The sequence below is a fragment of the Dermacentor andersoni genome, chromosome 11, assembly GCF_023375885.2.
Source record: "Dermacentor andersoni chromosome 11, qqDerAnde1_hic_scaffold, whole genome shotgun sequence".
NCBI classification, from domain to species: Eukaryota; Metazoa; Arthropoda; class Arachnida; order Ixodida; family Ixodidae; genus Dermacentor; species Dermacentor andersoni.
The window spans coordinates 18,759,345-18,831,433 of record NC_092824.1 but is presented as its reverse complement, the minus strand read 5'-3'; the positions used below and the strand labels follow the sequence as shown (position 1 = coordinate 18,831,433).

Below are 72,089 nucleotides of genomic sequence, written 5' to 3'. Positions count from 1 at the left end.
TAATTTACCGCTTAATCGCATAAAAAGGCTAAAAAATAATGCGAAGTGACACGGTAAAAAAATGTAAACAAGGAACTGATCTTAACCATACTGTTTGGGGAAAAGAAATAAAAAATTAGACAGCCGCAACACACGCCACTAAAGCCACTAAAGCCACCACCGCCGGCATAACGTCGGAACCAACAGTTGGCAACGTTGGTTCACCGCTTCTTCGTCTCCGCAACGAGAGCCGCCATCTTCTCGCGCCTAACGCTTTGTATGGTTCTGTTCTCTGCAAGTCCGCGCACGCCGCTCATCGGTGGATGCATGACTGCACGGCGTCGCAATGCTGCCTGCGTCATTTTCTCGTGTTCGCATAATCGGTGTGAGACATGTCGCATGTGAAGTGTTTGATAGAAATGCCTCCCGTCCAAGTGAAGCGGCCGTACGGGCTTCGGAAGCGTCGACGGGTTTCCGGCATGCGGATTTCAGGTACGTGCAAATGCGTTTCGCCCTCCTATTGAGCTCCGGAGCAAAGCGTGCAATATTTGATGTGAAAGATGCAGTTCCCGTCATCATGGTGTCAATTTCGAGCGGCAAACGAGAACTGCGGCACTTAGCGCACACCGCGTCTGCTAAGTCAGCGTGGAAATTGTTTTTCGTTACCGTAATATGTTGCTGTCAGTCTAACCTGCGGCTTGTCGACAGCTAGCCCACTGAATTTTGCTTGTGGCTGCGATAGGTATGTAAATGGAAGCGGTAATAATTTTCGAGAGCAGACAGTTGTTTCGCTCAATGTTTGGTCGTGTTCATGGCGTTATGAAGGCTAGAAAACTGGCTTGATCGTGCTTAGTTCTAACTCCAAGAGGCGTAACGTTGGCGCTGTATGTGTTTGTTTTCCGTGCTGCGAGTACCACTTTCATGCTTTTGTTGCATGAGAGTGGTAGCTGCTACATGCCGCCTGGGCAGAATACAATAAAAGCAATTTTCTCACTTTCATACGTATGCGATGTGACGTAACAAAATTTCCAGCGTTTTATTCGGAGCGTAAATATCCAGTATAGTTAAGTAGTAAACTCAAATTCTATCTTAGCTTAGTAGGTGTGAAACAAGTAAAACTCGGATTCCTTTTTGAATTGTTCGCCCCAACCGCAGCGCCCGCGGATGCGTCATCGGGTATTTGACAGTAGCTGCGCTACTTGAGTCGTTTTATGCGCAAATATTGCCCGGTTAAGTACCCTGTTAATTAATGCCGACACTCGTTCATCGTAATTTTAAGCGATTACTATCCGCGAGTACCGGACGATGCCAAACTTGTGAGGTGTAGCAAACGCGGGAAATTCAAAGTGGCGTCGCCGCAAGTTCCTGTTTTTACGTTTCTTGCATTCAAAGCCAACAGACACAGTATCACTGATTTATTTCCATTTCTGCTGTACTCGATCAATATAATGTGACAACTGTATTTGCTCTTTAATGTTCTTCATTTATTGTGTATTCAGCTTGGCTGCCCGAAAATGCTTGAATTTTTTTTCAGTATCCAAGTGACGGAATATTTTACTGACGGCCGTGTGTGAAACACACAAGATGACAAAACTGATAGCAAAATGATGAGATGTTTCTTTCATAGAGTTCGGACTCGACTTTTGGTGAGGATGTCGATCGACATTGGGCCTGGTGACAGCACACCGGACATGGCCAAAGTGCAGCCTGTCAGTTAGTGCCCCCGAATGGACCATCAACATCGAAAAATGAAGCAGAGCCAGGTAGGGGCAATTTTCACTTTGAAACAGAATACTCACAGCTGCTTTTTTAAGAACTAAATAACATATTTACAAAACAATCCTTTCTCTTTGCGCAGCCTACATAGAATTGTTTTTTGCTTGTTATACAGATCTTGAGAAAGCAGTTCTTCTGAACCCTTTTTGCATGCACAAATAAAGAGTGCACTTGCTGAAGAAATTGATGCACTGAAATGTGCATTCGGAACACACAAAGGTGCAAAATAACCAACAACTTTAAAGCGGTAAAAAAAAAACAGGTTTGAAAGTTCTAACATCCTAACCCGCCTTGGCATATGGAACTAAACATAACAGCAATAGAGGTGCATGCAGATAAGTGTTTGTAAATGTTTGCAAGAGGTGGAGAGTGTCTAAGAAATTGTTTTTATTTACTCAGAGCTTCTTGGTGCCATGGCAGTGCAGTAAAAGCTGAAGATGATGTCTTGCTCCTAATAAACATCTTTAGATTTTAAAATCAAGGGCTTTTACATTCCAAAGTCACAACCTGAAGTTTTGGGAACCTGGGCTTCTTTAATGCACACCTGAATCTAAGTGCATGAGCGTTATTGCATTTTACCTCCATTGGAGGGCAGCAGCCATGGCCTACATTGAAGCTGTGACCAGCATGACTGAGCAGCATCGCATCGTAGTAACTGGGCTATAACACCAGGTCAGAATGAGGAATACTGCTTAGAACTACCAACTTCTTGGCTCACAAGCACTTTGCACTAAGTTAAAGGAGTATGGAGTACTGACAGTGACCGTTTATGTAGCAATTTCTTTTTAGGCTGTAGACTCCATTATTAGGATGCGAAGCTTCAATTAGTCAAAACCAGCCTAAATTACAGAACCAGCTCAAAACACGCACAATGTATAGCTGGATTTGGACATGAAAAGGGAGTCAATTCATGTTGCCGAAAATAGAGGTGGCAGTCACACTATTTCATGTGTTTTGCCTAAAACATAGTCAATAATAATTAATCAATTTCTAAAATATTCTCAAAAAGTGTTTTTTTCTAGCATGAAAGAAGGAGCCAAATGGTGTTCAGGTGCACGAGTGGTTAGTTGCACAGCACTTCTTGCATGTATTCACAGGCTTCTTTCAAGCTTGAAAAAAAAAAAAAGTTTGTATTGCACCTATTGAGCAGTAGAAAGCTGGATTGGGAATTTTTCAGGATGCTGTGCAATTTTCGCACTGACACTTTTACTTTGAATATAATATTTGAGCAGGTAAATAATTGTTAACTAATTACCTAATTAGGAAAAATTCAAAAATTGGTTTCACTGGCTCAAAACGATTGCAAACGACATTACCTTGGTTCTGTCCAGCTACGTGGCACTTGTACATATTTAAAGCTTGCACAAGTCACACAGACCACCTGGTACTTACAAGGCATATATAGAAGTGGCTAAGTTGTTTGAGCCAGCCATCTGTAGCGAATCATGAGAAAGCCATGATTCTTTGACTTAAGGGCATGAGATTTACATGCTCGACACCTTGTATCAGTATGTTCTAGGCCTGTTCGTAGTTTAGCTGCTACATAAACAATATTTCTCGACATGTAAGCTCATATGCTTCTTTCAAGTATATTGCCTCATGTTTGCAAAATAAACCATCCTCGCACTTCCTTCATGATGTCTTTATCTGTTGCTGTGCTAAATTTTTAACATGCAACTGCACAAATTTTCATCTAGTTTTCATATTTCCTCGTTGTTTCGTGGCTTTATTTCTGAACAAGTTGTTTTCCTTAAACCCTGTTGCACACAGCAGTACACAGCATTGCTGTCTAGAATGGGAATTTTTTTTTTCAGATTTACATTAATACACCTTGCCTGGGCAATGTAAGCCTTTCTACGTAACACGGCCCTGCAATAATGTTTTATATTGCATTCCAGCATCATGCAAAAGCTGTTTACTTACCAGATGAGAATGTGTATAAGTGTTGGAAGTAACAGAACTGGAAGAAGCCAGCAGATAATGAGGCCAAGGAAAGCATACAGGAACATGTTTTTAGCTTTTTATATGAAGTATAGAAATTATCAATTCAAGGGAAATGAAAGTGGATGAAAAGACATCCACCTGTGGGTGGGGAACGGACCCATAACGTTCACATTACGCATGTGATATACTAACCACTGTGGTACTCCTCCCGCGTTCCAGAGTCGACAATCTGAGGGGCCATCGTGGACGGTTGAATGCTGCCTTGGTAGCACAGTGGTTAGTGCATCGCATGCCTAATGCAAAGGTTGTAGGTTCTTTCTCCACCCATGGCTGGTTGTTTTTTTTACCATTTTCATTTGCCTTTATATCATTTCTACATTTAAATAGAAAATTACAAATAAGTTTCCACGTGCCTTCCCTGGCATCTTCCAGCTGTGATTAAGAAAAATTTTGACCATCAGTTCTCTTCTCATTTGGAAGAACAGGAGCTTCATTTTAAAAATAATAAATTCACCTTGTACAGCATCTCAATGTGGTCTCAAAGAAATCTTATCACAGCAAGTGTATTACTAAGTGAAGTTTTTGTCAAGATGATGATATTGCATGGGACCTAATTAGTAGCCTCTGTGTACAGAGATATGACTAGTCTAATAAATAGGAGGATTTTAAGTAGCGCTTCTAACATGGTCTGATCATGTGTTTAAAAAAACTAATCTAACAGGATTTCAGACATAACAGTTGCCCCTGAAAAATATTTGGATCCGCATTGGCATTGTTTTTAGAGAGCACCAATACTGCGTTGATTGAAGTAGCCTCGTGGAGCATGAAGCATCGCCTCTTGCTGAGTCAAGGAAATACTGCATATCTAAGGTGCATGTGTCATGCTCAAATGCTGTTTAAAAGCTGCTAATAAGAAAATTACTTCGCTAGTCTTCCAAAGATTGCTGAGATTGCTTCAGTAGTCTATGCTACTCGATCATAACCAATTTACCAGAGTGAACTTTCATCAGTTGGCTTTGCAATGTTTATGCAAAATACCACAATTGCCTACTAGACATGTGACTGCACTGAAACTTGGAATTAATAACCAGTAAGATTTATGGGACAGCAAAAGTTAGTTTATTACTCCAGAACAATATGCCAGACACTTCCGTTATTTCTGCCATAGAGTTTCTTACAGTAATTACTAGAGGGAACTGGCACTGCAGTCGTTGTACCACCATGGGAATGACGGGAACCACATGGATTTGTCTGATCTTCGTGCTTGTGAATTCAGACGTTCTTGTGTCTTTTTATATTATACGCTATATAAATCTTAATGTTGTAAATTTCAGCGCAGTCTATACTCTTCGAAGTGCAGAAGACGCCGCCAACATGCATAATTGTTATTAATTGCAACGATTGAGCTTGTTCAGGTGACCAAATTGAAACGCGCCGAGAGTCTCAAGGCACTGGTATGCCCGCGATAAATTGATGAGGGCGTTGCACTCGCTTGTCGTTACATGCCTTCGTGGCTTAATAGTTTCAATATCACACTGCTGTTCTAGAGTTCCTGTGTTCGAATCCTGTCGTCAGATGGTTTGAATGATGTTTATTTATTTATTACACAGTATATTGTTGAAAATGGCTAGTTTACAAAGTGACAAAGCCGTTCTAAGCCAAACAGACGAAGTTTAGGCAGAGGGATGTACTTCCCATAATTCCCATGCTGGTACAACCGTTCTTGTTTCAGCTCTTGTAGACACTAGCGCCAGAGTTCCCTCTTGTAATTATTGTATGAAACTGATTTCTGCACCTCGCTCGTTCAGAAGCGGCACCACACCTGCTGCCTAAACATGCACTACATTTCGGCCAAGTGCAGGAAATGTGAACTCGCCCTCTACAAAGCCTGCACTAAGTAAAACGAATCACAACGTGCAGTTGCTGCCATGTTGAACTGGTGGAACGAGTAGTGAAATGCAGCACCTCCTGAACTAGTTCAGATAGTGCAGGTTAATCAGTGGAGATTATTTAGTAACAGAAGTTGAGTGATTCTGCATTACATTCACGAAATAAACTTCATGATACCTTTCCATTTATTTGTTTAGTTATTAAGAATACCTTTTGCATTGTTCGACAAAACTACAGAATGCCAACATATTTTCTAGCATTCACTGGTAGCAAACATGTCAAAACGTCTTCTACTTTCTGGATTGCCGCTTTACCCGTGAACCCCCAAGTTAATTCCGGTAAAGTGCACCAAATTTTCCAAATTGTTTATGTACTCATTTTTTTCGGTGTCATTCTCATTCTAAAAATATATTACTTCATTGGTCTGTGGTTAGAAATAACACAAAAATAAAAGCTGCTCTTGAAGGCAGCTTTCCCTCAATGCCGACTGTAATTCATCTTTGACAATAAGAGCAGCTTAACATCGGGCAGAAAGAATGCGACTCGTCATTGGCGATATTGGTGCTACCTCCAGTCACTAGTACAGCTCGGGATCAAGGGGTAAAGGTTGCGACTTCATTGCTGCCCAATTTTAATTCTGCAGCTGTTAAACTTGGGTGTAGCGTGTGTATGTACGTGTGCATGCATTAAAATGACTTCATGCTAGAGCAAAGCAACTGTAGTGCAGAGAGGCATCATTCAACCTTATATATTTGCTTTGTAAAGATGCGCTAAGTTTATCTTTTGCAGTATAGACTTGGCGCTCTTTGGCCAAAGATGCCCTTGTGCTATTAAAACCTATCAATTAATTAGCTTTTTGCAGTAGCAGATGCTTATTCTTTTTCAGGATCGGTGCACCAGTTTTAATTTGTTTTTCTTGAACTGTGCAATTCCCACTCACAGGAATGCATGTCATCTGAGGCGTTCCTTTTTCAATCAAGAATGTTGAGGTTGTCTGTGAAACTCGATTTCTTGCCCCAAACGAGCTTGTACAAACTGACCAAGCTGGTAATTCTACCTGCTTATACATGAAATATGTTGCGGTTATGAACCCTTATAATTAATAACATATAGTACAAAAATTTTATGTATTAAAAGAATTTCATGGAATTTTTCGTGTTTCTTGTGTTTGTGTTGTCCACTTCTCTACTCTTGTGTCCTGTCTGCACACCTTGCATATTAAATATCATCTAAATTTAACCATGCTTTCTTTACCACTACGCAGGGAGAAAAAGTTCCGGTAACACCATGCATTCAGTATGGTGGCCCAGACGTGTATGCAAGCAACCTCCTTCATGTGGACAAAGAACTACTCTTCAGTGTCTCGCAGACTTCCATGCGAAGCCCTGAACATTCTCGTCTCAGTGGAATGGCTGCTCATCAGCGTGTCCATCACCAAGACTGCCAGTTGTAAAGCTTCTGAACCCCTTTAAGAAAGCTTAATGATGTTTTTATTTAATTTCACGGTTGGCTGTAGAATCTGAACATTTTTGATGTTTTTAACATTTTTACCTCGCACAAAGCGGTGCAATAGCAATAACTTTAAACCAGTGTAATGTATTTTAGTGATGGTCACTTTAATGCCTATCTTGTTTTGTTAGTGTTTAAGAAATTTGAATGTGTGATAAGGTAACAGCATTTGGATTTGTCATCGTGGCTCGTTTCAATGATCTGCTAGGAAATAAGACTCAAAACTTACAACACGCCAGTTGTACATTTTTGTTTTCATGACTACAGTATGCACGTTTCAAAAGATGAAAAGTGGTGAAAAAAGCCTCGAGAACATAATCATCCTAGGATTGTCATGTCCTTACAGCTCTGCAATGACTAATGCCTCATACATTTTGGGAGCACATTGGTCGCAATGCCTGCAGGTATATTTGATAAGAGAATAGCTTGCACCCAGATTTGCCACACAGTTGATGGCTGATGGATTTTTTTGTCGCCGTCATGTTATTACTATGTATTCAATATTCATTTATATGCAAAGGACACTACAGGCACTGAAGTACCAAATGGCACGTGCATTTCAGGGGACAAAGTGTCCAGCATGCCTTTCACAAAATGTGTTCTAGGGGTTACCTTGCCTCTATAGGTAAATGGACACCAGATGCTCTGTGTGCAATGTAATCGGTGTACTTGTCTGGAGTGCTTGAAAGATATGCTATGGGCTGTACTGGCACTGTCTGAAGATAATGCATGGTTCTAGAAAGCCTGCAGCTGAGCATCTGCCACTGTGCTGAAGGAAGTGTCCTAATTTATTTTGTTGATGTGGTTGAAATTTAGGAGCTGCAATGAATAGTTGTGACTGTGGCAATGCTGCCGAACTAAAGCACAAATCACACACCTCGACTCACACAATGTACTCTGAAAGTTTTTCTACGTGGTATCTGTTTGCTGCCTGACCTTATGACACCTTTGCGAGCAGTCGCAGGTGATTGCAGCTGCTGAGGCTTTATCAACTGGCAAGGTGAAAAAAGAATGCTGTGCTACCAGTCTGGCTGCAGACTCCAAGATGCAAGCTATCTTAAACCAGGTGTTCGGTAGACGGTACCTGTGCAGCCAAAACATATTTTGAGCCCTATAGGCAACTGCATTCACAACTGCACACAAGTGTGCTGTCACAGCAGAAAGTTGAGAACAAGCAGCATTTTTACCGGTGTTTCTTCAAAACATTAGTGCCAGTCATTCTTTCACCAAGGCTGCTAATCATGCATAGGTAATGAGAACGGCATTTGTGACACAAGGGGTCATGTGTCTAAAGTTTATTTTGATCAGTAATCTATGAGATGGAATTATAAAAAAGTATACCTTTTCTTCCTCAGTGGTCTCTTGGAGAGACGTGACCATTTCTGGCAGTTTAGTTGACTTTTTATGTCTAGATTTGGTGTGCATATTGCAACTATAACTAACAGTCAGTGCTCTGTCTTGCCCAGTTATTATGCTGTCTTTGTGATATTTGCAATAATTTGCAGTTCAGCTGAGTGAAGTATATGTCTACTATTACTAGTTTTCATGTTCAACTTTTGTGCAGTGCTCACTGGTTATTACTAGGCATGTTTTGTTCACATATGTTCTTGGATTGTAGTGCGAAGTGACACAGACTAGAAGCAGACAGGACACTCGCTAACTCTCAGCTAAATTTTTATTGTAATGAAGAACATATATATATATATACAATCTATATATATAGGTGATTGCAAAATACCGCAGCATAAGTACATGACAAGGTATGAAGACATCGGTTAAACATATCAGGAAGTAGGGAAGTGAAGAAAGGAAACAACTAAAGGACACTACTTCAGATTAACACACGTGTTGGGAAGATACTGAAATTCGCATTCTAACAGAGACAAATGCATGGCTAACGTGAGTCTCTCCTAACCTTTTAATGTGGAATGCCTCGATTATTTCCCGTGTGGTTTGGCATTTGTGTCTTGAAAGAATTTTAGTGTCTTCAAACAAAGGTTTACAGCCGCAGTTGAAACAATGTGGCGCTAGATGTGAAGCATTAGGGTTGTTAGTGGATGTTTGTGTTCTTTTAGTCTAATATTGATGCACCTGCCGCTCTGTCCAATGTAAGTCTTCCCGCACTTGAGAGGAATCTGATAAATTATGCTAGTGTTACAAGGCACAAAAGGGGACACAGGTCTAATGCCGCAATCATCTTTTCTTTTTTGCCACCCTGTTCAAGTTTCCTATTTATCATAGGGCACATGATAGACAACTTGCGGGGGGGCCAAGAAAACTGTATCGACGTCATATCTATTGGCCAACTTCCGTAAACCATGTAATAATCTATGTACATAGGGCACCACAGCAAACCTTTTTTTTCTGTTTTTCTTGTTTCTTTACCCTTGTTCTTTACCCATTACATGACAGTAATGGCAGACATAGCTGAGTAAGCTAGTCATGTCCACACAATATGAAACAGTTTTTCACAACAAATAGATAGGCTCAAGAAAGCTAGTTATTCTGTGCATTTATTATCACTAACCTGCGAAAAACTTAAAATGGGTAAAAAGCCCCGCTAAGAAACAAGAAAAACAAAAAAGAAAAAACGTTAGCTGTGGTGACCTGTGTACATAGATTATCCCATGGTTTACGGAACGTAGCCAATAGAAAGTACGTCCATACAGTTCTCTCGGCCCCCCGCAAGTTGTCTATCATGTGCCCTATGATAAATAGGAAACCTGAACAGGGTGGAAGAAAAGGCGATTGCGGCGTTAGACATGTGTCCCCTTTAGTGCCTTGTAACACTGGTATAATTTATCGGATTCCTCTCAAGTGCGGGAAGACTTACATTCAACAGGGTGGCAGGCGTATAAATATAAGACTAAAAGAACACAAACATTCACTTAACAACCCTAATGCTTCACATCTAGCATCACTTTGTTTCAATTGCGGCTGTAAACCTTCGTTTAAAGACACTAAAATTCTTTCAAGACACAAATGCCAAACCACACGGGAAATAATCGAGGCATTCCACATTAAAGATGAGGAGAGACTTGCATTAGCCATGCATCTTTGCCTCTGCTAAAATGTGAATTTCAGTATCTTCACAGCATGTGTGTTAATCTGAAGTTGTCTTTTCTCGTTGTTTCCTTTTTTGACTTCCCTACTTCCTGATATGTTTAACTGATGTCTTCATACCTTGTCATGTTCTTATGCTGCGGTTTTTTGCAATCACCGATACATACATGTTCTTCGTTTCAATAAAAATTTCGTTGAGAGTTAGCGCTCGTCCTGTCTGCTTCTAGTCTGTTTCCGTGGCACTTTGCGCTACAATCCAAGACCGTGTTACCGTACCAACTCGCCCAACTTTCTATCCTTTTGTTCACATAGACACACTCAGACTTGTTCTTTCTTATGTGGCCCGTTATTTTCGTACTTTATGATAACATGCAGTGCTTTTCAAATGAAAACATGTGATAGTTCGTAGTGAGGTTATTTAAGAATACTTTTCTGCTTAAAATTTATTTGAACAAGCCTGTGCCATTATTCAGTGCTTATGTCTTTGTATTAGTATGGTTTTAATCCTTATCTTCCTTTTTGCTTTTTAAATGTGCAAACATTATTATGTAACCATTTCTCTTTAATGAAATAATAAATACTTCTGACATTTCTTCACAAATTTCACGATGATTTTGTTCAATTAGGTAACCTCAGACTAGCTGATTGTTATTCTGGTAGCTTAACTTACAATGCCTGTGGGATATTCAGTGCAAGCACATGGTGAAAAATAAACTATATTATTGGGTATATGCAGGTCACTGGCAGTAAATGAAGTATACATAAATTTCAGGAAATAGTGCATCCTTATAAAACAGCATGCACAGCTACACATGCAGTTTTGTTTGTAAATGCTGAAACATTATTCTAAGTGGAAGCGCTTTGTTGCACTTTGTTGTTTGGCTTTCAGTGCTACCTTTAGGTCATTATATATGTGAAGGTACTAGTAGTAGCATACCGTGGAGATAAATGACAACTTTGCTGAATAGAGGTATCAAATATGTGCTTAAAACGGAAAAACTGCTTAATAGGCAAACGCATGCTTCTGTAGTACACTGGTTACTGTCACCAATCCATGCATTGCTTGCGCTCTATTGCATTCAGTATGAGCTACAACGAGCTGTGGTGGCTTTCCCTCCTGGTCAAGCTGGTGTTGCTGCAAAAATTTTTGACCAAGAAAAGTGGAGGTTTTTAATGATTTCAGAAATGCATGTAACATCATGCTTTTGGCTGTGTGCTGTTTCCACGGAGTGATAAGTACTGGTGCACCAAGTTGCGGGAGATCCTGTGTCCTTAGTGCAGCGCATTGTTATTGCGCTCTGCATCCTGCCAGCAGTGTACTATCACTGCAGAGGAAGATTACGAAAAGCATAGGGTGTGTGCATTGCTGCGATCATGAAACCAAAATTTTTTGCCTGAGAGGGTTGCACGTTATATATGCTACCACATGACGGACCAGAAGCGCAATATGACGACGCCTCACAGATTCTGGCTCATACTGAACAAGGTAGTACCATAGCTAAGGTTAGGCAGCATTCACAACAGCTATTCTGTCCATTAACTACATGGCTCTAGTGAACGCTAAAATACTTGCAGGGATAACACCCTTTTGGAAGGGTGTTGTCCATGCTACACCCATATTGAAAGGGTGGTGTCTGTGTTACACCCATAGGCAAGGTGACGTCATATTAACACCCTTTCCTTTGTGGGGTGTTAATTTGCACCCTTTGAATGGGGTGTAGCAATACACCCAAAAAGGGTGTCACCCATGGGACAAGTCATTTACACCCTTAAGGGTGTTAAAATTTTTGGAGTGTAGGGTGGATTATAGAAAAATAAATTTAACAAGAGGGGACACTCGGCGAAAACTGCCAACAGGAAGCACATCAGGCGTTAATCCCATCCGTTAGCTGACGCGAGCATCGGAAAAAAATAATGTGAAATGAACTTACAGACTTTTATTTATTTATATTCTTTCCTGCTAAGACTAAAATGTTTTGTGTATAAATGAACTTGTACTTCGCGACCTATTTTTCTTGCGTTACCTAGCAACAAGCTAGCAGTACGCCTAACGCGCTATGTGATGCGTCATGCACCAGACGTGCCACTGAAGTGAGCGAGGCCGGCTGTGCATGTTTGTTGGGCTAAGTTTGTTGGGCTCCTGGCGTTTTCTTGCGTTCCTTCTGCATTTAGACACGGCACCACTACACTATTGGACTACGGCAAGGTGAGAAATCTTGTTTGACAGTCTGCGACGCATTTCAAGTAACTTTAGGCTCACTGTATAAAAGCTAGACTAGTTCCGCAGTTAGCGAAAAACAGCTCGGTCTTTCTGGCGCAGGTAATTTGAGTTAGTGACTCGTACTGGAAAAGCCCTAACAATACTGTAACTTATTTCGGTAGTTTTTTGGCACGCTTGCCGCACCCGGCTATGTGACGCAGTCAGCGAAATGCAGCTCGACCATGTTGACAGTTTCGCGTGTATTGAATCTTACTGGGACAAGTTCGTGACGCTTTCCCTGACCCCCAACATTCTTGTATTTCGCTACTTTTTGGGATACTTGTCAGGTACGCTTGTCGTGCCCGGCGTTGTTTAGCGAAAAGCAGCTCGGCTGTGTGCCGCAGTTTCGCATGGGCTGAATCTTACTGGGACAAGTTCATGAGGCATTCTTTTATCCTTAAAGTTATTCTATTTAATTTCGTAAGCTTGTGGAATACTTTTGAGGCACGTTTGCCGCACCTGGGGTGGTGAAGTAGTTAGCAAAAGAGCAAGCCACGTGTTGTGGCAGTTAGTTTGGCGTGTTCTGAATTTTATTCGACCAATTTGTGACGCTTTTTATGGCCCTGCAACATCATATGTATACCTTCTTGCGATACTCACGCTTGTGGAAAACGCGACTAGCGATTGCCAACAGTGATAACACGGGATTGTGTTGCTTGCGCCGGCAGGACGCGTAGAAGATAACGCCGAAGAGCTCAAAAACAAAGAACTTGACAATCTGTCTTCTGAGTGACTGAAAAGAGGCTTCGCACTCAGGAAATTCTCTTGAGTGCGACTAGAAGGCATTCTGCGTGCGTGTAACATGGTCTGGCTGAGAACCAGTGTTGTGGCAACCCATGTGTATTTGGCGTACAGTCGCGTCAACTGAGGCCAAGTTGTTTTGGAAAAGTGCAGTCACCCGTATATATGTGCTCTTAAAGTGTAGGAAATAATGCCCGGGAAGGGAGGGATGTTCGAAAATCAGATGTTTTCTTCATATTTTATGGCATTGTTTGGGAGGAGTCTATTTGCTACGAAATGTATGTAAAAGTTAATTTATCTGTAATGCCGCCCCTTCACCACTTACGAACGTTTCGCCTCTATACGCAATATTCCTTTTAGGTCAATATAACAAAATGGTAGATGCTTGTAATTTACTTTTTTTTTTCAGCTGATGCCATCCAGTGGAGCTTCGTACGACACCTGCTGCTTACCTGGTGCCACAACTTTGGTTGAATGCACAAAAAGCCCGGAACGAGCATTTATATAGAGCAAAATAAAAATTTCATCATTTCGGAAGGTGTCTTGCGTTTAATTTATGAAATTGCACGTGGCAAATATTCGGTGGAGGCTTGTAAAGATCGTTCGCAATCATTTTCACTAAATAATAAAACTATACCGCGCCAAGGCCGCGCGTGGTTCAGCAGTAGAAGCGAAAAAAAAAAAAAAAAAGCCGCGCCCATCACCGGAGCCGGCGGGGCGTCTACCAGCTGACGTTCAAAACGTGCGCGCCCCAAACCGAGACCGGAAGGTGTTGATACCATCCGCTTGGCCGCTCGGCCATCCGCTCGGCCGCTGGGCTCTATGGGAGTGTCGGCTCTTGTTGAATCTCTTTCGCTATGGGAGGATGATGAAGTGAGCTGTAAAAGAATATATGGAATAAGTACGTACTAGCGATACGACGCCTACAAGCAAGGCTTGTTAGGCCGCATTCTGATTTTAAAGATGATGCACTGGGATTATATGTATAGCATGAATGAATGAATCTTGTGGCACGATTTTGTACTGATTCTAGACAGCTTGTTAGTTATTTTTGGTTAGGGCTCCAAATGGAAGAGGCATATTCCAGCTTACAGGGTACGAGTGCCTTGTACGCAAGCAATTTTAGGTTTGGTGGCGCTTGACGTAGATGACGATTATGGATACCAAAGTTTCTGTTAGCAGATAGTATAACTTTATTGACATGCGCGTTCCAGGTTAGATTGTTGGACAGTGTTACGCCTAGGTATTTATAGGACTGTGTTAATGTTATCGTGACGTGCCAGACTGCATAAGGGAACAGGAGAGGAATAGTTTTCGGTGAAATGACATGAGTTAGCACTTATCGGGTTTAGTTCCATTAACCATAAGTTACACTAGTCCTGGACGCAATTTAAGTCATTTTGGAGAGTTACTTGATAAGCGGCGTTTATGACTGTGCGATAGATAACACAGTCATCGGCAAAGTTATGGACGTTACTGGAGATATGTGTTGGTAGGCCGTTAATATATATAAAACATTAGAAAGGAACCGAGGACTTACCCTTGCGGGTCTCCTGGTGTTACTGAAAGAGACCTAGAGGTTTGATTCTTAACATGAACAAATCGGGTACGGTTTGCCAGAAATTCTTTTATCCACTGCCAATATCTTATGATGTAAGTTTAACCAAGAAAGTTTTAATTACAAGCGCTTGTGAGGAACCTTGTCGAAGGCTTCCGCGAAATCTAGGAAGATTGCATCAGTTTGAATGTTAGAATGAAGGTGCACGTGCAAGTCATGGACAAAAATAGCTAATTGTGTTTCACAAGATAGGTTCTTACAGAATCCGTGTTGAGAAGGATGAAATAAATTAATAGAGACAGTAGAGAGTCCCCAGGGTCTCGAAGGTGTTCTCCCAGGTGATTTTCCTGGCGCTCGTACCCAGCGTTACGTCCGGTGTGGTGTCCCTATGGGGGCCCGCACCGACTTTGGGGTGCGAGGCCGACTTGTTGAGAATGGTTAGGCCGGCGTTTTCTGTGAGGTCGGCGAGGTCTTTTCCCTTCTTTGACAAGTGCCCATATCCCCATCGCGTGTGTGGAGCGTTGAAGTCACTCCGATGACGAGCCGGCTGTCGCCCGCGATGGTCATCGTTTCGTTAAATGTGAACATTTGTAAGGGCATTCACCCGTACTACTTTCTAAGGAGGCTGCAAGGTAACTGCAGGGAAAGCGTACAGCTAAAGCGAAGCCCTGCTGTCGCGTGCATGCAAACGCAGCCAATGATTGCGGCATCCTATCATTTTTGCCTCAATCCACCAATCATGAATCATGTAACAGAATCGCAAGCAGACGATGAGCAGACGACGCTGCGCGAATGAGCACATATATAATAGGGGCACTCGGTCTTCAATTGGCTATGAATTCGTGTAGCTTCCACAGTGCTGCAACCAGCTTTTAAGATGGAGTATATTAATGCTTGTATGAAACTCTATGCTTGCACAACTCTTTGTGATACTCTCATGGTTCCTGCAGCGCGTGCTGGCTTCAGCTTTCTCGATCACCTAGTTTGCTTTAGTACTCATCATAAGCCCTTTTCATGACCACTGCAGGACGAAAGTTTCTCCCAGGGCGATCTCCAATTACCTCTGTGTTGCGTCACCTGGATCCATATTATGCGGCGAATTTACTAGTTTCTTCAGACCATCTGACCCTTCGCCGTTTCCGACTGCGCATCTTTTCTCTTGGCACCGAATCTGTAACTCTAACAGAACACAGGTTGCCTGCCCTACGCATAGCATAGTCTGCTCACTTCATAGATTTCGTCTTAATATCTTAATGTTTCAGAAATCTATGCGTCCTAACTATTTTTTTATCAGCAAGACCTCTTTGAAATAAGGCGTCACCGTGTCTGAGCGCTGTATCTGTATCCACACAGATATACAAAGAGGATGAAATACCTACCTCTGATTGATTGAAAACAGGAAGGAAGACATGAGACAGCAGAGCGACAACTTCATGTGAGAAGTGTATGAAAGCTTGAAAACTAGAGGCGCCTCAGCAAGGAATCGGGCACTGCGCGCCTTATCTTGAAAACCATGGAGCGATTCCACAATCTTTTCCTCGTTATCGCCATACGCTACACTACGTTGATTTCGGAGAGTTGTTTCATCTTGGTGACAGCATTCATAACAGCACAATGAATAACGATAGAAAGAAACGCATACCAAGCGCCCGTTCTTTCCTATGTGTCTTTCCATCCTGAACGAGGAGAAGGGAAACAGAGGGGTTGTAGTTTTGTTAATCACGACCACATAAAGTAGGCAATGAAGCCAAGAAACGCACATGGGTCATTAGTTGTGGTTGACATTGAAATGTGGAAAATAATTAAAAAGAAGGGGGAAATGAAAGTGGACGAAACGACAACTCGTCGCCGGAGAGGGCGAGAGGGAGTGTAGTGAACCCACAACCTTGGCATTACGCGTCCTTTTCGTCTTTGCGCATCCGGGCGCGCTAGTCCTTTGCACTATTTTAAAAGCGATATGCTCTTTCAACCAGTCTCCAACCAAGCTGTCACCAGCAATCACTTTGGTACGTTGTAGTTCTTAAAAAATTCACCGACGATTGCGATACTCGCTAATGTCAAATTTTAGCGCAGCTCTATACGTGCTTTCATTTCGGGTGTCAACATTTTTTTTATTATGGTTATGTAGGTACACGGTTTATATTAGGAAGGGAACACTCTAAGTAACGTGGCTGGCGCGGACGCTCTGTCTCGTGAGGTACATCGCAAACGAAGCGAAGTGCGGCGCGGCTGCCTCGCTTATCGGGAGATCGCGAGAGGCAGCGCATGGGTGACACGTGAGCGCGATTCACAGCAGCCACCACAGACAGACCTCCGCTGATGTAGCGCTTTGTTTCCATATAGGGTGGACGCGCTCGCCGCATGTCTTATTGATGGCGTCATTAGCGAACAGATGACGGCGCACTACTCTGGCGCCATCTCGTAGCGGTCATCGCCGCAGATCCCGATTTGCGCGGCAATACACTTTTCTTCTCACGCTTTTTTATACCCTCCTCATCCACTTTCCACCTCATGTGAAATGCAGGAAGAGGGTACTTTTCTCCTCGCCCTCTCTTAGCCATCGCCTTCTTTCATCCACCGCTTTGCTCGTTCGCTCGGTTACCCCGAGAGACTCCAGCGAGGGACTCCAAGGAACGCCGATGCTCAACGAAGGAACAGGCGCCCAAGAGCAGAGTTCTGAAATGAACCGTTTTCACTTACCTTCTAACAGAGAAAGTTCCATTAATGGTTGAATCAAAGATCGAGCCTTCGGTGTATTAATTCCAAATGCGGCACTTTGCTGCCTGTTGAGTGGTCGCAAAATGATTCATTTATTGCCTGAATGACTGGTGAGAAAACTATAGCGCTGCAGGGTGTCCAAAATATTAATAGCCTTATTACGCTTCTCTTCTTCAACCGGCCGTTTCCTCCAGCGACTGAAGCAATTTCTTTTATCACTGATTTGCTCCGTCCCTATCTTCAAGAGATTATCATCACAACAGTTCGAGAGAGCCGGAAAACTTTCGTTAACGCTCTGACTCGAGCTGCCTGAAAATATTCTTACATCGTCACCACATTGCTTCTCTGCAAGGGTCCAAAGATTCACTGTCATCGACGGCTAGTGGTACAAACAAACTTGTTCAAGTGCCTATTCAAGGTTTCCTTTTTTGCAACCTAAGCAGCGACATCCAGCGCTTCGAGCAACACGTCGAAAACATAAAAAGAGCGCATTCATGAGCTTACGCGCCACGATTTGGACAAAAGTCTGTCTTTGTATTCTTCCCGGCCACATTTGTGCTGTGAGGTCGAACCGCTGTTCCACACTTAAGAAAACTTTTTTTTTGTCAGTTTTCACAGACGTTGTCATCGAGTTTTCTTCTCCATCGAGTCTGTCGGCAAGTACATCCACAGCGATTACTGCCTGTAATGGAATGTTGGCATCTAAAAGTAGTCTAAAGCTATATATAAACATGGTAAATTTTTATCGCACGCTGCAACATTTACTTTCACAACGATCAATGCAAATATCCTGCCTGCAGCTCCGTACCACGTTCTCTTTCACGAGTGTCCCTACATTTTGTGGGTTTCAGTCATGGTTGCTTGATTAAACAATCCCTGTCCGCACCTCGGAGTTCGTCTTCGCCGCCGTGCCGTTTCCGCTATCACTGCTGACGGGCGCACCGTCATCGCACGTCCGCCTCTCGGCGCCGGCAAATAGCGCTCGCCACGTGTGCTTCAAGTAGAGCGGCGTGTACCCGTGGCTAGTCAGCACCCTGGGTCTGGTGCACGGCGTGAAGAGCTTCCTGTAGTTGAGGAACCCGTCGTCGTGCAGGCGGCGGACGCCCATCTTCTCGGCCACAATGCCGGTGAGAAAGACGTCCTCCAGGTACAGGTAAGGCACGCCCAAACTACCGCGCGCCAGGAGCGGGACGCTGTCCCCGGACAGGAGGTACGCCGGTCCGGCCAGGAAGTCAGGGTACGACGAATTCCGGTACGCCCTGGCGGACACGTACCACTTGCTCCGGGGGTTCCTCTGCGGCGTCCACTTCTGCGCGAGCAGACCCCACAGCGTCCGCCTGACCCCCCGCAGCGTCCGAACGCGCACCGCGAGGTCCCACACGTTCAGCAACATGTCGTCGTCGATCTTGAGCACAAGGCTGACGTTCGAGCAGTAGGCGCTCGCCCAGCGGACCATGGTGATCGACTTCAGCGTCAGGTTTCGGTAAGAGTCGACGAAGTCCGCCTGAACGATGTCCCCGTACTGGGAGTCCTCGTACACGATGTTCCTCTGGAAAGGCTTCAGTTTCGGTGTGCCCACGAGAAAGATGACCTTGTAGCCGCGCCGGCGAGCCGCTTCGCCCCAGGTACTGCGGATGGCATTGCGCTGCGCGAAGTTGATGGAGCTCGTGATGACCACGATGAGAACGGCGGCAGCCGCTGAATCGGAGCACAAATGTGGCTTGTTCAGGATGTAAGGGAAAGCGTAGGTGTAAGAGCCTTCGTCGGCTCGAGGAAAGTGCGTCGACAAACTGCGCTTGGCCGACAATACGGAACTGTTTCTGGTCGGAGGTCGTCCATTTCCAGTGGGCGCGGCGACCAGAAACTCGTAGGTCAGGGCCTCTGCAACACCGACGTCCACGTGACGGCCAACGTGGGGGACGTGCAGGTACCACACAAAGACGACGTAGACGCCGATGCAGGTTGTGACGCACAGAAGCAGCCTCCGTGAGAACTTGCAGGGAGTGGTCATCACAGGCCACTAGCAGCAGCATCAGGAAGGACCTGCGAAACGAATGCAAGCAGAAAATGTTGTCGCTATGTCCTCAGAGACACCGTTTGGTAAGTTTTCAAGACAGTGTTCTGACTGCCCTTCATTGTCGGTCGGTATTTTTACGTTCACCACATCCGAGTATTATCTTGAACACAAAAACAAAACTAAGACACTCGTTCTTGTCACCTGGAGAACAGTTCCTTTACGTCAAGTTCCTGTTTTACCCCAATACATCCGGGTCAAAGAAATACTTGTGACCAATGCTGATCGCCGCAGCACATCGTCGTAATACTGTACAAAAACATTGTCAAGTTTACCGCTAGCGAGTCTAAGAAACACCCAAATGCGCCCTAGCTTTGCACTATCGAATGATCTATTACCGCAATAGTAGTATATTGCTCTCTAAGCATTTTGTTTCCTGCGGCGGTGCATTTGACTACGTGAAAACGTCGCTATTTAGTTATTTTTTTGGTGGAACAGGAAACTAATAAACCCTTTAATTCCGTTCGTATTCCCGACCTCCTATTGCAAGGATGAAAATAAAGCTACTACTCATTCTTTGTGCCGTGAAGCAGGTCAGCCCAAGCGTCTAGTCGAAACCCAACTCTATAGAGCCATGTTTTCTACCATTTGCATCTACCGCATTCACTTCAATCTCGGCCAGTCTCGATTATAGGCCGAGCCTTGAAATTTGGAAGCTCAGGGGAAAACTTTTTCCGCAAGGCTAATCTTAGCGGCAATAACCTGAACTTTATTGCGGTTTCTTAACATGTTCAAGCAGACAGAGGTGTGAACCAAGCAACGCCTCGAATATTTGCGACATCCCTCGCCTTCGCCTCTACAGGTTATCCCAGCTAACGTTAGCCAAGCTGTTCAACGAAAAGAAAAATATTTTAAAAACACGATAGAAGATACGTTTTTAAGACCTACGGCGTTTGGTATTCGGACCCCGGACGACCAAACACCGTATGTTTCACAGTTGTATCTGGCTGGGTGATTTTTCTTTTCATCTTTATTTTCCCCGAATGACTTGACTAACGTTAGATGAGACACGGTATAATCTCCGTCACTATGAACATGTCTGTTTCTCTTTGTGTCCCGATAAAACCTGCCACATCTTTTTCCAATTCGTGGTGTCGCCCTTCCGCAGTACGATGGAAGCCATCAGCTTCGCAACACAGTTGAACAGTTCGTTGCATTTTTACCGTATTGTGGCAACGAGGTGACATTTAGAGAGCTTTAAGTTAGGGGACGCAAGTGGCATCAAAGCGTTGGGGGACGCAAAATCCATCGTGGGCCCTTCGCGCTCTTTTGTGCTTTTATAGTTACCGTCTTCCGCGGCGCTCGGTTTGGAACCTGCCGAATAAAAGCATCCTTTCAGCATCTGTCTTACTGAGGAGTCGGAGGACTGAGGAGCCGGAGGTGCTCCTCAGTCCTACCCTCCTCCTCCCGCCCTCTTCCCCCTCTGGAGCTCCATTCGGGCCGCCGTTACCCGCGGTCATGTCAGCGGGCGGCGTTGACTCAGCATGGTACCGCCAATGGCGCCACGCCGCCCGCGCGAGCCTCGCAATGTTTCATGGATGGGAGACTAGAGCGATGGGACCAAGAAGCACGGGGAAAAAAAAATACGCATACAGTCTTCGCTTCGTCGTGCCGGCGCTCCACTTTCTCAGTGATTTAATGCGAGCTAGCCCAAGTAACCATCATTATAATAACATGATCAATAGAACAGTGCGTCTGTGCCCGTGTACTGGTGGCCCTTCTTTGTTTGCTTACGGTCCCGCCTGCCACACCGACGGCAATTCGGCATTCACCGTGCGATCACTCAGGTGCAATAACCCGTCGCTGGGCATTTCGTATTCCATGCGGGGCTATGCCGGTATGGAGCCGGCGTTGCGTGGACTGATGTCGTTGTGTTTGTGTTCTCACGACGCAGCGATTATTTAGTTTTTATGTTCCCTCGCGCGCGTCAAAGTGAAGCCGCTGGCAGGGTTTTATTTCATTTTATGTAGTGCCGAATCCACTCCACGTCCAGCTACACTTTTTTTCTTTCTTCTGCTTTTTTCCCTCACTTCCTTCGCAACTGCGTCGCGAATCACGGTGTACCCCCTTTCTTTTTATCGACAGTCCGCAAAACTAGTGGTGTCCACAGCAACGTCTCAACGCTACAGACCATTGCGTCACCAACGTTCGGCTTGTACAAACAGTTCCCCGAACGTCGGAAATCGGCCGAAAAATAAAAACAAAACTAAAAAAAAAGCTATGGCAGGTCCGTCAAACTCATTTGTGCGTACGTTAAGTGAAGCTCACTTGAGCCCTTTCAATTCAACTATACGCAAAATGAATATGGCAAATCAGTTCGGCGGAAACCTGCAACACGGAGAAAGATTCAGGGAAAATTGCCATTTAACCGACAGTATACATACATACATACATACATACATACATACATACATACATACATACATACATACATACATACATACATACATACATACATACATACATGCATACATGCATGCATACATACATACATACATACATACATACATACATACATACATACATACATACATACATAAATACATACATACATACATACATACATACATACATACATACATACATACATACATACATACATACATACATACATACATACATACATACATACATATACATACATACATACATGTCATTGTACAGCACGCAGCTACGAAAATTTAGCAGAACCTCCCTGAACGGGAACTGTCCAACACATGCGTAGCATTATATGGCGGTCAGCGTTTTGCTAGTGTAGTATGCGCTATTTATTTATGTACACGTGAGAGGTACGAGTAAAGATGCAAATATTTACACTGCCGTACATGCACTCGCCGCCCCACACCAACTGTCATATGAACATTCCCGTTCAGGGAGGTTCCGCGTAATGTCATTGCGCGGTGCCCGGCGCGGCATAACGAACGTGTTAATGCCGTAACAAGCCGAAGAGCGTGGACGGTTGCGCGTACATGTGTAATTAATGCGCGAGGGGCGCATCCTGTCGTTCTCGGACCCCTTTAGTAATTTTGCATCCTCCCTGGTCACGTGTTTGTCAGGTCGTACCATACTGGTCGTTATACCCGTTTAGTATAGGCTTAAGCATTTGTGGCCTACAGGTTCAACGCCTCCTTTCTACGTATGGCGTATGGGGAACGGCGAAAGCGGGCAGCCTCGTAGGATGTTTCGCGCCGGCAAACCTACTGTCATCGCAGACGATAGGTCGTTTGTCCCTGCGCTTGGGATGGCAGCTATCAACCGCGCACACAATGGACATGACTACACGTTCTCGTCCTTTATGGGGAAAGGGTGTTTTTTCACTTCACATGGAATTTTTCTGACCAGCTCGCCAGAGAATGCTACGCACGGAAAAAGCTCGTGGGGTGAACCAAAGGCTTATCTTTTGTAGCTTCACGAAGATGAGTAAATAACCATACCGTGGCATTTTTTAAATAATTTCCCTACTGGGTGTCCAATGTCATTTTTACCTTTCGCCTCAAGGTCTGGCAGTATTAACATCTCACAAGCGCGGTAACGTAACATTTTCGACAAGCCAAATTTCTTACGTGAAAATTTTGTATGAAGCGCTACAACCCTATTGCAAAGCCAACAGCATAGTTTTCGATAAGCTCGAAATAGTTCGCAGTTGTGGTTCGTTAACGTACCAATTGATAAAAATAAATTACCATACTAAGTAATCTTGTTCAATTTATTTATACGAATACACTTGCACGGCCAGAAACAAGCGTCTAGTTTTATTTTTCGTTGATGTGGAATAATTGGGCTTTCTTGGGTCAGTAAATTAATAAATTGACAAAATGAAGAAAATCTCGTGGGTACTGAAAACAACGCTTGGTAAGCTTCCTCTCTGTCCGTCTGCCCAGCCGCCTTCTCGGCCTTCCGTCCATTGACCAATGACTCAGTCTGGTCGTTCCATTAGTCTGCCATGAAGTCACACCGCGTCACCCACCTTTCTGTTCTTGTAGGCCTAATTTGCACACTTTGACAACACATACGATGTGATACCGTGACAAACATTCTCGTGCAGCACCCGCTGCGGTGAGTCAGTGGCGATCACGTTGTACTACTGAGCATTAGGTCATAGGTCTGACGCCGGACCTTGGTTACCTCATTCCGAGGGGAGCGGAATCCACAAAACGCTCGTGTACCTTGCTTATAAGGACTCACGTTCTGCTAGTTCGTCTTGAATTATAATCACGGAAGTATAGCGACCGCAAATTAATACACGGACGCAAAAGAACCAAGTAAGCAAGGGCGGAAGCTACCAGCTAGTAGCGCCCGTCATTGTCCACTTTGTTCTTTTGTGCCCGCGGATTAGTTTGCGCAGTACTACTACAAAGATGCACCACAATAAAGATGTACTACCCTCAATATGCACCCATAAAAAGCATCCTAAATACTATACCGTACTTAGGGTGTGCGTTAAAACACCGTATATGTGGTCCAAGTTAATACGGAGAGCCGTCCGCTAGGGCCTCTCTCATAATCCAATGTGCTGTTTGTTTTTACATTTAACGTTTAAACGTTTAAATTCACAATTTGATTTGCTGACACGAGCCTTAACCCTCGTTAGACGGCATGCAATTGGGGAGATGGAGTTACACACCGAACAGCTAGTGCTGTACAGGTATATAGAAAAATAACGGGTATGGAGACGGCACTAAACTGAAGCGAGCAATCATTGTTTAGTGAAAAGCTGCTCAAAGCACACAGCACGGAAAGCATAATTTTTAAAATGTTTTGTGCAACCTAGGAACCTCTCAGCGTTTGCACTAGCATGAGCGCCAATACATGATTCAAAACAGCGCAGTCTGCCGTTAATGGACGCAGGTTAAGCTAGTTACGTTTTTTTTTTGTTCTTGTTTTTTTTTTTTTGCTTTGTCCGCGTCTGGCGACTCCAGGTATTGGCCAGTAAATGGAAACGTGAGCCCGTAAACGATGGTTTCTGGAACTAACCGACTGACAAAAGATAAAATTACAAAATTCACCTACGATTACAAACCTTCCTAATAGGAAATCTGAGCGCAGCTCTATGCGTGTTTTCATTTCGCGATATACTGGCAGGCGCCGACAATGTTTCTCGTGCTACACGTTGCAAACGGAGCGATGCGTGGCACCACTTCCTCGCTAATATTGACACGTGTACTTATATTTAACGGGCAACCACGTTTAGCCACCTAACAAATGTTATCGCACAGCGCGGGACGCGTCTGCATGTATCCGAAGTTTCTGGAAAGTTATCGATGCTTCTATCCGCTGTCTGTTGTCGCCGAACCTTGTATTACCTGATTTCATCGCGTGACTCGAATGTTGTAAAACTTTGTGGAAGGCATGCGGGTCCCAACGATTAGTCTGGAACATTCGACGACTGTTGTATAAAAGCCGACGCGCTTGACCCGCTGATCAGATTTTCGACGATCGCCGAGCGTGTTCGCCACTATCGTTGTGCTATAAGTGTAGACTGTCTTGTGGGCACAGGTTCGCCCAATAAAAGTTAGTTTTGTCGTTCACAGTATTGCTACTGTGTTATTGAACGTCACCACCACGTGACATCTGGTGGAGGTGCTTTACGTTCATGTACCGGACGCCCCCGACAAGCCGTAATTCAAGCCCGGACCGCAAAGACAACACCAGCGCCGTCCCGGAACATCGAGCAAGCCGCCGCCTACAGCAGCTGCCCCCGGAACACGGAATTCTACCAGAGACGACGAAGAAGAGCATCAGAGAAGTTCGTCCAGAGACGACCAAGAAGACAGCCCCAATGGCAGCCGGAGCAGCCCCAGTAGTTCTGCAGCAGCCCAGGGAGCCACCGACGTTCCGCGGTTCCACATTTGAGGACCCAGAAAGCTGGCTGGAGACGTATGAGAGGGTCGCTAAGTTTAACAGTTGGGACAGCGGCGACAAGCTGCGGCATGTCTATTTCGCATTGGAAGACGCCGCCAGGACGTGGTTCGAGAATCGGGAAGCCACCTTAACGACGTGGGACCTGTTCCGAAGCGGCTTCTTGCACACGTTCACAAGTGTCGTGCGAAAAGAGCGAGCCCAAGCTCTACTAGAAACCAGAGTGCAGCTGCCAAACGAGACAATCGCGATCTTCACGGAGGAGATGGCCCGTCTTTTCCGGCACGCCGACCCGGAAATGTCGGAGGAGAAAAAAGTTCGCTTCCTGATGCGCGGCGTCAAGCAAGACCTTTTCGCCGGACTTATTCGTAACCCACCGAAGACTGTGGCTGCAGAGGCATCGATGATCGAGAAAACTCTGGAGATGCGCACACGGCAATTTAACCGCCAGGGGCACACGCCGCAGTATGCCATCCAAGGACTGGGTTCGGACGACCTTCAAGAGACCATCAGGGCCATTGTGCGCGAAGAACTGCGCAAGGTCCTGCCTTCGTCGCAGCCTCCAGTAGCTTCGATCGCTGACATCGTGAAAGATGAGGTTCAGCGATCGCTTGGGGTTCCTGAGGTGCAACCTCAATTACTGCAGCCCCAGCCAGAAGCGATGACCTACGCCGCCGTCGCAGGCCGTCAAGGTCCCCCTCCGCGACCACGCCAGGGCCCTGCAACGACGCAATTCCGTCGTCCGCCGCCGCCGCCGCCGCCAGCACGCCCACCCGTCGCCCAGCGCACCTACGCGAGGAAGACGGACATTTGGCGAGCCCCCGACCACCGTCCGCTCTGCTATCACTGCGGAGAAGCCCCATGTGTATCGCCGATGCCCATACCGGGAGATGGGACTGCGAGGTTTCGCCGTCAATGCTCCGCGCCCGCAGCGAGGAGAACTCCCTCGCGATATCGCCGACTACCTCGCCGCTACTCTGGAGCTCTCGACGACCGTCGCGTTCACCATCACCAGGCCGCTACCTGTCGCCGCAGCGCCGACCATACACTGGCCCAGCCCGGGGCCGGTCAGCGAGCCCGTATCCGGAAAACTAAAAGCAGCAACCGATGGAGGTGCGGTTGCTGTTCGCCGAACTGACGAAGATCCTCCGCCGCCGACAAAGACTACGAAGAAACCATCTCGACGACCTAATGACGACACGCCGCCGTCCCGACGAAGTCAGGAAGCCAAGACTACACCGACAAAAGACGACTTGACGACGCGACGTTCCAGCTTCAGTTCAACACGACGCAGCCGTGATCCGACGCCGAGACCTAACTGCAACGCAAGACAAAGAACCACCGACCTCGACGTGCTTCTCGACGGCCACGCAGTCACCGCCTTAGTAGACACCGGAGCCGATTACTCCGTCATGAGTGGACCCATCGCCGCCCAGTTGAGGAAAGTTAAGACTGCATGGGGAGGCCCTCAAATTCGGACCGCTGGAGGACACCTGATTACGCCGACTGGGATCTGCACGGCAAAAATTACCGTTCATGACCGGACTTACCCTGCCACCTTCGTTGTCCTCCAACAGTGTTCACGAGATGTCATTCTCGGCATGGACTTCCTGAATCAACATGGCGCAGTCATCGACCTGAAGTCGAAATCGATAACGCTGTCACAAGATCAAGCGATACCGCCGGAGAGCTGTCGTAGTCACCACGCCTTGAGTGTGCTCGAAGATCAAGTGAGCATCCCGCCGCGCGCCAGCATTATTATTTCCGTCGGCACTGAAACACCCGCTGACGTAGAAGGCGTTATCGAGGGCGACCAACATCTACTGCTAGACCGTGAAATTTGCGTCGCAAGAGGGATCGCTCGACTCCACGGAGGGCAAGTGGGAGTTATGCTAACCAACTTCAGCCAAGAGTTCAAGCACATCAACAAGGGCACGACAATCGCATACATCGAGGTAATTGTGGAAACCAGCAATGCCCTTGTCCTCTCGGATTCAGCCGCATCTACCCCGATGAGCATTGTCCCCGAACCAGACTTCGACGTGAATCCAAGTCTTCCTATGAGTAAGCAGGAACAGATCAGAAGTCTTCTCCGACGATACAAAGACTGCTTTTCGACGTCATCGAGGATTCGACAAACACCAGTTGCAAAGCATCGCATAATAACCGAAGAGAGCGCTCGACCACTCCGCCAGAGCCCTTACCGAGTTTCGACGCGAGAACGTGAAGCTATTAGGCAACAAGTCGACGAAATGCTGCGCGACGACATCATCCAGCCGTCGAAAAGCCCGTGGGCATCTCCTGTAGTCCTCGTAAAGAAAAAGGACGGAACCCTACGCTTCTGCGCCGATTATCGTCGACTGAACAAGATCACGAAGAAGGATGTGTACCCCCTTCCACGGATAGACGACGCATTGGATCGGCTCTGCAACGCTAAATACTTCTCGTCGATGGACCTCAACTCTGGCTACTGGCAAATAGAGGTCGACGAGAGAGATCGCGAAAAGACTGCCTTCATCACGCCAGACGGCCTCTACGAGTTCAAGGTCATGCCATTCGGACTGTGCTCGGCGCCTGCAACGTTTCAGCGCGTCATGAACACGGTGTTAGCCGGACTGAAGTGGCAGACGTGCCTTGTTTACCTGGATGACGTCGTTGTCTTCGCCGGAAATTTCGACGATCACCTTAGGCGGCTTGCGACAGTGTTAGAAGCCATTAAGTCATCAGGGTTCACTCTGAAGCCGGAAAAGTGCCGCTTCGCTTACGATGAGCTTTTGTTCCTAGGCCACGTGATCAGCAAATCAGGAGTACGCCCCGACCCACGGAAGACAGCTGCCATCGCAAAGTTCCCGCAGCCAACCGACAAGAAGGCAGTGCGCAGATTCCTTGGCATGTGTGCCTACTATAGGCGCTTTGTCAAGGACTTATCACGCATCGCGGAGCCGCTAACACGTCTAACCAAATGTGATGTCGCCTTCAAGTGGGAAACGCCGCAGGCCAAGGCATTTCAAGAACTCAAACGACGCATGCAGTCGCCGCCGGTGCTTGCACACTTCGACGAGGACGCCGATACCGAAATCCACACTGACGCCAGTTGCCTAGGCCTTGGTGCCGTCCTAGTCCAGAGGAAAGAAGGACTTGAAAGGGTGATATCGTATGCTAGCCGGTCGCTGTCAAAAGCGGAAAGCAACTATTCTACGACTGAAAAGGAATGCCTCCCCATCATTTGGGCTATAGCTAAATTCCGCCCTTACCTCTATGGCAGGCCATTCAAAGTCGTCAGTGACCATCACGCATTGTGTTGGCTAGCTAACTTAAAGGACCCTTCAGGACGGCTGGCGCGGTGGAGCCTCAGACTACAAGAATATGACGTCACGGTAATATACAAGTCCGGAAGAAAACACTCCGACGCCGACTGCTTATCGCGCGCCCCCATCGATACCCCGCCGCAAGACGACGAGGACGACGACGCCTTCCTTGGGATAATAAGCGCGGAAGACTTCACTAAACAGCAACGAGCAGACCCGGAGCTAAAAGGCCTCGTCGAGTATTTGGAAGGGAACACCGACGTTGTCCCTAGGGCATTTAAGCGCGGGTTGTCGTCGTTCACGCTACAAAACAACCTGCTCGTGAAGAACTTCTCACCAGTCCGCGCCAGCTACCTTCTTGTTGTACCGTCAGCGCTGCGTCCAGAAATACTGCACGCCCTACACGACGATCCAACCGCTGGGCACCTCGGATTCTCCCGGACGCTGTCGAGAATACAGGAAAGGTATTACTGGCCGCGTCTGACCGCCGAAGTCGCCCGTTACGTCAAGACATGCCGAGACTGTCAACGACGCAAGACACCATTGACAAGGCCAGCAGGATTACTACAGCCGATCGAACCTCCTCGCCGACCATTCCAGCAGATTGGCATGGATTTGTTGGGGCCGTTTCCGATATCAACATCCGGGAATAAGTGGATCGTCGTGGCGACGGACTATCTCACCCGCTTTGCTGAAACTAAAGCTCTACCAAAAGGCAGCGCAGCCGAAGTGGCGAAATTTTTCGTCGAGAACATCCTGCTGCGACATGGTGCCCCAGAAGTCCTCATCACCGACAGAGGAACGGCTTTTACAGCAGAGCTCACCCAAGCCATTCTGCAGTACAGCCAGACAAGCCACAGGAGGACAACTGCCTACCATCCGCAGACGAATGGTCTCACGGAGCGCCTGAACAAGACCCTCGCCGACATGCTAGCAATGTACGTCGACGTCGAACACAAGACGTGGGACGCGGTCCTGCCGTACGTAACCTTTGCGTACAACACGGCGGTGCAAGAAACAACACAGATCACGCCGTTTAAGCTGGTTTACGGCAGGAACCCGACGACGACGCTTGACGCCATGCTGCCGCACGTAACTGACGAAGAGAATGTTGACGTCGCTAGCTACCTCCAGCGCGCCGAAGAAGCCCGACAGCTCGCCCGCCTGCGAATCAAGAGCCAGCAGAGGACCGACAGCCGACACTACAACCTCCGACGACGCTTCGTCGAGTACCAGCCCGGTGACCGTGTTTGGGTTTGGACCCCTATACGACGACGAGGACTGAGCGAGAAGCTTTTGCGTCGCTATTTCGGACCGTACAAGATCATCCGACGTATTGGCGCACTGGACTATGAGGTCGTGCCAGACGGAATGTCGCATTCACAGCGGCGCCGCACACGATCTGAAGTGGTCAACGTGGTGCGTCTGAAACCCTTTTACGGACGCTGACGAACTTCCTTATTTTTGTTTTCTTTGCTACGGGTGTTTTTCTTTATTGCTTTCATTTGTATGCAGCATCGGGTCGATGCTTTTTTTTCAAGAGGGGGGTATTGACACGTGTACTTATATTTAACGGGCAACCACGTTTCGCCACCTAACAAATGTTGTCGCACAGCGCGGGACGCGTCTGCATGTATCCGAAGTTTCTGGAAAGTTATCGATGCTTCTATCCGCTGTTTGTTGTCGCCGAACCTTGTATTATCTGATTTCATCGCGTGACTCGAATGTTGTAGAACTTTGTGGAAGGCATGCGGGTCCCAACGATTAGTCTGGAACATTCGACGACTGTTGTATAAAAGCCGACGCGCTTGACCCGCTGATCAGATTTTCGACGATCGCCGTGCGTGTTCGCCACTATCTTTGTGCTATAAGTGTAGCCTGTTTTGTGGGCGCAGGTTCGCCCAATAAAAGTTAGTTTTGTCGTTCACAGTATTGCTACTGTGTTATTGAACGTCACCACCACGTGACAATATGGAGAGCGCGAGAGCCAGCGCGCGGGTGACGCGTGGGCGCGATTCACTGCCACCGCAGCGAAACGATACGCGGTACTCTGGCGCAATCTTGTATAGCCTTTGTCGCCGCAATACGCTTTTCTTCTCACGCTTTCACCATAACCTCCTCCGCTTTCCGCCTCTAGATTCCGCTGCACCCTCCTCTGCGCTTTTCTCCTCGCGTCTTACATCCCACGCTGCGCTCTGCGTTCACTTCCATCTTTCGCTGTGCTCGCTCGCTCGGTTACGCCGAGCTACGACGGCAAAACGCGCCAACGCTCGCCGCAGGAACGGGCGCCTAAGGCCTAGACCACGCGTGCGCTTGCGGGCGAGCGCAAGCTCGCGTCCGCGCACCCACGCATGCGCAGACGGTGCGGCACAGTTTCTACGCGTCGAAACGCGGAGCGATCTCGATGAGCAGCTCCTTTCTGTTATCGCGCGCTTTGGCTGCTTCGCGTCGGCGCGCCTGGCTGCTACACTCAACTCTCATTTGAAGCAAATTTATATCATGCAAGAAAGTGCTTGTTGTTTCCTTTTTGTGCTGGTCAAACAGCTACAAAAATACAAGAATTATGCTGATATATAAGTATATTGAAACACTGTCAATAACAAAGTACGAAGTGGCGTCTGCCAAGGCGTCTATGAGTGAGCCCAGTGAGCGCTGGCCGTAGAGGAAGGAAAACGATAGGAGGGAGCATTACGTCAGGCAGCCAGCCTTGGCAAGCGAACGCTCTGTGAAGCCACAGTAGCGGCCCTACACGTCACCTCTCGCGTGGAGATCACGGAAGAAATTTGAGATTTTCCGAGACGTTGGGTAACCGGTAATTTTTATTCGGTGCGCGCTCGGCCAGCAGCTGCTAGCTGCTCAGATGGAGGCCTCCGTGGCTGCTCAGTTTCTCTGCCTGTATCTCGGGTCGCATTTTCCTCTGGATGCTCTTTTCGCTTCAGTCCTGAAAAGCATGTGTTCGGCACTTTGGGCGGGTTGTGAGAGGTTCACAATCAAACGTCAGCGCATTTAGGCTACAGGTTATATACTTCGGCCGAAGAAAACAGACCGTTGTGAGCAATAATAACCGATATGTATGCGTCACATTTTTGACCGAGGCTTTGCCCGTGTCTACTTTGCCCTGTTATGCGAGCTTTATTGATTTGCATTGTCGCTGGATCAGTGGCATCTTATGCATGAGAGTTTTCATGCATGCGATTGATCGCATTGCGGGAGCGGAGTCATCCTTGCAGGCCAAACGCGGTGCAGGTTATTGCCTCAGATGACGCTGACTCCCGCAAGAAACGGTGAGTTGCATTTGCTACGTACGTGCTATGCTGTTACCTCGTGAAACGCGGTGCGTTGTCAATTTATCTGCTCCCAAGAAAAGCAGCAGCAACGGCAAACAGCGCTTGCTCAAGCTTTCGGCGTTTGAGACCGACATACGGCCAGCTCATGTGGTCTCCGCTATGTTCCCAAACACTGGCCCTGCTTCGAGCACTGCGTACTGCGAACACGAACACGCGGTACGTCATCGGACGCACACAATCTTATTGCAAAAAAAAAAATATGGGTTTTCCGTGCCAGAACCACGATCTCGTTATGAGACACGCCGCTGTGAGACACGCCGATCCCCTCTTAATCGTACCGCTGCTTTCGTGACCTGACTAGTCGGAATAGTTGTGGTTGGCTACGCTGGTTACGCACATGCCATGTTATCATCCTTCGCCGCATCGACGCATGGGACAGCATACAAAACAAGTCAGGTTCCACTGACACGTGGAGCCACCCGACCGTTAAAAGAGGGCTCGGCACCATTCAGCGCCTGTTTGCTGCAATGTAGGTCGCGTCTTGTTTGAGATACTAAGTGGCGTCATGACCAATGGGGATTGGGACGACGGAAAGCTGAGCAACTTGGTTCATGCTACGGTGAGCCAGACGTGCAATCGGCCGCACTTCTGTCGGAAACGCTGAATTGGAGCGGTGCGAGAAAAAGAAAACGAGGTCCGTGCCTTGCTGCCCGATTTTAGAGGCTGCATGTGACCAGCGGAAGCCAGAAAAACGCCCAGGCGACACAGTTCCCAGCGCGACGACTTGAACCTCGCGCGGCTGTGTTCTTGCTCTTCTTTTGTTTTTTGTCTACAGCTTAGCGTTTGCGCGTTCTATATAGTAGTGCACTTGAACGCCCAAAACTTGTACACAAGAACGAGAAATACGCGGAACGTTGAGAGTAAAGCTTTGCGTTGCCTTTCACGTCCTTCTTCTAAGGGTTTTAAAGGCGAAACATTTCTTGGCGAGCATTTGCCATTTTGATGTATCTATCTGGCTATCTAGCCACCTACCTCTTGGAGCTCTCATGGTCATTTCGTTAACTTGGTATGTGCCACAATTGGCATTGTAGGACAAGAGTGTATGACGAACATAAATGATCGGCCATGACATAAATATCATGACATGTGTGTCATGTAGGTCACGAAACAGCCGCCTACGTCTTGGCGCTCTCATGGTCGTTTCGTTAACCTGGTTTGTACCACAATTGCCATAGTAGGACAAGAGTGTATGACGAGCATAAACGATAGGTCATGACATAAATATCATGACATGTGTAGGTCATGAAACAGCGGCCTGCGTCTTGGCGCTCTCGTGGTCATTTTGGGAACTTGGTAGGCTCCCCGCAAACTGCTTTGCACGACATCGATTCCCTTAGGCGTGAGATGTGCCCGCTTTTTTACTTTTTATACGCATACATTTTCATGCAATAAGAATTCAAACTTTTTGTATCCACTGACACACTCTGGTTTTGAGTGAGCATTGAAAATTAGCGAAATTTAAGGAACCCCTCAACAGGCCCCATAAAAAAAAATTCTTTATGCACTGAAAGCTTTTTAAAGTGTCATCTATAGGGAGTTGAATGCAGCTTTTTGAGTACAAGACGAGGACGAAGGAAAGGATGAGACACACGATCACAGGGAGCGTTTAACGCAAGGTATATTGGAAATGATTCCTCATTAGATGAGAAGACAGAAACTAATTTAGAATGTCGCGTTGCATTGCTGCCAGAGGCGATCTTCACCGCCAACGTAGACTCACTCTCCCTCCTCTTGGACTAGTGCCCGCAAGCGACGTCCTTTCCTGCCTTCTGCCACAGAGACCCGCCTCCTTTTGTGTTAATTATCTTCCTTTTCTTCCGCTCCACTGCGCACTAGCAAACTAACAGTTTTTGCGTCTTCCATTGGATTATTTATCACAGTGACGTGCCGTAATCGCTGACGTTCAAGGCAGTGCGTCTGACGTAGAAGCGTTTGTGTGTGAGCTTCGAGTGCAACTAGGTCTCAGTGCGCGGACGTTTTTGCAATTCTCTCTGGATAAAATGCTGCGCCGCGGTCGGAAATCCCGCACGCGACGTAGTGCTCTAGAGCAGCCCTTCCAGGAAGTGCAGTCTCCACGAGAGGAAGGGCGCACAGGCTTTCAGCTGGGCTTTTTCCGAGCCACGCAGCTGTTTCAGTTTTGTAGGCGCGACCGCCAGAGCCTGACCTGCACAACGTGCTTGTGCGTTTGCAGTGTCCAGGAGATTGCGGGGTGCCTTTCAACGCATTAGCGTCTTTGTGAATGATTACGCGTGCAACCGAACCCCGAGGTGCACAAACTTTTGGTAGACGCAATTTATACATAAAGCCAACGCATCCGCAGAATGTAGCGGTCGGAAAACTATAGCTCAGCCAGTAATTCGAGCGACGAAGACCTTAGTGGACAACGAAACTAATGACGCCGCAACAATTAATCATGCGCTACAATTACGCTAGGTTGGTTAAATAAGCGGGCTTGGCTACTCGTGCAAATAGTTCTCGTGGTCAAGTCTTTATGGACCCTCTACGTTTACACCGCGAAAGACATCGTAATGACTGACTAAAGTAATGTTCCTAAATACAGCCGTTCTGCATTCGCTCTTAGAAACGAGGAGTATTTTAGCAGTATATACACGTAAGGCCAAACGCGAAATACACGGAGTATCAATCTTTCTTGTCTTCTACGGTACCAACTAAGACCATACTCAAGAATTATCGAACAATCAACCTTCTTTCGGCATAAGAATAAAAACTGTTTTGACAGACTATCTCTACAGAGATAGTCTTCATTCATTCATTCATTCATTCATTCATTCATTCATTCGTTCGTTCGTTCGTTCGTTCGTTCATTTTCACAACATAGACATATTGTGAAAGAGACCAAGTATGAAAGTTGTTACGTGACGGGTTAACGGAATGCTTGATCCCGTTTTTTGTGCTCACCGCGACAAAACAACAATGCCGCTAAGAAACGCAAAAAAACACAAGGTAGACAGTATTCTAAAATATATACAACATTGAGTAATTCAGTGCATATAACACAAGCAAGCGAATATGTACCGAACGGTGAAAATTTCGGGAAGAAGGGTTACGCGAGAAACGTTTTCTAGTTAGATTTATTTGACGTAAAGTGCATCATCTATTAAAAAACAAAAATTCTAGCGGGTATCGAGCTGAAGGCATTGCAGTGACGGACTTGCGAACGCAATATTGTGATAAGTTGTCATAGCGATCACACGGTAGGCGGGCTTCCAAAAGCGCGAAAGCGCTTCATATTAGCGGAAAAGAAGAACTTATTAATATAAGTGATTTCCTCCATTGCTTGCTTCGGAGTGTAAGATTGGTTTCCTTGCACATGCCCTGATCTGATTGTTTACTCCCGCCCGGTTTGGCAATTATATTTTCGTCTTCGTTTTCCCAGCTAAATTTTAGTTCTTAATCCGTGGTTGTCGTCACTCCGGCACTGTGTGGGCCTGTTGCATTTTCATTAGCTGGGTTTAACGAAATGTTGGCACCGGCTTGTGGCCGGAGCTGCCTCATTTTCTTTTCTGCTTTCATAAATGTGCGCAAGATGATACAACTGTTACACGCAATGCTGAGAAAGCCTTCATTTACATAACTTCTAACGTTCACAAAAGAAGAACAAGTTCTCCTAGAAAAGAACAAGTTAGATGCCTCATCGAGGGCCATACGTTAGGAACCACTAAAGCAAGAATGTTCTCGATTCCATAAAAAAAGAAGTGCTTCCACAAATAACAAAAGTTTTCCCACATCAAAGAACAATAATGACAGTAGCTATAAATAAATGTTCGTTATTCCGCAATAATCCTTATTCCTCCAGAAATCTTATAGCCATGCATTCGCGATTTCCAAGCGATTTCTTTACCCGCCTCTTCCCCCCGATCCCAGCCCCACTCTGCATTTTCCGTGGCTGCTTCTTGGTCACTCGGTACCTTGGCCTGATTTTCCGGCTGACACAGCGAAGGATTTTCACTGACCGGGTAGTCACAGTGAGGGCAACTGGGTCCTGCGTAATCGCACAATATATCACGTGATGAAACCTGTGCAAATGACGTCGGCTCGTAGGTATATATTCAAGGTCACGCAGGCCTCTTTATCGAATAGGGCACAATATTCAGCGACTTCACAATCTCTTTCCTGCATTTGTGCTAATCTATTCTTGGGCCACAGGGTATTCTTGGTTAATTTCCCAGAATGGGTGCGGGCCGCGTAGACATAAGCGTTATGTAACTCTCAAATTTATTTACATATATGCCGCACTCCTCTGATTATGAAACTGTCGTCTATATTCTTTCCTCGACAAGCACGCATCATTATGAAATCACTACGTCGATATCTCACATTGTGCATCCATTCGAATGGATGTTTGCATTTCGGCACAACGTTTCAGTGCTGTATTGCATAAACACAAACGTTCCGTGAACTAAAGTTGCGACTGGTCGTTTTCATAACCGTAAACGTTAAATGAGGTTACAGATTTCCTTGCATAAAAGGCAAGATAGTCGTACGCATGCCATTTAGTTGTACCACATTAATCTACACGCTTCCCTGATAAGGTACTGAGCTGGGCAAATTAGAATTACGAATCTATGGTAGCTTCAAGCGTACAGATACACGAAACGAATAAAAAGGTCTAGAAACACTGTGGCTTTCTTCCTTTTTTTTATTGATGTTTTTCGGCCTTGGTAGTTCTCCGCTGAAAAGCATACTATGGCTTCGCATCACGGAGGCTTCACTTTACGGAGTTTCCAGCGTTTGCATCATATCCGCATACTTTTCTTTCCCCTAGTCACTTTGATCTCTGACCCGGAGCTTATTTAGTTGGATGCAACAAACCAGCCCAACTGACGCTAGCATCGACAAATGTTACCTGGTATCGTGTGCTGTGAACCGCATTGATTGCGCAGCATGCGCTTTGTTTGCGTCTGTCTCTCTTTCCATTTTTTTACCTTTCTAGCTTCCCCTCTCCCGCCCGCTAATTTGGGTTAGCAAACAAGATTTCTGCTTCTAGTTAACCTCCTTGCATTATCCTTCCATTCGTTTCTCTCTGTGTGTGCGTTTATCCCAGCCAGTAGTCAATATAGAGACCACCCGAAGCAGGCAGGATAGCTCACGTAACAGTCAGCCACTCCGACTATGCGTCGCTGACCGCTTCCGCCAAGCTTTCCGCACACGTACACCGCAACAGCTCGCTGAGCGGACACGCGCAGACTGCAAAAAGAAATGGCTGAAGTGACTGCGCGACACGGCGAAGGTCAATTCCTATGGCTGCACTGCCGGTTGGTCAATGGGCGCCGGCAGGTAGTGTCGAATGGGCGTCACGGCGAATTCGTCCCGGAAACGGTGCTGCATGAGCGGACGTGCTGTGTCCCTCGCTTGCGATGTGGAGGTAGCGACGCATTCCCGTGAAAAGATGGGATGTTTCACGCATTCAGGCTGCCCGCGATCGAGCAATAAAGGGGCGCGGAGCAACGTGAAATAGAGAAGAGAAAGAGCCGGTTGGTTGACTGGGTCACGGTGGTGCCGCACTAGGCCACGTGTGCGGCGCGCCATAGAATTCAACAGGAGGTCGAAAATGGGCGGCTGGCCGCAATTTCGTATATACTCGTGGATGCGAGATCCCTATTACCTCGGAAGCGCCGACGATACATCCTTAATCTCGTTCCACGTAATTTTTTTTCTAAGCAAGTGGAACATATTTGAAATAAAGAAGCACTTAACTAAGCCAAACGTATATGTGTACATAAAAAAAATAGATTCTAGGTGGGGTAACTGCAACGCCTACTCCACAGGAAACGTGTTTACTCTATTCGAGCGCTTTTCGCGATGATGGAGTAAGTGATAAGAGAGAAGCTGCGATAAGTTTTCTACAGCACGCGCAGATACACTCACATTTCAACTCCACGGTCCTCGGACAGAGAACCTTAGTTTGGAGTGAGACGACTGGAATAAATTGTTGGTTACTGTAATTACGCACATCGGACAAGGAAAACGTTCTATTAATTCTTGTATCTCAGCAAGAAAGTGTGTATCAGAAATAAAACAAGAACGTCGTAAGGCACATTTTTAAAATTGACGGCAGAACAAACACCGCGTGAACTCGATCCCCATGAATGACACCGATGCTGTGGCACGAACACGCGCTGAAATGTTACAATTTGTGCACCACCCGCTCCATATGGCTCAGAAACTGCGTAGAGGACTCTGAGAATAACTCGTACATACAGTCACCGTAAAATATTCCGTGCTAAGTGGAGCGAGGAATCATTAAAGCAAAACTCAGTTGTCCTCAGTTCTGACATTCCACTTCTTGCGGCCGTGGACTTAGTACTCTCACACATGGAAAGATTCACGTCCCTTGCGCACTAGTTTTATTTCACAATGGAAGCAAAGCGAAATTACCGTCCATGTGAGGAGCCTTCTTAGAGGGCGTAGGGCGATGAGCGAAAACCAAGAAAAACATGCGCGGAACTCGAGGCATCAAGGCATCGCTGCATACGCGGCAGCTCAGTGAAGCAAGATGTAATCCCATGATCGCGATTAAATGGCGAGTTGGGCTTGTTGGTTGACGTTCAGATCTGAAATTGCCGTCCATTCTACTTCCCTATCTGTGTCCCTGTCTTATGTGCGCTTCAATATAACTTCAATCATCACATGATCGATCCAGTTGGATGCTTCTGTTTGCTGCCTTTTCGAGATGCACCATATTGTCAAGTGGTAGTGACGTTAAAGAACAAAGTAGCAATACTGTGAAAGACAAAACTAGCTTTTATTGGGCGAACCTGTGCCCACAAAACAGACTACACTTGAAGCACAACGAGAGCGGCGAACACAGTCGGCGATCGTCCAAAATCTGATCAGCGGGTCAAGCGCATCGACTTTTATGCAGCAGCCGTCGAATGTTCCAGACTAATCGCTGGTACCCGCGTGTCTTCCACAAAATTCTACACCATTCGCGTCACGCGATGAAATCAGATTACACAAGATTCGGCGACAACAGACAGCGGGTAGAAGCATCGATAACATTCCAGAAGCCTCCTATACATGCAGGCGCGTCCTGCGCTGTGCGATAACATTTGTTAAGCGGTGAAACGTGGTCACCCGAGAAAGATCAACATGTACAATTGCCAATATTTTCACTACTCATCGATCTCTATACAAATTTGAGTATACTGTCATTCCGTTCCCGCAGAATCACGAGTCTCGTAGCACCGCAGTCTTCCTAGTTCCGAGGTTGGGTACACTCAGCACTCTGTATATTGCTGGCTATGTGGATGGAATGCGTGCACCACCTTTCTGACCTTTTCTGGCCTTATATGTATCTCCACGCATTTTCGAGAGGCGAGGGCCATCAACATACGATATGAAAGCCCCCTGCCTACCGCAGACAATGAGGCCTCGGCCACCCGTCCCTTCGCTGTCGGTGACTGTGCCACTACATGAGCAGACGAAATATTACACGCTGCTGCCACGTGCCTGGGAAGCGTCCAGAGGCACCGTCGAGCTCCTCTTAGTGCTCGAGCCCTATTTCACGAAGCCTTGAAGTGAAAGCGCAATCCTAAGCGATTTGCGAAGAGCCATGCGAGTCGTCTGGTACGGTGAGTCGTCTGCCACGAGTTGACGAGGCACTGGTGGTGGTGCTTCGTGGTGGAGCGCTACCATGGGCTTCCGTTTTCCCGCCAGCAGTAGCCACGCTTGCACATGGCGTCCTAACGCCGTTTTCTTTTGTAGATATTTTGCGCGTGTATATGTTAACTGCATAAATGTCCTTTCCCCCGCCTTTATTTTCGCACGAACTTCTAGTTCGCGCTACGAACTTAATGCAGCTTCGCCGCTGCTGCTTCTGAAAGAACGGTCAGTAAAACTTCGTTTCACAAGTTGCAAACGCACGGATGTCCAATTTCAAAGTATTGCACTTGTACGCATACATATGTGGAAGTGCTCATTGCAGGCTCCCTATGTATGTATGTCAGTACGATGGTTTGTCAAATGCCTTAAAGGGGCGCCTTCATGTATACCCGAAGGTATGTTACGCAGTCGGGGATGACCTTTCAGGCTGTTGACGTACATACAATGTACTGCGGAGCCCAGAATGGCCACTGCTGCGCACGTAGGCATAACGACATCCCTGCTCTTGTAATTTTTGAAATTAATTTCAGTTATTATTCTCTTTTACAAGCAGGGGAAGAACTGGTTCAATCAGTTGCGATAGAGTAATATCAGCATCATTTCTATTAATCTAACTAGCTCCAAGGGCTCTACTGCAGTTACTAACTACAACGGAGCTACAGCACTACTTCAGTCACGTCTCTTTTTTGCCGTAGAGCTAAATTACTAAATTAGAGTGCATATATACTCTAGAGGAGGCGGCAAAACATTTATTGAAAAAGGAAAGGGACAAGCAGGTGTCTTTCTGCTTGTGCGCGGAGGCGCCCTCAGTCCAGGTCTCCTGCGGCTCTTGCTGTCTCCCGGGCCCTCCACACCAGTTGCTTGCTGATCACGAGGGCCCGAGCTAGTCAGCACGGCCTCCCACTGCACGGGTGTGGGATTGGGTATTTGCGGGACTGCGTTTACGTTGGGGCACGCCCATGTGGTATGATATAGGGAGGCGTGGTGTGTATAGGAAGGCCTTTTCTTACAAAGGGGACATTTGTACGAGTATAGTGTACGGTGCATTGCGTGTAGTCTGCTTAAATTGGGGTATGTGCTGGTAGGTAATGGTCGCCATGCTACAGCGTCTTCGCGTGAGAAGGTCTTACGTGAAGGTGGGTATTCTCGTCTGTTCAATCTGTGATGTTGTAGTATGGCGTTGTATTGTAAAGGTACGGGCTTCACAAATGCGGCCGTATCCCTCTCTGGTGGCGCCCGGGAGGCATGAGGTCGGGCTACAGCGTGCGCACGCTGATTTCCACGGAGGAACTCTCGTCCTGGAGTCCATACTATTTCAACGTCCGGGAAACGGGAGGTTTTTTGAGGCGTCGGTGGGCGATGGAAGACATTCTGCCTCTCTCGCGTAGCTACGGCAAGCTGCCAGGAAGTCAGTAATAGTTGTGACGTGCTCGTTGGTGAGACTAGAGGTGATGGCCAAGTGTATACTCTAGAAAAAGCGTCGCATTTGTGGCAAGCAGATACACTACCGACAGAGTCACTTTTACAACTTTGTGGCACCCTTTGTTGATTTTTTTTTAAGTGTGGAAGGAATGTCCTCCAGCATCAGCTCTTCCTTCGGGAGAGCTTCACCCCACTGTTTAACCTTCCATTAAAGCTTCACTAATTGAGTGGATAATCGTAATCTCATTCAACACAGGTCCCATCAACTACGTGAAACATATTATCAAAGTTACTCCGCCCACTTAATAGTGCGTAGAAGAAGCTTTATATCGGGCGCGTTCCAATAATCGCCGTAGACGGCTAAAATGACAACTAAGTGGACAGCGGCCATCTTAAGTATCGCTTCAAGCCTGACGGAGCCGCCGGCAATCAAGACAGTTTGCTGAAGAAAGCAACGAAGTCGGGAGCGATTACAGCTGTTTTTCGCCGTCTTATGAAGATGCTGGCTTCAGAAGGTCGGCATGAAAGTCCGCCAGCGCAGAATTCCTCATCTGTTTATATGCTCATCGCAGTATACATCACGGTCGTTTGTGTGTGTTTGTGACTTTGTTTACAAACTCATTGTGGTGCAACTTGCATTTTACTTTGATGTTGTTATGTTCATGGGTGTATAGGACTGTTTGCTGTGGATTTCTGACCGTATGACGTGATTTGTTTTCATTTTCTTACATTTTTTTATGTTATGTTTCCGCTATGAGAAAACGTGTAGCCCTCACCAATATGAGGGGACTAGGTTTTTTTCTTTTATTTCTATTTCACTAACAGAAAGAAAGAGTAATAAGTTTTGTTTGTTTTTTCACTTTAAGTAAAGTATCGAGTGGCGTTTTTCTAGAGTTTGCACGGGCAAAGTATTAAATTATGGCCTTAATATTCGCTTTTATATGACTCATTTTTTTTTATGCCAGGTGGCGTCAAGTTGCAGAGCCAACCTCCAAATGCGTTTCAACGCTTGGGGCTCGAAGCTGTCTTATAGCCGTCAAGGCGAACAGGCTTCCATGACGGTCACAATTGAAATAAGCCTACAGAATCGCAAATTTTCGGGCACAGAACGTAGAATGTACCCAGCGGAGACTGGACATGCTGTAATCAGAGATCGCCGAGAAGAGCCTTCTTCTTGTGCGGCCATAAATTAATGTGGTCACGGTGGTGCTGCGGATGGTATCTCGGCATATGGTATCGTCAAGTGTCGCAACTGCGGCGAATAACCGTTGCAGGAATAATATTGCCGTCAATTTAGACTCCCAGTTGCGAATGCAGTCGAATAGTAAAATGAATTAACATTCGTTTAGCAGAAAACTGGTGATTATAACACCAGTGCCAAGAAATATGTCTTCCATATACGTGACAAAAATGCAATGGTGTTGCAGGTAAAAGTTTTGTTTTTATCAGCAGTGGTAAACAGCGTCCACCAATCATGCTCTCTTTTATCACGGTGATCGTGCTGACGCCGTTCCTTCGAAACATAATTGGGAGGGCACCTGTCCTGCCAGAAAAGCACGTCATGACATGTATTTTCCCCTAATATTAAGCGGCATTCTATATGGCCCCGCAAAAGCAACCTCCAGATATAACATGACCATCTGCATCGCGTTTTACTGAGTATGTTCTACAGTTTCCTCCCACACAGCGAGTATTTAAAGTTTTCCTAACTGAAATAAATTCATTAGCATAACAGGCTACACAAAGCATCCCGAACTATAAGAGAGGGAACCGAGGGGCTCGACTTTCATTAATCATATCATAAGACTGGTTACTTGGTGAGAAATGCATTAAATAGCTATCATTGCTAGCCGAGACTAGCAATGTCACTTCGATGAGCAAATTCATTGTTTCCTGTATTTAGCGAACATGTGGTTTCCTTTGCACCGCTACGTAAGGTCCTGCTTCCGTTCTGAAAATTCAGTTGATGGTCAGCCGCGCTTTCGTTCCTTTCGTTCCTGCCGTGCTGGTGCAAACGTTATACCGGCCCTGCCTGTCCCTCGTAGCCCAGCGTGCAATTTTGGTACGTTAAGCCCCCGAATTTGTATCGTATCTTGGGCGCCGAGCGCCACACGTGTTCCGCGCAAGCGCATCGTATGTCAAAGCGCATGCACCACGTGCATGCTGTGCAAACAACTTATCTGTTCTTGATAAAGAGACACACCCCTTCCTAAATCCTGTATATCTACACATGTGCAATAAATCGGGGTTCTTTTCCCTACTGCCCCAGCCCAGCATGTTCATCTTCCTAGACGCTACGATACAGAATTAATACATCTTCTCTGGTAATGACAGTGCTGCGTAAGCGGCGAATACTTTTTACTACCCCACTTGCACGCATCGGTTCAGCGTGAATAATGCGTTACCTGTTTTGGAAGCTGTACGGGCCCACAAGCACGATGGAGAGGACACGCAACGACCTAACAAGCATTGCCATGGAGATCGAAGACGGGTTTATTGCTCCCTCGTCAGGCTACCCTGGTCGTCGTTAAGCAAACAAACGATGGTTAGCCACCAACCACATCGACAACACTAAAACGAAGAAAAAAAAATAAATCCTTTTCACCTACCCTGCAGCATGTTATTTTTTTTTCTTGATTTGCTTTATCTGGTACGTTGTAAATGTTGCGAACTTTGGTCGCCGGATTATAGACAACATTTCCGTTGGATTTTCGTGCAAGTACGGCTTATCTACACTCGTCGTCACTGTATTTCTCCCCCTTCTGTTTCATTCGTTCTTTGAATGCTTGAGTATGTTTCAGTGATAGCCTGGCCCGTTATGGCGAATGTCAAACGAGCTTGCTTTCTTTTTACTTACGCTTCTGTGAAGCATAAGAGAAGTACAAATGCTATTACATGCTGTGTGACTTCGCCACTGCCGCTGCCAGCTTCTGTGCGCGTTAACGTGGTTGAGGGTCTGCCGCTTTGTCTCACATTTCCTTTGATATCCTGCTGCAACATGAAAACCAAGGGCACCGCCAACCCCTGATTTTATACGTGCTGCATCTTAGGTGTTTTACCCACTCTCAGGAATACGCTTCGCATGCTCACTGTAAGATGCGCATCACGACTTTCCGCATTTGTATCCCGCAAGAATGCCGCTGACAGTGCAAAGCACCAAACTGTGTATTTGTTTACATCGGCAGGTACAGCGACCACTCCTCGTTCGCTTGAGATGTATTGCTATAGCCGCTCGTCGGTTACGTCAATTATTGTCAGAACATATCAAAACAGGCAGATTTTTTACATGTAAGCACCGTTGCATCGCTGTGAATCGCACTAATTTGAGCGAGCACACATCTTCGAAAACAGCGAACGGGATACCGTAGTACAGGAGCGTTTTTATCCGACTTACTTATCATTCTGCGTATTCTTTTCATGAACGCAATAGGTTCCGTAAAGTAGACACAGATAAGGACTTGCGCGTATGATCGTTCATTTAGAGAAAGCATAGTTTTCTCGCGGAAACGCCGATGCCAGTCTCGGCACCGTTGGCAGCTGAACGCGGCGGTTGTTTACACTGCTATATCGAAGGGGCCCACGCTTGCAGCCCATTTGGGAAACGAGGGAAGCAGTGCACCTCGGAAGCTAAATAGTGAGTCTGCATGACAAAAATCTACCCATGTTCGTTGTCGCATTTAATATAGGGAAGTGCCGCTGAGTGCCGCGGGCAGCTTTCCGTCGCAAACGACAACGTAACGATGTCGATACTGCTCCGTGTCGTCGCTTCTCGCTCTTTGTGTATGCACTGTACGAAATGAGGAATGGTTTATTTCCGATCCGTGTGGTCAAAACTAAATTGCACAAGGAGTTTTCTTCATCCTGATGGCTTAATTGGCTTCATGTCATTCGCTCAGGCCCGTCAGCAAAAGACACAAGAACTACGCAACTGTGACATATAGGATTAACCTCTGCTGAACGCGATCGGCATGTGCTCAGACTGTGTGGGTGGATGGCGAGGGCTGTAGTTCGTGCAGCCTACGTCTACAGAGAACACAGCCTCTCACGCCATGCACCAGCTCACGGTCGTCGATTCCTCGACCCTCTCGTCACCGTCGTCTGCATAATCACGGCATGCTCCGCATGGAACACTCTTGACGTCATACGCAATGTGGCTTAACTGAGGAGGAGGCAAGGTAGGGTATTCGAGGCAGTTAATTAAATTCATTTGTAATAAATATGTGCAACTTTCGAACATGCCTTTTTGAGGACATGAAGGGAGTGTTCAGCCGAACGTACCCAGCGAATTTCATCGACATCCGTTGACATCGAAAAATCGGCGCAGTGAGCCTCTAAAACCCAACCACAAGGAACCGATTTTCAACGGATTTTCAGCGTCGGCGCCGGCTGACGGCACATGGCGTCGACTCTCAACGTGGTTTATAGACGGCTCTCAACCACCCGATACTCTCGGCTTCGACGTACTTGAAGCGTGGCGCACTGTGGCCAGGTCGTCCTTTCTTAAAGGCCCCAAATTTAGCCAGCCAGATTTGCAAAATGTTGCAAAATGTTCTTTTTTTTTTTCAGAAAGACTTCCTGTAATTTTAAAACTTCATAAAAATTGTCGTTAGCTTTAGCACTAGTATGCAAACTATGTACAGTATTGTGCTTGTTGCCTGCACTCATACACGTAGCAGTAGTGACTAGCGTCTACAGCAGCAGCCGTGCTCGCTTGTGTGCAGTCCGCGGCTTTGCTTAGTGCATGTCTCTGCCGGCGAGGGCTGGCACGGAACGTTCCTTTCTTCTACACTGCACTAACGACCGGTATTTCTCGAGGAAGACAGAAGGTGAGGGCAAGAAAAGGTGCAAATAATTCCCAGCATCAACCTTTCTGAACCACTACAAGGAACTTTGTTTTTGTAGGTCTCCGTCGTTTGTGGTCTCCCTACTTTTCTGCCACCAAAACTCCAATCGTCTCTTATGGCCGAGGCATGCTCAATCCGCCCGTCAGTTCCGTGTGTGTTCCCCCTGCATGCGTACCGGGGCGGACGCTTGAAGGGTGGAATGTGGTGCAAGAAACCAAGTCACTTTTTAAAAACGTTTTTCAATCGCATCATGTCGCAACATGATACCTGTTCTCGGACGATCGCTTTCAGAGCGCGCTCCACTGGCTGGTTGAGCAAAACCTATCGAGTCGTCCAACGCGCCGTGTTCTACGTCACGCAAAAGAGATTCGTCCGAGAATCCCCATATATCGCAATCTATACTCGGTTGTGTTCGGCGCCATGGCACAGTGTCTGCACTAGTTTCTGTACTGCGATGGCGCAGTTTCTAGTTGCGCCAGTGACAGCTTGCAGGAACACGCAACACACGCACGTCTGTCGCAGAATACAGCTCCGTAGGTCGACAAATCACTCCTCTTAACCACTGAGCACGCGTGTGCGACTTCGAGTACAGCCTTCTTATTTGCGTGCATTCGCTTGCTCATGCTATTCTTTTTTTACTCTGCAAATTTCAAGAGTGTGCTATAAACACTTTGATGCATGAAGTGCATTTTCCTTGCTTTACATATATAATATCGCCAAAGACGAAGCCGGGCATAAAACATGCCTTTTGAAATTAAATGCTTGCTGCTTGAAAACTTTCCAAACAAAATAAAACCTTAACTGAAGCAGAAAAAATAAATTATGTGCTCAGCCATGAGCGATGTTCTTACAGTGTGTAAATGCGTTGTGTGTAAGCGGTTGATGCCGCAAGGGAGTGAAGGTTAAGTAGCAAGTGTACAATTCATTAAAAGCAATGTGTATGTATAATATTCCCTTTATGCCGATATATATTCATCAGATTTTTAAAGGAGAACATTTGTATGAAAGCCAATAATAATTTATATTGCTGGTAAGACACTTGATTCAGATTGAAAGCAAATAATTACATTCTTTCTAGTCGGGCTGGGTGGCCAATCCGCTGCACCCTCACTAATTATTCATACCTTATTCAGCATTTAAACAATGTTCAACACACTACCGAAATGCATAAAAGATCAATCAGTACTATGACAGGCATGCTCCCTCTCTTAGCCGTGACAGCAGACAAGGATGATCGACTTTGGGCCATTTGATGTGGTCAGCATCATACATGCATGTTCTATTTTTATTCTTTTTTCCTATATAAAAAATAAGCTTGCACAGCATGCACCTAATTGGTGATCTATTGTAAGTTCTACTCAGGTTATTTGAGCCAGTAGGGCTTGGGCTGCGGGTTATGTAGTAACAACCTATTTAGCTAAAGCACAGACACATTTTAAAATGAAAATAATGCGTAGGCCAGTCAGTACCTTAAAGCAAATTAGGATCATGAAGTGACTATGCTTCACAGCGAGTTCAGTGATCTCACGTTGTGTGAAAGGGTTGATGTAGTAACTGGTTTTGTGGGTCTATCTTAATTAGTAGCTGCCTTAACATGCACATGACAATGAAATGATGTGAAAGCTTATATGGCGCAAGACAGGGCCGCCAAAATAAGTGAGGAAACATTTTGACCTATTTTATTTTCATAACAAACGAACGAACAGTTATTTGGGTTTCGCTTTTTTATAGATACCTCCAGAGCACAAAGGCCTTACTGCAAGGGGGTAAGAATACACAGTATTAAGTTAGCGTGGAGCAAACAACAAAAGACCGCGCACGCCATTATATATTCAACGCCAAAGCTCAAAACGACACTTCAGTTCAGCATTCAGTAATTTGTTGTGGAAATTGATTCCATTGACTGATGGCATACGGAAAAAATGAGCTACGAGAGAAGAGGCACTTGTTCCACAATTATTTTTTCTTATTTTCCATTCGTGATCACGCCTTTGAGATGTAAAACATGGGGGCAACATGTATATTTCCCCGTCTACTTTAACCACGCTGCAGTAATTCTTGAAAAGAATCTTTACTCGCATGTTTTTTTTTATGCGCCGGCTTAATAACTTCCATCCCAGCCCGTGCTTAAGTGTAGTAAAACTAGAAGTAAAGCTTTAATAATGAGAAACAAACTGAGCAGCGCGGTTTTGTGCGAGTTCAAGCATTTTATGAACGATTTTAGTTTGCAGGTCCCAGACCGCACAGGTGTATTCTAATATGGATATTACTTTAGTAATGTAGTTCTCTAATTTAGGGAGCCGCTGTCCTTGCAGTTAGGTTTGACGAAATTGAGCATTTTGCAAGCTCTCACTGTTCCATATTCAATCTGCTTAGTCCAAGTCTGATTTAAAACAAACCCCAAGAAATATATACTCACTCACACCTGATAACTGTACAGTATGTAATGTTTAATCAAACAGATATGAAATGCGTTTATCTGTGAAGGAGATGAACTGATACTTACTGGTGACTAATGCACAATGCGTTCTGCGTAAAGCTGCAATATTTGTGTGCTCTGTTGCGTAGCCACTACTAGAGTAGCCAAATAAATGGTACCCCATGAGCACCGTGAAAGAGAGCACAGAAATCTGCATTCAACAGGCCGCAATGGCTCAGCCTCTATGCCGAACGTAAAATTGTTCGAGAAGAAAACGTACCGTGATAAACTGGGTATGCACTCACATGTACTATTCAAATCGGCACATCACAAATGTAATTTCATTTCTTCCCGCATTGCTCACCATTGTAGACTTTATTAGACTGCTGTATTTGTGGGTGTACAACCTACCCACAGAGAAAAATAAGTTGACAAATAAAAACTGTGCTAATTTAGCATATTAAAAGGAACTTTGTAAACAGCTTAGATAATATAATCCTCGTACATATGGGTCACCTTAAGTTATTAACTGTTACGCTTGAACTACACGGTGTCACCTTGCACTTCTGTTTTCCTGCAGGCACGCTAGATCAGCTCGGCTATGCAAGAGCATCCCTTTCAATCATTCTGAAATGAAGGTCCTGCACATTTGCTGTCGGAATACGCTTATAAGCATAACTGTCTAGCATTCAAAAACCTTTCAATAGTAAGCGTTGATGCTCAGCTTTGTTGGAGTGACATTTTACATTTATAAAGCAAGATCACATCAATGGATAGGTAGGACACAACACAAATACTTGTGTTGTTACCTCCCAGTCACAATGCAGGTAGTTTCCGATGGTTTTCTCTGTGGCATTTAGCTATAAAAATATCAAGAATCCTGTAAATTCGGAACTATTCTAACTGAGACACCATGAAAAGCAACATAACAGTCAGGTGTACACATTTTTTGTCACATCAGCTCTTTGTGCTGCAAGTCATATATATATATATATATATATATATATATATAGCTGATAACAGCACGCATTTATCATTTAGAGCTCAAACTGGTCAGTGCAGAATATTTCTTTTTCAGACATACATATGGTTACTGGTCTAATGGTTACTGCTCCAATGCTTTGCACACTGGTAGCTGTGTTTGGTGCAACTTGAGTAGCACCACATTCATAATGCGCCAGTAGCTACAACATCCATTTTGCACCTCTGCTTTGATATTCTACCCTCCGACACACGAGACAAAAGCCCAGACTGGAATATATATTTACATAAAAATTCAAAAGACATGCATGTATTCGGCATCACACGTCTCCATTTTTTCCCACATGGTACTTATTGCATCTTCTGAATGTGCATGTATTGCCAGTGGTATACCTTCTAGTGCGAAAATACATTGATCTACTTATTTTTACCTGAATATTTTTTAACTTACCCCTAAGTTCTCTCTGCTCTACATGTACAGATGCCTCCTTCAGGAGTGGTATGTATGCTGTGCCTCCATTAGTGCAGTAAGTGTTATGGAAGCCATGAATTCTTAAAATAGAAACCCCATTAAATATAAACACGAAACCTGCAGGCAAGAGCATCATGACAAACCAGCCAAGATGGTGACAATATTCTAAAGCTTAGTTGCTCCTTTGTACTGTCGCATGGTTGTGACCAATATGCTCATGAAGTTTTCGGTCACACATTCACATTTCAAGGGACGATTGATGGTTTCATAAGTGCGACATCTTCCTCTGCCTCTGTCAGCGACGTAAGTACATGTAGCAGGTTGAGCTTTGTGATTACTGGTGTAGGTGAAGTGATGTATCAGGCACAGTTTCCACACACACTCTGATCGACCAACATCATACAGGAATTAGTCTTCGAACTATCGGTCCTGTGGTAGTCCATTAAATTGACTGTTGAACAGGGAGATTGCACTTGATCGAAAGGCCCAAGTGAAATTGGGCCTAAATCTCATGACCCCAAATGCTGTCACCATGTATGACTTAAGGACACATGACAGCACCAGTATACAAAGTAGTGTAGCTGCGTTCAGTAATTCAATGCTGGTATACTAAACACAAATCGCTGAGTTGCTTAGATGACATAATCAACAAAACTACTCTAACAAGCGGTGGCAAAGGCTAAATAAAAAGCTGTTGCCTCGGGTACTGTTTTTGGTCTAAAATATGCATTCTCATATGCAGCGGATGCAGTCCATAAATTGCTTTACATACAGGTATGAAATGTTGTAACTACAACACGTGATAAAATTAAAATAAGACCAGCTGAATACTCCATAGAACATCTTTGGTGGGATCGAGTTAGTGCGACATGTCTTGATAGGAGAAGTTGTGCTGTTTTATTTAAACACACATGCACGTAAACGCAAGGCCCGCCTACATTTTGTACTTACGTGTTACTGTGTCCGTCAAATGAATAGCACAACTTATGCAATCAAGACATAAGGACGTATTTGATGTTGTAAATGACTAATTATTATTTACGCAATGATTTTTTCTCACGTGCAGCAACTCAATTGCGTGCATAAGTTAAGCTGATGTTAAACGGAGCGATGCTTGCGTGTTATTTGCTGAATAAGATAAAACAAAGTGTCCGTGTGTATGGTTCTCAAATTGATGGTTTGACAATATCTTATCCGGCTGTGCAGTAAATTCATGTCAAGAGAGAAATGTAGCACACTGACCAAAACAGTGTGGCTAACATAACACAGAGAACAGATATTCTGAAAATTTGGTTAGCAGTTCTTCCTCATTGGCTCGCGTCAACGACATAACTAATTTATCTTTTTTTTAGAGAGGCCTCACAGGCCTACGCCGAGGCATAGCGTGAGGGGGGCACATGGTACAGTTTATCACAAGATACAGTTTATAAAAAGATATCCATGCATAAAGGGATTCACACATTGGCACAAAACGATGAAATTTACATATGTACAGAAAGATGTAGAAAAGAAAGAAAGAAATAAAAAGGAATGAACAGATGAGCATTGCATAAAAACTGCAAGAACAGCAAGAAGTGTTACATAAAGGCAGCAAGATACTTTGCGTTGAGACGTTATACATGGTGTAATGTTAAAAAAGAACAGAAAACAAGCGTATGGAATAACGCGTGCCAATATATTGAAAACGTAAGCGTCATAGGATTGATGAGTACCCGTTTGACGTAGTAGTTCTGCGGAAACCCGCAAGGTGGAGAGAAGTAATTAAAGGGAAAATCCGGGACCGGTCCCGGACCAGGACGAATTTTTTTACACCTCTGAGGCTTTCCTTTCGAGGAACCCGTATGGGTTTCCTTCGTAGCAATTGCTACAAACGGGTGGATGTCTGATTTCCCCTTTAATGAGTACCCGTGCACTAACTCAACCCTACGCCCAGTGTGGAGAAAAATGGTTGACCAAATTACTGCAAAAGGCATCATGATTTCTGAGCGAAGCAAAGCTATTCAGAAGGCTGTTTCAGAGACGGATAGCGTGAGGCAGTGGTGAAAAGTTAAACGCTTGTGCCGCTCCATATCCGCGGACACAGCTGAAATTACTGAGCAATCCACGCGATGTGAAGGCGTGGTGTTTCAAGCAAGGTAGGGATAATCGGTCAGAGTGAATGAAATTATGGAACAATGACATCAATGCAATATCGCGGCGAGTACTCAACGACTGCAACGATAGTTGGGCTTTGATCTGCGTTATGCTAGGCTGGGCGCTGTAATTATGAGTAATGAAACGACTTGCCCTATTCCGAATGATTTTCAACGCTTCAATTAGGTAATGCTAGTGTGGAGACCAAATGGAAGACGCGCACTCAAGCTGAGGTCGCACGAACGTTAAGTAAGCCATTTTACGCAAGGCGGATGCAACACTACGCAATTCCGGCGCAAAAAACCTCATGATCTCGATGCATTGGCAGAGACACACGTAAACTGCTCAGACCATGATAAGTTAGGTGCAAGGTGCACCCCAAGATTCTTATATTGTGTAGTCGGGGATATAATACTATTGGTAATGTGGTACATAAACTGCAAATTAACAGGTTCGCAGGTTAAATACATTGTTTTACATTTTGACACGTTTAGTGGCATGAACCATGTGTTACGCCGCTGGTTCACTATCTCTAGGTCTCGTTGGAGTGCTATATGATGATCACTATTGGTTACTGGACGGTAGATTATGCAATCATCGGCAAATATCGTATTCAAGACGATATGTTGTTAGGCAGGTCATCTCGATAGATTAGAAACAACAGAGGCCCAAGGATGCTTCCTTGTGGCACTCCAGAAGTAACGTTATATTAGGGGGAATCGAAGTCATTAACACAGGTAAATTGCTCTCGATTAGATAGAAACTTACGTAGCCATGACAATGTACAGGAGTCTAAATTTAGCGCAGATAATATCAATATGAGGCGGCAATGTGCAACACGATCAAACGCTTTGGAAAAGTCAAGGAATAAGCAGTCAGTCTGTAAGTAGTGATTAATGTTAAGACGAATATCTGTTGTAAAACTAGTAGCTGTGTCTCGCACGAAAAGCCTTTTCTCAAACCGTGTTTATAGCGGAAAAAGAAACTGTTAGATTAGAGATAGTTATAAATATGCGAAGCGATGACATGTTCGAGCATTTTGCAGCAAATGCAGGTAAGCCAGATGGTCCTGTAATAGGCTGACATATTTGTGAGAATTTGTGTTATATATATATATATATATATCACGATGTGTACCTTGCGAACGCGCATCGTAACAGAACAGCAAACACACAGCTCGAACGTCATCATCACCGCGGCGCATCGCAGCCGGCAAAACCGACAATGATGCATTAAAGCTTATCGCTACTGACCGTGTCATCACTTCTGAAAGTTGTAAAGGATTGGCGTCCACCACTTCTCGGCAACAAACCAACCGCACACACAGAATACATACAAGTCGCGTACGCTGAGTGTGCCGATCAGACACTTTCGTTGCGCCACGCCCTGAGCATGTGTCGTGCTCAGAATGCACGTGTATGTGATGGACTTCTCTTTAGCGAAGCACACGCGAGGCAGCGCATAGAAAATCACAAAGTCGGCGGCTTAAAATACTTCTCCCGACGCTCTCGTACAGACAACACACATTTCCTGCCCTCGGTCCGTTCTTTTCGGCGATCGCACCCACTGATAAGGCCTCGTCGGGTACACCGGCTTGGTGCCTTCGATAACTGCCTCTGTGGGTGCTTGATAACTGCAGTAAAAATTACAAGAACGAGAAAAATAGGCTATTTCCGAAGCGACTGTAGCTTATGCCTTGCGCCCCGCTTCTCTTCTCTTGGAGCAAGCGCCATGTTTGGCCTGATGGCGCCGAAAGCTCGCTCTGTAAATTGCACCCGAGCTTGGTAACATGGCGCGTGGCACCGTCTCGGACGCCATAGCTTGTTTGCCTCTTGTTTCTACCACCACTTCCGCCGTAGGCGCTGCAGTCTGGCATGCTCAGTCTTGCGACGCCGAGCCAGCGTGAACCGGTGACGCATTGTTCTCAATGCCGCCAACCGCCATAACGTGACGCTGGTTGGCGCCGACGCCGAAAATCCGTCGTAGTTTTCTTCCTTGTGGTTGGGCCTTTACTCGTAGCCGCTCGCCATCGCCCCTTGCAGGGACTACGATCCCCGTCACAGACGCCGGTACAACGAACGCTACCCTGGCCCCCTCCCTGCTCGGAAGCGCAGAAGAGATCGCCCACGTGGCTGCAGATGCTGTGGCCGCCGGCAACTCCGCGCACGCGCAGACCGCATCCCGTCCACTCCTCCTCCGCTTTCCGTCTCATTATTTCACTGTAGCCTCCTCTTCCACTTTCCTCTTGGCGATCTCTTATTTCATCTCCCACTGCACTCCGCATTCGCTGTCATCTTTCGTTGCACTCGTTCGCTCGGTTACGAGGTATAACAACGCCGAGGCAAGCCGACGCTGAAGGCAGAAAGGGGCGCTTAAGAGCTGCGCTCTGAAAACATAGCATTTGGTGACGCATGCGTCAGTACTCCATACATTGCATTGTCAACAAAAGCGCTCAAACATTTTTCTGTACGTCACACGCATACCTCCTGTAATCAATGGGGCTCCAAAAGTGTGTGTTTGTGATCGTTTTGTTTATCTATACCAGACAATGTACGCGTGTTCTTAGACGTTTTTGTTGATAAAGACGGCTGTAGAAAAGGAAATAAACCTATTGATAGTAGTTAGCGCTTCATGTTGTCTAATATGCCGCCGTTCTCTGTGGGTCCGCCGTTCTGCTTGCACTACAACAATGTAGATGATCAACGCACTATAGACACCCCAAATCAAGCCTGCCCAATCCAGCCAGGTTTAACCTGAAAGTCGAGGCCAGCAATAGCTCCCCCTGTAAAAAATCCATCAGGGTATTATAGTTTGTCACCTCACATGTCATGCCGTACCATACCTCAGATGTCAATGTCCACGTTCCGAAACAAACACAAATTTCAGGGCAGGATGATGGCACTGCAGGAGGATGGCCTCCCCCAGCGATCTCCAATTGTCTCTTTCTCGAGCTAGCTCACTGCAACTTGAACCTGCGCAATTTTCTCATTTGATCCCCCCGCCTAGTTTTCTTCCGTCCTGGAATATGCTTCCTACTCCTTGTTACTCTTTCTGTAAATCTAGCGGTCCGCCGGTTGTCGGCCGCTAGAGTTACATTACATTGCCTGTCCAGCTCCACTATTTTTCTTAATGTCAACTATAATTTACACAGGTAAGTATTGGTGTGCAAAGGGGCTTCTTGGCACAGCATCAAGTAATATTGTTCACTCTGCCGCATCATGTCGGCAAGGCAGTAGGATGTGCGCCGTATCGCCTTACTCTCCGCATTCTGCACACAGCGTCCAAGGCATCTCTGTCATGGCTTCCTAACTTTCGATAGTACACATGATTATAACTTTTCCTGAATCTTGGTTTATATAACACGCGTTAGGCGTGCTATCGGGCTAGCTGGTACAGAACTATACAGGTTCTTCCACTATGCCAATGTACTGTGTATATCACCATACCCTTCCTACATTTTATTTGAAATGAATTGTATTCAAAACGTATTGTTCGGCTAGTTAGAGTAGCATAGCTTGGGAACGCTGCCTAGAAAACGAAGGATAAACGGGAGAGCAAAATGATCACAAGCATCACGAGATATCTATGTGTGGTTCCGTACCCTTGTAAGTTTTGCATTCCATTCCAAGCAAATAATTTTGATTCTGCTGCAACGCAAATACGAGCACGCCATGGGCATTTCGAGACGTCCGAAACCAAGAAATGTAGACAGATGAGGGGGACTGTGCGGGCATAACCTTGCCTTTACAGTTTACAGACGTCGCGATCCCAGAAAAACCTGAGTATTTTTGCAACCTTGACACTTGTATAAGCATATGCTAACAACATAGATTACGATTTTACTGGCTATAGTCATAAAAAATGCTAGGAAATTCAAAGTTTTCTCAAGTACCGCGGTGCGTAAACTTACGCGACCGACCGCCGCAATGCCTCCAGGAATGCTGAACGGATGTGCCGAATTATGGGGAGAACACACGAAGGGGAGCTGGCGAGACGCCGCCGTCTGGCACCGCCGGAGGTGCAGACGACGTGGGAATGAAATGGCAAGAGTGGCGTGGCCCGCTCTCAACGACGACTCGGGTCAAGGAGACGCATGATGGAAAGGCAGGCACTCCTCCTCCTCTGGGTCACTTCCTCGATGAATGCACGAGACGGAGCAATGTCAGCGCTAGAGATCGCCACACGACTTGCGTCTGTGGAACGGCGAAAGCATGCGCTTCGTCGCAGCAGAGTTCCGCATTCGCACACAAAATTTGTTGACTTGTTTGTTTGCTTTTGTTATTGCTTGTTTATTTGCTTGTTAGTTTGATTGGCTGATTGCTTGTTTCCGAGAGGGAGTGTTGCTCAACGCGACCAGCCCGATAGAGCCTTCCTAAGTTTCAGGCAGAAAACTGATTTGGCGTTTATAGACTTTTTTTTTTCATGTTGCTACTTTCTTTTGTCCGTGTCTCTGTCATTTATTTATTTCGTATTTTCTTTCCTATTTCGATGTTTCTTATCATCTTCTACTCTTCACCTCTGTTCATTTCCTCCTCCCGAAAGAGTGCGCAAGCGTTGTGCCTCTCTTGGTGGCAGTTGTCAGCTTGCTCCCTCCCTGTTTCTTCTGTGCGTTTGTATATTTTCATGCCTGATAATAATAATAATAATGCTTGTTAGTTTGCTTAGAAGAACTTTTTGCTGGACTAGTTGGTGCACTACTTCGAAGGAGCCTGCTTGTTTCTTTATTTGCTTGTTTGTTTGCTTGCCTGATTATTGTTTGCTCATTTGCCTGTTTGTTGCCTGTTTGCTTGTTTATTTCTTTGCTGTTTGCCTGTTTGTTTGGCTGCTTGCCTGGTTGTTTGTTTGTTTGTTTGTTTGTTTGTTTGTTTGTTTGTTTGTTTGTTTGTTTGTTTGTTTGTTTGTTTGTTTGTTTGTTTGTTTGTTTGCAACAACGGTGTGGTTCCCCTCCAGTTAATCTTTGTGTAACCTTTCCGATAGCACTCCTCCCGTCTTTCATGATGTAGAATCTGAATAGAACCTGGATCTGGATAGTGGGGCCCGGTGCTGGGAGACAAGCTTTACAGGCACATGGCATAGGCAACCATGCGGTAGGTCGTTATGTATGTTGGAGCGTACCCGCTGTCTTGGCTTTCTGGCTTTGGCTTTCTGCTTCTGAGAACAAGGTCGCAGTTTTGATTACCCCCCCCCCCCCCCCCCGCCGGCTGTGTATTCCGATGGGAGCCGAATGTAAATATAAGCTTAAATTCATAGTTATTTAGGCGGATAAGTGGTCGCTAACAGCACTGTTGCTGCGTTGGGACGTTACACCGTGAATCAATATATCATTAGAAAATTACAACTGAAGCCACACGGTGGGCGAAGACAAATCACATAAAGAATAAATTTTTGTTGCAAAATCAAGCTGCAACATTCTACCTGCACGTGTGACAAATTAACTGCTTCAAACCAGAAGGCTGTGAAAAGTTATTCTAAGCAAGATGGTAGCTGTGACCTAATTTTTTTATTCATTCTCCACTGATGATGCTAACAATCACACATTTTGCTCATGTATTTAGCTTTCTTGTTCAGAAGGCAGCTGGCTCCATGACAGAGCCAGCAGCATTTTCTTCACGCATTTTTGTGCATGTGACCTCTTATATGGTCACACTGCCTTTTAACAAAAGCCACAAAGGGCTTGGGGACATTCTACAAGAGTTGTAGGTCCCTTAGAATCTGAAGTTGGTCGCTCGTAGCAACCAGACAGATCAGAAAATAAATGAAAAGATCGTTCGGGAAACAGACAGCTGAAGCTTCGTCGTCTCAAACCGGCAAAGAAAGCCGGCCCGGAGGAGGAAGAATTCTCACCTCTGGAGCGCGAGAATTTTAAACTTGTGCACATCTTCTGGAAAGACTGATCCGCATTCTGGCCATCCTTCATGTAAATTTAATATCTGCTTTAGTATATGCATGTTTAAAAACTGTCAACTGCATTTGTTTTTAAAGTTCAGTTGCTTTCACTGCTGCTGCAAAATACTTCTTGTATTTAATGTGACTACGCCTCTGCCAAATTTTACGTGAGCATGAACAATTATTTCTATATGCAAGTATCTTCGTCATATTGCATTCTTTGTTAATTATAAACATGTTGTCTTTAGGAAATTCTTCATTGATGCTCACAGAATAGGTAGACGACATTATAAATTTATTTCTTTAAATGATAAAGCTAGAATAAAACTATATTTGAGCTCACTTGCAGTTACGTTTGTATAAGCAGCACTACAGAATATTTTTCAACACTGTGCTAGGCCTGCTATAAAACGCGCACTCTGCACAAGAAACTGAGGTTCAAACCACACTTTTCCTAGTTTCAAAGGGCACAGAACAGTAACCAGCTAAAATATTGAGAAACTCATTAAAGTATATCCGAAAACATGAAGTTCAATATAAGGCATAAATTTCGTTCAGTTACGTTATTAGTCACGAAAATGAATCTCTGAGTAGCATCTCCCCTTAGAAGAAAATGAAGGTAAGGCTACGCTGTTGTCTGGTGATGGACATATATTGGTACTCCTGAACGAATCATTAATGTTTTTATTTCACTTGAAAAAATTCTGGGTATCAAAAATAAATAATTTTCCAGAACTGTGCTTCTCCTTCGGCATCCCCTGTTACCTTATGATTAGTCCGAAGTGCCCGTTGTCAAGAATTTGCAGCATTCCCACAAATCTTCCTAAAAATAGTCAGTTTTTCATAAAACAAATAAAACCACACAAAAGCTTTTCTTCGTTCACTTGAAATTTCGGCATTCGTGGATGAGGATGGTGGTGAAAATTCCAAAACTGCAAAAAGTGCGAACACTAGTACGCAAATCGATTACGCCACAATACATAAAAAAATATATCACAGTTCTGTAAGCGGCACCTAACAGAAAGTTGAAAAGGAAAAGAAAAAAGACGTCTGAAATTACGCTTTGTGTGCATGTGGTATATCAGTTACGTTTGTTTTAAAGATGGCGCACTCACGAACTGCAAAAGGATTCTTGTAAAGGCAGAATACGTTCAGTGTATCTGTTTTAAATGCTAATGCAAAAGCAATTCACAGAATTCCGTCATCTCTTCTCGCTGGAATGTTGCAAACTACTAAAATGCTATTCGATTTTTTTTAATCACGCAATTCTCGTGAGTGTCTGCAAAAATAACTAAGATTTAAAAGGAAATTCTACAAGCACGAGTCGCTAGTGTATATTCTGACGTTGTGGCGACGGTGAACAACCACAGTGGCACAACGCAAGTCTAGAAACAGTTTATTGAGCGAACTTGTGCCCAGCAATATGGGTAATATTCGCGCAATGACAGCGGGGAGCGCAGTCGGTGATCGCCGAAAATCTGACGTGCGGATCAATGTCCCGGCTATTTATACGTGACTCATCGAATCTACCAGCGTAATTGCTTGGTGCTCGCGTAAGTTCTCGAATGTACATCACTGTTCTCGTCAAGCACGCAGTCTGCTTGCACAAGGCTCGGTGACAATGTAGGGAACAAAGAGAACCATGGATAACATTCGAGAAACGTCCGATACAGAAAGGCATGTCTTCAAATTCGCGATAACGTTGAACATTGTCACCGGCACACGGGGCAAATGTGGGGATTTAAATTCCATGTCATTATAGCGAGCTCCGCCACATTTACAGGTATCACGTCCATCTGCCGAAAAATATGGGCCGACCCCGAAGCCACTGCAGCCTAGCACAGCGTCTCAAAGCGCCAGCTGTCATGGGGGAAGAATGCGAGGAACTGGCTTTCCAAGCACGCGCCTGACGCTTCAGAGAGCTACTTGGGCACGAGATTACTAAGCGTACAGTGGTGGCCTAAACGAAAATTCGGCACAGATACTTAAGGCTGCCTGCGCGGGGGAATGCGAAAGCATCGTAGTCCCTTTGGCGCGGGAGGCAGTGCGCTCATCTTATACAGTCATGACGTGGCGCCACCTCCTCTCCATTGGTTGCGTCGTGACGAGCTCAATGAAACACTCACTAGGCCACACCTTTATTCACCCAGAAATGCGGATCGTCGGGGAAGCGTGGTCGTCTCGCATCCCAGACGTCCGGGTTCGATTCCCACCTAGACCGAAATGTAGCATATTTTATTTTCAAAACCATTTATTTACTTTGGTTACAGCAAGTTGGCGTCAATCCGAGCATTTTTTATCTGTTCGTCGTTCAAGGAGATGCTGGTGCCCGTGAGATGGTGCCGGGTACGCCTCTTAATTCATGCACCCACTCAAGAAAAGTGTCAAACAAAGAATATGGAGAAGTCCATTGTGACAGCAGTTATAACGCTCACGTACACACCGCAAGAGCAAATAGTTCTGAGCAGTTAACAAAATTCGAATGTTTGTGTATGCAAATGACGTCCCCCGTTGGAGTAGAAGAAAACGCGCGCACACACACAAGAGCCGCATGAATGCGCTAACAAAAGTTACTGCGGAAACACCAGCATGTTAAAATGTCAGAAAAAGTTACTCTGCGTCCAACTGCGTGAGCAAAATTGCCAAGTTCAAAGCACTCGAAGATTCTAAAGCTGCGGTGCGCGCCTGATTCCGACAACCCCGCAACGCCCGGAGGACATCTTTTCCCAGCATTTCTCAATCTTCGCCCACGTGTCTGGCGTGACTGTGCCGCCATAGAGGACGAAACGATTTGATTTAATCCTAAGAGTACGGAGCGGACCTCATCACGCTAATGCATGCCCGTGTTGACGACGTGAAACCCCGGCATTTGCATACCCTAATGGCGCAACTTTAAGAGGAAGCTTTACTTCAGGAGCTGCTTTATAAATATTAGCGGAAACGGAGAAGTCGCTTTACGCGGTATCCACTTCACCAAATTCGATGTGCTTTGCAGGATTTAAAACAAAAAAGTTAACCGACTTTACGGAGAATAATTGTTTTGATTAAGAACATCAGACTTTTTACAAAAAAAAGATTGTTACAAAAATGAAGCAACCTGCTCGAAACTCTGTAAATCTTCCATAAAAAGTAATGTACCGCTTATGTAAACTGCTCCTGTTCGGAGATCTAAAGCCGACAACATCGATGTATTGTACAAAACTCTCAAAAGAACACCACTAACACTACTTACTCAGAACTCTCGTAAACCATGTGACAGAATGACTTGAGCTGTAGGCTCGTACATCACGTTAATTCCTTTGAGATGCTCTAACGGATGCAATTTATAGATCTGCCATAGCTGCTTCTCGTAGTAAGGCACTGATCTGTAAACACTCTGCTTAATTATTCTTTTGTTCACTTTACTGATTGACAACAACTCTCGGAAAAGCTACGAAGTACTACATCATTATTCTGTTTTTAAGGACAGAAAATTCTCGCATTCTCTTTTAAACGCCACAAATTTCATTTAATTTAGTCTAGCGGTTGTTGAATGAAAGTATCCCTGCGTCTTACGTCTATTTGAATCAGCAAATCGGTATTGGCCCAAGCAGAATATTCGTCTTAACTGCACGGGTATTTCCAATTAGCGGGCCCTCGAACTAGCGGAAGATAAGGCGGTGATCTGGACATATTTTTAAACAAAGAGAAAACATAAATCGAAAGAACTACAGACCCTACCAAGATAAAAAACCACCAAGGGGCAAGCTGGAAATAATCACTGAAATTTTCACTACGAGAAATTTACACGTAAACAGTTATGAACAGCTACAACGCCCCACAGAAAACTAAATAAAGAAAAATACTTAGTGATTGATGAAGAACCAAGGAAACAACAAACGAGAAAGATACCTTGGAATGACAAAAATTTGAGCCCGTTGGTGCTTCATGGATCCATGACACGGGAATATCTGCGCGCTAGTAATCAGTGTGGCCAAAAAGGTGCCTCCTTGGGCTTTCTGTGCCTTTGTGCTTACTCGGCAATGCGCACCCATCTTATGATGTTTTTGGTAGTATAAGTACGGCTGCAGAAATTAGAATTTAGGTTCTTGAAATTTAGCGCTGCGTGTCGCCTATTGTGCCATTTATGTGCTTGTCGTTGCGCCTGAATATCCGCGCTGAAGGCCTTACTCGCCTCACAAATGTTCCTGCGGTCTACGGGGCTTCACGACAGGCTTTAAGAACGCCGCCCCTTACCGCTCCATAGTGTACGCGGTTCGTTTGTGCAGGTCTCTGTTTTTCTCCCTCTCTCTTTCCCCCCTTCTACCCTCCTTCTCGTTTTATCCCGCTTAACCCTTCCCCGCGTGCAGGGTAGCCAACCGGAACTACCTCTGTTTTACCTCCTTGCCTTCTTATGCATCACCTCTCTCTCTCTCTCTCTCGTAGCGCCTGTGCTACAACAGTGCAGAATATGACCTACCAAAATGCCCATACGGCCGGCCACTCTCTCGGTGGGCAGTGAGCTTGTGCGGGTCATTTCTCTCTCTCTCTCTCTCTCTTGACGTCCCATCCCCTCGGTCGTTGAACCACGCAGCTCTACAACAGGAATAGTGATGGCAAACCTAATCGCGGTCAACATCCAACACGAACTTACCACAAGAACTCAGGCTGGTCGATAGCCGAAGTAGTTTGTTTGTTGGACAACGTTGTCAGAGTTGCTTATCGATGGTAAGCAGCAAACATGTTCTCTCTTAACGAATACACCCAACTTCGCTCTCTGGCTCTGGCTGTGCTGTAGCTCTAGCCAGCGGGGTCAAATCAAAGTCAATTCGAGGATTCAGACAAACTGGGAAGTAGTACAGCGCTGCTCACTTCTGCGCTTGCCGTCGAGTTCTCTACAAACCAGTTCCCGAATCGGAACGCTGGAGTACGTGAAGTTGAATGGGAACAGAAGTTGGTTAAGCAACACAAGGTTAAGGTTAAGTTAATTTTTCGTTCTGTTCTCACAAGAACGAAGCCTTTTTTATCAGAACAACATTGGCGACGGTAAATGCCACTATCCAGCTTTACAAAGACTTGTGACTTGTATAAGTAGGTCTTTTTCTAGCTCATTAAAAATTAGTCAAATATATTATTGTTCTAATTTCCTGATGTAGAAACGAGAAAATTAATGAAACTTTAACAAACAAGGTGACTACCATAAGCTTTTAATGTACATTCGCCCATCTACGGGTTTTATTACCCAAGTATCGAAGTTTCAGTCCCTCGGTAAGTGAGAAGATTTGTCGCCAACAACTCTTGCAATGGTGTCACATGACATACATGTCACTCCGAAGCTCTAGTAAAATGAGCTATCTCCCTCTTAGGCTCGTGGGCAGTCAAGTCTTGGAGCACGCGGAACTTTGAATTCTTTCTTTCCCAAATTATCGGCAAAATATCGCGGTCCGAGACAAGCCTCGGATCGCCATATGGATTGCCATAGGAGATGTGGCAGGCTGAAACTAAATTGAAATATTCGAAAAGGGGTTCGAAGCAGACTATGCAGTAGCGTCCTAGCACATGAATGCACGAGAGGCGTGGTCAACTTTGAGGGTACGAGCAGAACATTGCTATGACGCCGACGGCGGCTGCATAATGCGGCGTCAAACTTCTCTGTGTATACTAGCTATCTGCGCCGAACACTATTGACCCTTTTCACGGTGATCCCGTGTGCGCTGCCATCTTTGATCACGTGGTGACGAGTACATTGCTTGCCTCAGCGCTTTCGTTGCCTCTGTGTTTACAATGGATGTACACGACGCCCGTGCGACTGTGCAAACCTCTGCTTCGGCGGATATAGTAGGCGGTGACTAGGTTGACGACGCGCGATGTTTTGGCTACAGCTTCAATCGACATGTAAGCGCTTTCGGAGTTCAACGCGCTTTGTCCAAACATCGCGAGCAGCGTATACGGTGCTTGTAATAAAAGCGGTGCTAAAGATGTATTCCGAGCTATCCTAACTTGCCGCTTACGAATTGAATCAGTGTCAGTGTGTTTAGCTTTTCGTTCTTTATTTAGAAATACATTTAAACAGCGTCTTGTCACGTTTCTGACTCAGTAAGGTTCCCCGGGCGGTAACTATCTGATTATTCTTAATTTTCTGCCTGATCGCTCGCGGGTGTACTCAGTTGCCATAGATTAGATCTTGCTGGGCAGAAGGCTTGTAACGTAGATGTTCTGTACGTTGTAATAGCTTGTAGCAAATGCGCATTATCGCTAATCACTCGCTTACTGGGTGGACCGTTGCAAAACGTTCAGCTTCGAACTTTAGTATGCTTTCGGTGTTTGCTTCCTCTCGTTGATTCAAGTGTGCGCCCGTTCACTGATTCTTGATACGTGGGCGTAAATTCGCATGTGGGTTGGGGTGGATGTGTGTAGATAACATGCGTGAAACTTACTATTACCCTATAAGGAACAGTTCTCCCTTGTGCAGGCGTTCCGAGGTTGAACTCCTTTCCTTGGAGCTTAGCGCTACAACGCTGGCAAAGGAGTGCATTTTTTTTATCATCGATGCAAGCGGTGCATCGTGAAGATCCGGCTACACAGGCAGTCCTTATGTAGCAGCTGTCCGTGAAATTGGACACAAAGATTCATTTCATTTCTTATTATGCCAGTCGCAATTTTGCAGCCAACTACTCCACAAGTATTCACTCCACCACTCCATATTTTGCAGCATGAATGGGGCACAGGGCGTTAGGAAAACCCAGTTGCATTTCTGACAGCTGATAGTGCAGAAGCAGGGCAGACGACGTAATGGTTTCGTATTCGTGCGCTTTCGCTGAGGCAACGTGCATCGTGCTGCCGAAAGCGCCATCTCGTTTCTCTAGAGCAAACTACATTCGCGAACAGGGTCAATAAATAGTCAGAACTTCCTCGTCTCAAGGTTGCGATGGTTGGCCTCAGATACAACTGTCGAAACACGCGTCTAGGATGGTTCGAGACATATGGTGTTCTCGCGCAGAAAACGATCTCGCAGCCGTGGTGATCAGACTGGCAGCCTTGGTGAACGCACGGCGATGAAGGCGCAACGCACTCACACCTGTGTACCGAGCTCTGGCTGCGCGGTAAAAACTAACCTATGGGGCAAGAATCCGTTTCGACTGCACTACTAACGCGTTTCTGATAATCCCTTTGCTACAGTAACATATATTGCTCGAGCAAACGACGACAGACGAAGAAAACGACAGGACCAGCGCTGTCCATAGTTATCGTTGTCCATGTTGTTTTTCTCGTACAGTTAATATATTAGCATGCGTAATTAGCCGACACATTGACCCTTTGTTTAACGGTGATCGAATTAGAGATGTTATTGTAGCCAGCATGTCTAAAAGTGGACTTGTAATTGTCGGAGCGATAACTGTCTTTTCTTTGGAACCGTTTATATAGCTGACCTTCTCGCGTAAAAGAGGAGGGGAATAAGCGGGTGTATGTAAAATGACGGGAGTTGAAATGTTCAAAAAGTGGGGTCTTTAATTTGTGATAAACGCTGCCAAGCAAAGAAGCGGCTGCGTTGACGAAGGCAACTACCCTTGTCGAAACGTAGGCTTCGGCCATAGTCCTTCTTCGACAACTGTTTCTCACTTTAAGTTTCGCCTTTCGGTGAAGCTCTGTCTTGTCTGACTTTGCCTAAAACAGCCTCGAAGGAAAGCGAAATGACGCAAGAATGTAAAACTTGTACCACAGATGCCAAACTAACTCAATTTTGTTGCGTGGGAGCACGTTAAAAAAACCCAGGTGGTCACACTTAATCCGGAGACTCATCCTGCACGGCGTATCTCGTAATCAGATATTGGGTTTGGTAGGCAAGACCTCAGACTTTAACTTTTATTTAGTTTTCTTACCGACGAGCCGGCATACTACAACTGCCATTTCAAGTCATTTAGCCTTCCATTCCACTGCACGAGACGGTGGTTGGGTGGGTTTGAAAAAGAGAACGATTCTGAGTAGAAGCCAGGATACGACTACACGAGTGATTTTAGAAGCTGAACGAATCTTACAGCTAAAAGACAGTTCTTTTAGTCCTTCGCCAACCCTTTTGGATAAAGACGTTCAAGCCCTATGCAGCTATATATGAAAACTGATCACGTGCTGTAATAAACAGTCATTGTGTAGAGATAGATTTCTTTTTGTTTGGAATTCGGCTTTTTCCCAAGCTTCACCAGACCGATATTCTTCCCCTACATATGTAGGGCGATCAGCAATAAAACTCAGTTGCCATTTCAGAACTCGTAGCATCAATTTTACGTTCTTGTGTCCTTTGTATTTCCCGCCGCACTGCCTTAGTATGTCGAACCCACTAGCCCATCAACCCTACCCCGTCCCCTACGTGTCTGGCCCCTGTGGCCCTTGCCTGCGCGGTCATTGGTCACCTTTTGTGGCTGTGCCCTGGTGCTCAGGACATTTGGCACGCCACGCTTAGGGAGGCCAAACTAAGACCTAATGCCCCTGCATCACACACGACTGCATGCGTTAGTTTTATGCCCCATTTGCTCATTTTATGTGTGTGCGTGCGTGCGTGCGTGCGTGCGTGCGTGCGTGTGGGCGTGCGTACGTGTGTGTGTGCGTGTGCGTGTGTGTGTGTGTGTGTGTGTGTGTGTGTGTGTGTGTGTGTGTGTGTGTGTGTGTGTGTGTGTGTGTGTGTGTGTGTGTGTGTGTGTGTGTGTGTGTGTGTGTGTGTGTGTGTGTGTGTGTTGCAGGAAATGTCCCCACCTAAAGTATCCTGCGACTCATTCTGCGTCCCATGGTTTCTCAGGCGCTAAAACCAGATCATGAAACAGCAGCGGCACTCTCGGAATTCACTTACCTCCCGTGACCGTGGTCGCCGCCAGGAGCCGCAGCTGGATCAGAGACAGGAGGCCGACGAACGTCCTCAGTAGTTCCGCTTCGCGAAGGTTCTGAGCCGTGGACATCGCCGGCTTAGCAACGAGCGGCGGCCCGGCTGACTAATCACTTGTTTCCTGCTCCTTTTTTTCGCCGAGCGCCGTCGACGATGGAGCAGTCGGTCCGACTCGTAGCCGCTACATGGATGAAACCGCGCAAAGCTGCAGTCAGAAGTACGCCGCCAGTGAGATTCTGTGCATGGCCGTCACTGCGCCCCTTGCGGTCGAAGCCCCTGCTGTGTCTCGCTGTAATGACGTCGCGTGGCTTCCGTGGGATTAATCCACCCTCGTGAACCTTTGGCTCTTGCGCGGGGATTAATGCCTACTCGGGGGAGAAACTCTAGCTGGACTATTTTCGCGCTTGAGTTGCACTTTCAGGCGACGCATCTATGTCGGCACTTGTGTGTTATGTTTCAGCGCAGCGTTCGTCCTTCTGCTGGTTTAAGAGAAAGCTTCACGTGCAAAACTGCGGCAGAATTCACAAATATGTTGATTGGTAAATATTGTATCCTATTGGCCAGCAGTCTTCGCGTATAACATGACGATTTGCTGGCATCCAATATTAAGAACACGGGCCCGGATCACTAGAAGTTTTTCAAACCGCTGCGTCCCACTCACTAAAATGATGTGTCTTATTGCTGAAGCGGTTCTGTGGCAGGAGCAACAGTCTGCGACAACTGTACCCTAATCGACGCTGTTACTACTCTCACCGTTGCATACACTCACCGTTGTGAATTTCGCCTGTATTGTGAACCACGAAATGCTATTGTCGCATCGCAGAAAAGACCTCTTCGCTGAACTAGAACCCTCTGGTGGAAGAAAATACATTCTGCTCAACCGCATATCCGAAGCCGGAGAAGATCGACATAAGTGTTTCTCAACCTATCTTTAGAACGCTCGCTTAGAAAAGAGCACTCCGGAGATTCATCATTTCGTCAACATATTTCCTGCGAGCTGCTTAGTTCGAACCAGAAAAGTCTCTGCTACCTCGATGTCGTAATCCTAGCACTGCTACTGAAAACGAGCTAAGGTAGCTGAGCAGGATCTGGAGCAAAAAAAAAAAAGACATACGGGCTGTGTCTTCGGCCCTCAATTCCAGGGATTCTAAATTTAAAGCGAAACCACCTTGCTGGTCTCGGCGGAAGACTTCGCAAAACTTCTGAAAAGCATATCCATGAGTCGTCTCTGTCCACTTTTGTCACATGCCTCAAACTTCACAAGCACTCTTATTTGGGAGTGCAGGAGATTTAGCAAGCTCCACGCAAAGTTCAGGTGGGGCGACCATCGGGAGGCGTGTAACTTCCGCGTGGCCCAACTCTCGTCGCTCCTCTTGTTGTTCACAACGTCGCCGAAACCCTTCGTTTGGACAGCGCAATCTCTCGCGAGCACCTGTAGGCGTGATGATCAGCGACGGATGCTCTTACGCGATGCAACGATGCCTCCGGGATCCACGACTTGCGCCTTGTGATGCCCTTCGCGAGCTGTCAGGGAGAGAGCCAGGTCGGGGAAGTGGCGCCCGCGCGGACTCGACGTCGGCGCTGTCACATCGGGCAATGAGCTGGAGAGCCGATCCCATTGGTGCGGGAGGGTCAGCGGGGGACGCGGTCTGCGTTGCCCGGCAACAGGCGGTCGCGTGTTGCTCCGCACGGTGGCGCCGCTTTTTATTTCTTCCACTAGCAGTGACACACAGAAAGGGAGAGAGAAAGAGGGGAGCTGAGAGGGCGGGCGAATCGGAGGCAACACAGGACCGTTTTGTGTTCGTGTCGCCCTGCGGCGTGTTCTGTGTTTCCTCTTCTGTTGCCCTTTCCTGTGTCTCTTCGCCTCTGTCGCTTCGTTCATCTTCGTCGCGGTTCTGTGTGTCGTCTTCTCTTCGCCTCAGTGAAACTATTTCCTATCTTGTGCTTTTCTGCGTTGTCTGCCCAGCGTGTCCTCCCGCGAGAGAAGGTTGCTCCGGGGCTGCGCGGAGAGCAAGAGAAATATTACAGAAGCGACAGCGGAACAAACAGGCTGTCAGACGCAGATGACAACGCATCGGGCTACCGAGGCGCGCGAAGAGCTCCCCGGGGTTAGAAAACAGCGTTTCGGGGTTTAAATGTGCAAGTCAAGTGGAAGCGCTCGCATAAGGTGCAGCAGCGTGTTCGCTGACGAGTGAACACAGCTGCTGAAGAAGTGCTCTCTGCAAACTGAAGTTTTGTAGCGGCCGGACTTTCTTCCCGTACGAGTGGATCGAGGAGCCCGAGCGTTAACCCTTGAATCAACATCACCGAAGGCAAGATTGGGAGTATGTCAGCAGGCATGCTCACGAAAGCAGTCCCACGCTTCATTTCGCCTACCGTGGTAAACAGGGCACCGAGTCACTGCCTGCTAAATCCAAAGGCTAGCAAGTTAGTTACCTCTGTATTTTCCAAACACAGTACGACAAAGAAGCAAGGTGTGAGACCGGGCTAGTTTGTATTCCCCGATTATGTAACCAGCGCAAGAGGGGACACCTTTCTTGTGTTCTGCGTCCCCACTTGCACTGGTTATTTCATCACGACAAAGAAAGCTGAAGCAACTTGTTCGCCTTTAATTCTCGCCATGAATAGTAAATTTCTACAAGAGAACTGAAATGTCATTCGAATTAGAACTTAACTGAGTTAGTAACTATGCAGTAATGGGTTTGTTGAACTATGCAGACTTAAAAATTCTCTCCAGCCCATAAAAAATTCAACGATATGCTATGCGTTATGTTCCTCATGCTAAAATCACAATTTTCACGTATCGGAACCGCGTAGCATATATGATACGTAGCATTATACGTTTAAAACAATTCGTCTAGTCGACGCATTTTCAAAGGTTGTAACGCACGTGCGTTTTGAGGAGCCTCTAGAAGCAATTCGATGAAATATTTTGCATGCAAAAAGCCCGGGAAAAATGCGTGAGCACTCTTTCACTGACCTTAGGCTATAAAATAAATTTAAAGGTTGTTTGAGAGTTATCACGCCTTGTTTTATTGACAGCCAGTCTGATTGAAGCATGTACATCTGTGACGAAGTTTGTGCATTAGTGACGTCTGCAAAGCACGTTTGTGGCGCTGTGTGATCTGTAAACGCCAGCAGAAGTTGATGACCTGTCTAGCTTTTTATAGTCTTATCTCCTCTTTTTTTTTTGTCCTTTTTCTTTTACAGCGAAGCTGTTTATGTGGACCGGTTGTCGTCAGAATTCGCTTAAAATGGGGCACGTCACCTAGCGGGAGAGGAAAAGAAGAGCTCAACAGGGGGAATGGGGTTGCAGTGGCCCCTTTCCCCCTGTGAGAATGCTATCTTATACGCGAATCTTATACGGTTGTCACACGGTGCATTTTCAGCGATCGAACCAGATCGGCATCGAATTTATGGACGATTGATTTCGCCCTGCGCAAAGAAACAAATGCTATGCTGGTGGTTTGCGGCCAACGGACAATGCCCTGCGATTGAAGCGCGCTACTAGGAGCGCGTGGCTAAGAGCGTTGTTTGCTCGCACAAGAAGTGCCGGCAACCACATCAATCGTCTAACCAATCCAACCAATCGTAAAAACGATTGCAGCACCCGCATCTCCAGTGGTGGGCCTTACGGCCAATATACGGACCTGTGAATTAGTGTTTCCGCACTTTCCATCCCAACTACAACCATGGGAAGACCACGAATAGTACGCACTCCTGAGGAAGAGGCTGCCTACCGCGAGCGTCAGCTAGAGTTGGCTCGTGAACGGGCTCGTCGTCGTAGACCTTGGCTCAAGCGCGATTAAAAAATAAGCACTGGGAGAACAGCAATAAAGCACTCCTAAAGCATGCGCACCACGCGAAGCACGCAAAATCGAAAATGAGGTGAAAGAATGGTGAAACAACACATTTTCAATGTTGACTGCTAGCGAAGTTTGACTTGCTTGGGGCAACACTCGGTGTAGCTAACAGAGCTTCGCTGTTCGACCATCTTCGCGGACTTAAAGGGGCGGTGCTTTTTTTTTCTGTTGTCTCAGCTTTCTGAAGTGAGAAGCTCAATCGATGAAGTGAATCAAAGCATATGCTTCGCGTTACTTATGATTCATTTTCATTTAAGACTTCATTTTACAACACCAAGAAAGAAAGAATAAAATAGCTGAGACGTATAAATTACCGTTTGCTGATGTGTTTCCCGAGAAATATCACAAAGCTTACGTTTTGAATTCCAAGTGTCAACGACATCGACGGCGATGACAGTCTGATGTAACATATTTCACTGAACTTTCGCATACTTAGGTAGTCGGCATGCAGTAGTAACGTTCCCAAGTTTCGATGCTTATCCACTTCCCTTACTAATTATGACCCGCTGACAATGAATGTGCCAAATTACATTACTTCATTCCAAGTATTTCCAAAGCCTTTCGAAACGCCGCATTACCGGATGTATCTCGTCAAATAGATTGGTCAGTCTTTCAAGATCGAGTAGAAGACACCTGCAAGAAACGTATCGCACGCAGACTAGAAGACATAATTGCAGACGCAATGCAAGAATGCACGCGTTGCTTCACACATTCGAAAAAGCGTACAGAGAATGACATTGAATTGGAAAGGCTTCGTACAATACGTCGCCGTGCTGAAAAGAGGTACAGGCGCACAAAGTAAATTCTTGACCTCAGAGAAGCTCGGCGCATGCAAAAGAAGATAAGACGCCGAATGGATAAGCTAGCGGATCAAAGATGGAAATGCTTTTGCGAGTCACTAGATCCCCGCAAGCCATTGTCCCGTGTGTGGCGTACCCTACGGGGTCTTTGCTCAAGACTCCAGCAACGACACCCTTTTAACGCCCTCGCTCTCTATCAAAACCGCCGCGAGATAGACGTTGCAGAGGAATTTTGCGCGCAAATCGCCGGCGGCACAGTTTTAGTCCCTGACATGGCTTTAAGCGACATCCCCGGTCCACGAGATACCAGCATGGAGGCTTCATTCTCTATGGAAGAATTAGAAGCTGCTATGGCGCTCTGTAGGTGTTCGTCTTCACCAGGGCCCGATGGCATAACATATACTGCTTTGCGCCACCTAGGCCGAGAAGCACGAAGAGAACTCCTCAGCCTTTTTAATAGTTCATGGCAAGATGGTGTCGTCCCACAGGAGTGCAAACGCAGCCGCCTGGTACCGCTACTAAAAGCAGGAAAGTCGCCGCTCGAACTGGCATCGTATCGGCCTATAGCACTTGCAAGCTGCGTCGGGAAACTCATGGAACGCATGATCCTCATGCGTCTCGAATGGTACCTAGAACACCACAAGATTTACCCTGATTCTATGGCGGGATTTCGACGAGGCCGTTCATCGATTGACAGTGTCATCGATTTAGTGTCATCTGTAGAACAGCAAAAATCTTGGAAACGATTATCAGTAGCGCTCTT

General features: G+C 46.0%; 1 protein-coding gene across 1 annotated transcript; it reads right to left on the bottom strand.

Moving 5' to 3' along the window:
• Positions 1-17,486: 17,486 nt before the first annotated feature.
• Positions 17,487-68,260, bottom strand: LOC126517548 (beta-1,3-galactosyltransferase 5-like). The gene is made up of 2 exons (XM_050167292.3): positions 66,631-68,260; positions 17,487-19,481 (listed from the first exon to the last, which is right to left on the bottom strand). Exon 2 carries the CDS (start codon positions 19,447-19,449, stop codon positions 18,304-18,306), a length of 1,146 nt encoding a protein of 381 aa, XP_050023249.1. The 5' UTR covers positions 19,450-19,481; positions 66,631-68,260; the 3' UTR covers positions 17,487-18,303.
• Between the last annotated feature and the right edge of the window lie 3,829 nt (positions 68,261-72,089).

Coding starts and splice junctions, on each gene's coding strand:
- LOC126517548 (XM_050167292.3), bottom strand. CDS start 19,449: ATGACCACTCCCTGCAAGTTCTCACGGAGGCTGCTTCTGTGCGTCACA.